This window comes from Xiphophorus couchianus, chromosome 4 (genome assembly GCF_001444195.1).
Source record: "Xiphophorus couchianus chromosome 4, X_couchianus-1.0, whole genome shotgun sequence".
NCBI lineage: Eukaryota > Metazoa > Chordata > Actinopteri > Cyprinodontiformes > Poeciliidae > Xiphophorus > Xiphophorus couchianus.
The window spans coordinates 24,219,737-24,271,271 of record NC_040231.1 but is presented as its reverse complement, the minus strand read 5'-3'; the positions used below and the strand labels follow the sequence as shown (position 1 = coordinate 24,271,271).

Genomic DNA, 51,535 nt, shown 5'->3' with positions numbered 1-51,535 from the left:
TAATCCAGCTTTTATTTTCCTGTATTTGACCTGCCAAGCATTAGTGTGTCGCTTAATCGGCAACAGCAAAGCAAATAAGAATGTAAGAGAACTGGAGACAATGACAAAGATCTGACAAGGAACCAGAAAAAACTCTCAATATGTTATAGCTAGCAAAGTTATGCCACACATGTGTTAAGTGGCTGGGAATAAAACAAAGCTTACCCTAAACCAGCGTTTCTCAATTCCGGTCCTCAGGCGCCCCTGCCCTGCATGTTTTAGGTGTTTCCCTGCTGCCACACACCTGGATTGAATCTATGAGTGATTAACAGGCTTCTGCAGTACTTGATGGCTGCAGGACAGGTAATGCAATCATTTGGATCAGCTGTTCTGAAATAGGGGTACAGCTAAAACATGCAGAGCAGGGGGGCCTGAGGACTGGAATTGAGAAGCACTGCCCTAAACCAATAGAGCGGTAAACCAGAACCATCAAAAACCAAATAAAACCTTAAACAAAGGGGAAAAAAACATCGCAAACCACCAAATTATGACAAACTCGTGCAATTTTATGACAGCAGTTTAGAAAAGCAGCTTAAACAGGTAGTGTGAGCTGATAAATGAGATGTTGGGCTGTTGACAACGCCCCTAGGAGGTCAAATGTGTGTCACTGCAGGACCTGTGACCTTTTAAATGTTCTGGAGGCACACAGGAATGCTGGCTCATTTACTGCAGCTGCCTACAGGTGGTGAAATGTTTAAATGGTAAACCCGAAAAAAGGTAATTATGAAGCTTAATTAGGCAGTGCGGTGTAATGCATGCCAAGTGGCATTTCACCCACAATTAAGCCTCATTAAGGAGCAGCCATTTACTTCTATGGCAGTGCGGAGGTCATGGACTAAGGGGGAAAGCATAGACCTCTACTGGTGAAGCTGCAATCCAGGATTAATACATGAAGCACTGCTCTCCACCTTGCAAATAAAGAGCCGACTGCTCCCTGATTTTTTGCTGTCACGGACTGCCTTTGATGTCCCATCAGCTTTCCCCTGAGACTGATAAGAGAAAATGTTTCTCTTGCCGTCTCAGTCCCAGGGGTTTCCCAGAGAAACCTCGTGCTTAAACGTTCCCAAAACCCGGGGTCAAAAAGGCATTTATAAAGAAACTGAATGGACAAACAAATACTGCCATTGGTGTGCCGCGTCACTCGTTTGCGTAAATAGAAGCTCAAGTTCACATGCCCAACAGAATCCCAGAGGATTCTCACACTTGTTAGCTTGTTCCTTCCTCATTTAAGGTCTTCTGGGAAGTAAATGAAAGGTACGACTCTTTTGGAAGGCATAAACTACACAAAGGAAATGCAGCTGCTGAACGCAACCTGAGACGACTACACTCCTCAAAGCTTATCAGCAGAGAGCGCCGACCAAGGCCAAAGACTGAAACCAGAAGTAGGGCCAAAATAAAATCCAAAAATGTTTTCCTGTTGCTATTTCTGCATTTAAAATCGCTTCCTCTCCACTTTCAGAGAATATCACTGTATGTAGAATGCACACAGTACTTGTACACCCCTTCAATGACGTACACACACACATTTGTGCAGATGGTCATAAATCTACACCTGAATGGGCAGAAATCTCGCAAGTGCACGAGAAACCTAACAGGTGAAAAACATTTCACTAAGAGAAAGAAAAGAGCTTGGATTTTCTGATTCATGGAGATCTGTTTAAATGGTTTGGACTGGGATTGAGTTGTTATTCTGCAGCTCTGCTATGACACCTAGTGGCTTCATGGGTTGCATCAAAAACCATCTGCAAAGCTATTCCCACTTTACTGTAAACTTGCCAGTGACACATTTATTTGTTCCTGCCATTTGTGCTGTAAACAAATAACATTTCTTCCAATAGATCTTACAATGTTGGAGTCATACAGAGAGGTCTTTGACCGTTCCTCTTGTGCAATCTTTATCATCCAGAGACCCCGGTCCTCTTATGTTAGCTCTTTTAAAATGTAAGAGAAACTGCTGTGCTCTCCATGTTGCCTTTTATGATCATGGTTCTATTTCTTACTGCTGGTTTTTCATCCTGCTGAAAGGTTCAACATCAATACACCTCCAAACTTACTTTTTTTATTTTGCTTTTTTAATATCCTTACCATACCTCTGAGTGGTGGCCTTATTTTTACTGTAGTTTTAAATATTTTAACCACTGCTGAAAATATAGTATAAATATGGACAAATAGCTGTTTTATATCAGGGTTGGTTTTTTTAACTATGCAGATGAGCAAACATCTGTCTTACAATATAGTTAGCGATTTCTTCTTATTTTTGTCAATTTGACAAGAGTAGGTAAAGGAAGAGGGTCTCCAGAAGCAGAAAATCTGGGTTTAGCAAAGCTTTCAAGAAACACTTCAGCTATATTTACCATATAGATGTCAGCAGTGGTAATAATTGTTGTCCCAGCTTTTTGTTAAATGTTTCTTAGAATGGGCTCCACTCCAGATAAATGTCACCCAAATCCCAGATTGACTTTTAAGTATTTAAGTGTGAGATTAGTCCACAATACAAGATGAAATTTATTTAACTTTTTTTTTTTTTTTTTTTTACACAATGAGTAGTAGAAAAATAATTTTACTTATAACTTTGTGTCCCAAAAAACCTAACAGGATTCAACTTAAGGACAACCCCTTAAAGTTTATTCAGTTATAAAGTCGCCATTTCATATCAGTCATTTATTCTCATCCATAGAAAATCCTGACGCTTTAGAGCCCAGGAAGCCGTGTTTTCTTGGCTGCACAGTTCCTAATATGCATCAATGTGAACAGCATTCACAAAGAGCCCGCCTGGCTGGAGCAGAGACCAAAAAGAGACAATTTTTAAACTTTTTGCTCTAGAAGAAAAGTGCCATTATTGTTTGGTTGTTGGAAAATCCCTGGTTAATTTTATTATGGTGGTCGAATGTGTCAGCAAAGGTTACTGACTGGTTTTGATGAAAGCTACTTATCCTTTCAGCTGCAAGAACAAACATGACTGACTGATGCATTTTATTAGTGTTGTTATTACTAACACAGTTGCTTAAGCATACAACCATATTGAATAAATTGAAATTTATTCAATGTGGTTGAATATTGAAATTTTCATTTATTTCTTGACTTTTTTCCACTCAACTTATTAAATGAAACGTATACAGATGAAATACACACAGTGTAATAACTTGTTCTTAATCAAAGAAAACAAAACGAACCTAATCACTGACTGGCACTGGGTTGACGCGTCGTCCTCCTCCTGGATCCAATGAATGAACACTTCAGGTTATTTTGATTGTAAAACATTTATCGATGGTTCGCACTAAAACATCCAACAAGATGCGAGTTTTAATGTTGAACACTTATAATCAACTTAGTACAACCAAAAGGTTTCCAACCCAGTGATCAACAACAAACCACAACGATGACGACGGACAAAAAACTGCGTGTTTCCGCCGCAATCAGCACACCTGTTGAAAGGTTACCTGTGACTCCATTTAACCGTGTGATGCCCCCCGCTGTGACTTTTAGGTATTACACCAAAACAAAAAATAAACACATACTGTACACCTAAAAAATATGATTCTAATTACAGACTGATGGTTACAAGCAATTATCTAAGTTAATCATGATGATTTTACATTTACAGACAATAAAACATGATATTTAAGATTTGAATATTACATGAGACCAATAGAAAAACATTTTCAATACAGAAATGTATCCTTTAAAAGTATGCCTACATGCATACTTACCATCCCAGACTAGGATAATAATCTGGGTGTAATGTAAGACATTTTAAAGAGCAATATTGCATGTTTGGTTTATATACTTTATATATTATTGTGCAAGTCTTTTTTTAACTCCTCTAAGAGGCCGCAATTTTAGCCGCCAGGGGTCAGTGATGCACCACATATACTCTGAGACTGAACCAAGAAATGACAGGGAAATGGGAAGAAGATTAAAAATAAGTGGTAAATATATTTGAACAGGAGTTTAAAAAAAAGCAACCCCCCCTCGGATTATGAACATTCCCGCATCTAAGTAACATTGTTTTTGGATGATTGCTAGATATTTTTAGTGTCCATTAGGGATCCAGTAGACTGAGTATTTGCTGCTGCACTTTAATCTCAGGAAAAGCTCCGCGATTTCTGATTTTGGCAGGACTTGTGTTTTTCAAGGCCGCTGAGGTAAGCAGAAAGCAGGAAGCACAGTCACCGAACAGAACCAGGCCAACATCCCATCATGCACTGCTCAGAGACAGATCAGCATCGCGATCTGCAAAACGATCAGTAATGTCAGATAACTCTGACTAGGTGCAAAATGACTAATATTTTCACAGGAAACAGAGAAAACTGAATTATATATTTATACTTGTTAAAATGCGTCTCTGTGTATTGAGATGAATTATCATCGCAAGTTCTGTTGGACAAACTTGTGGCCATAATTGATGTGATGTAAAAGGCAAACACGGAGACCCGACCATTAATGTGCGCAGGTCTTTAAGTAGGGCAGCAGCTAAATCTGTTTCCTCCTAAAGCCTGAGCCTGAGAAGCAGATTGGCTGCATGAAAACTCTGCACCCAAAGGGAGTGAAGCGACGGGATGCACTTTAATCTCACATAAAGCTCTCATAAATCAAAGGGATATTAATGGTGGACCACATCATCCAAATCACATGCCTTAATTCTGCAGATAATAATTGAATCAAAACAAAAGGATTACACAACATGCTCCCTCTGCTCCTCACACTCAAACCTCCACACACCCAGAACATGAAAAAGGCACAACGAATAAAAGGTGTTATTTATTTATTTATTTATTTATTTTAATTCTTCTTAAAACTAGCATTTACTTGGTGCTGTCTATTTTCACACACAGTATCCTTGAAATTTGACTTTGACTCCAACTACCATCCATCTATCCTTTGTCTTTTGCTTCATTGGGGTCACTTGTGCAGATGACTTAACCTGAGAAGTTCACACTACCCTCACCCCAATCAATTAGGCCAAATCCTCTGAGAGAATCCATTCCCACACCAGCCAGAGAACACAGTCCAGGGTCTTCATCTGGTTCCCAGAGGAGGCATCCTAACCAGATGCCTAAACCACCTCGACTGGCTCCTGAGGAGAAAGGGTAAGGCTGTAAACACCAGCCTTCAGAAGGCAGGGTGTCCTTATCTTATCTTTTGTTCATGGAGCAAAACAGTATTTCATTGTTTTTTGTTTTGTTTGTTTATTTAAGTGCCTTTAAATCACTGAGACAGATGCAAATGACCGAACATTTTTAATGAACACCTTTCATCCAATTACCACCGGAGAGAGGCACCTTTGCAGGGGTAAATGTGGATAAGTGGATAAGTGGATACACAGTGGATAAGTGGAGGGATTTTTAGTAGCGTGTCCTGATGTTTTCATATGACTTTGTGGTTATTGTGTGAACACCACCCTGCAATGGTCTGGCGACCTGTTCAGGGTGACCCCTCCTCTCGCCCCAAACGTTAGCTGGAGATAGGCACCAGCACCCCTCCCTACCCCACTAGGGACACGGGTGAAAGAAAATGGATGGATGGATGGACGTGAGAACACCAACTCTTGGGAGCACCCTGTTGGCTCGGTTTGCTTATGCCTCTGGCTGACTGCACACTTTCATTGAGTTTAAAAAATAATACCAAAAAAACCCCCTAAAAAACAGTTGGGTCCCTGCTCTGTACTCTTGTTCTATTTTGGCCCTCCTTGGTAAAAGTGATACTACTAACTACTTTTTTCCCCCATATGTTTATGACAAAATGTCCAAGATCAAAATATTAAATACAACTTCTTTTAAACACTCCTGTGAATATATCAGATTATATTATTGATGTAATCTTTTTCCACAACATATAAAAGAAGAAGAAGCGGGTGGGGGAAATAATAATTCAAGTTACAATTGTTGAGAGGGGCAGCTTAAGGTTATGGAAACCGACCAGATAATATGATGTGCGACAGCCCCTTCAAATGACATCAGATGAGAGAAAGTTATTAAAGTAAAGCAGCCATAAAACTGATATAATTTATGTTTCTCTTTGCTTATGTGGCTAATTGCTGCTCTAATAGCGTTTGTTATTGACAGTTCAGTGGAAGATCTACAAACATGACGCAGATTGTGGGTGACGCACGAAATGGGCGTCTTTTTGTTGTTTGCTTTTTTTCCTGGTCAAACGCTGCAAAAAATGTTTCACGTAAGTAATTGGATCTAGTTGGGGGCTGTTGTAAAACGGAACGACAATTTAATTGCAGTTACCTGCAGCACAGCAACCTGGTATAGATGCATTATAATTGTGGTATTCCTCATTTCAGCGGGTTTTAAAAGCAAGAAACGCGTTTGATGGTGCAAATTAGTAAACTGAAATTCTGGACATGACTTGCGTTTTTTTTTTCTTTTTTCTGAATCTTTAGTGTTTCTAATGCATCGCGTTTTAGCTCTAACTCTGAAAATAGGTTAACAAATACTATTCATAATGCAGCCAGAAGAGAGAGGGAGTGAAACTTGCGCACTTCTTGCAGTGTTCATCCCCTCCTTCTCCTTTGTCTCCCCCCCCCCGTCTCCGCCCCCTCCTCTCTGATGAGGGGGCAGGTCTTGTTGTAGTGGGCTGTATTACTGCCTTGGCAGGTGATGCTGCAGCTCACACGGGGCTGGAACAGCCTCCTTGCTTATCTGCTTTTAATTAGACAGGTGACCTGCTTTCAGCACCACCGTGCGTCAACAGCTCCCGACAGCGCACATCTTTTTTTATTCCCAGCCTTTACCCGCACGGTGCGTCTAGCATCCAGAGCTGCTTCGTCCCCATCAAGCGCAGCCTTTCCTCGGCAGTTTCAGCACCGGGTTCTGGAGCTGTCCAAGCATTCAGCACTTCTTTTTTTTTTTTTTTTTTTTTGTTCCTCAGGAAAAGAGATCCCCCACCAGACTCACTCACTCACGCTGATAGGAACTGGTTTCCTGCGCGCTCCGGAGTAGATCATTCCAAGGATGGCGTCAAAACGCGTTGGCCTTTTCGTGCTTCTCCAGCTTCTTGTTCTGAATGTAGTGAGCCAGACATCTGCCTTCCCCACACCTACAGCCTCAGCGGATGGTGAGTTCGCGGGAACTGGGGCACCATTTGATAGCCAGAAATGTGCGCAGTCGCTTTTAAGATTTGCTTAAAACTTCCCAAAAGTACCCCGAAACGCTAAATGGAGCGTATAAAGAAGCATAAATAAAAAACAAAAATGCTGTAAATTGTGTTTGGTGTGCTGGTTTATTTCCCTTTCCTGTTTCGTACGTATAGTCTAAATACAAATTAAATATACTTGTCGTGTAACCCTAAGAGTTGAGCTCCGTGCAACTCGGTAGCGGCTCGTGGTGTTTTTAATGCGCCCTGTCGCTTTAGGCCGCTTGCGGTCTATTTTCGCCACAGTTTAATCTTTTGTTTGATAATCCGATTAAGCTCTGCCTCTGGTGGAGAGTTAGGAGGGCAGAAACCCAGCAGATCACGTCAACCTGAAAGGTCATTTTTCAATGAAGCGACTTTAAATTATATCTCCAGTGAATTAAAGTTCGTAATTAAATCATCTGTACGGTTAATATATTCTGCTTTCGGCCACCAGTTTGAACGCTTACAGCTGTGATTTCGTTGCAGATAAAACTGTGTACAACAGACAGCTGACAGAAGAGAGACCTTTACAGGAACAGGTTGGTGACGTCCCTTTTGTCAGCTCATTTTCTTCTTTTAATATCCGACCAAATGTGTTTTATGGTCACTTTTCAAACAACCTGGGGATTTTCTTTTCTGTATCCCTACAAACATTAATTATCAAGCCTCATATCCTGAGTGACAATCAATTGTTTGTCCTTGCCCAGATTGCAGAGGCAGACAGCGTGAAGGCTGTGGTGCAGTCAGCAGGTAAGAGGACACCTCGTTGCCAATCAATTGATGACTCTGTTTCCGCCTGCTGTGCAGATTCAGGTTGCAGCAGCCTTTCCAGTAATGGAGCCGTCATCTGCGCCCTTATTCACTGTTGTTTGCTTCTCCTTCCTGACAGAGAGCAAACAACCCGCGACCTCCAAGGACGCGGAGTCAGAGCAAGGCGACGACTTCACCATGCTCAAGTCTCTGGCCGACGGCCAGAAATCGAAAGAGGCCCCGGAAGGGCCGGTGAAGAAGGGGGATCATCAGTACGTCCCCGACGAATCCGATTCGACGAAGAGCAGACGTCTGGCTGACGACTACGACTCCACCAAGAACGGGATGGACTACGGCAAGTACCGGGGTATCCGCAGGCTCGACATGCACTTCACACCGATTCTTCTGTTCCGTTCATCCATCAAAACGCAGAAAGGAGCGCTTCCCCATTAAAACGATGCTGCACTTTGTCTCCACAAGTCACTGACACAAGTCTCCAGTCTGCGTCTTTTGTCTTGTTTTTGTTTTGTTTTTTTCTTCTCCGTCATCAAGGACAGACCCATAACGCTGGCTGCTGCCTCTATCCGTGTGCTGGCAGGCCACCAGGCAGACATTTTAAGAAAGAGTAGGAGACACGTGGGGTATAATGGAGTTGAGCCGCAACGGAAAGAAAGGAGTCAGAGACAGGACACGTGAATCCAGCAGAAACAAATGATCCTCTTCCTCCTCCTCCTCCTCCTCCTCCTCCTCGACTCCGATGTGGTGAAAGCTGATGCTCTGTCTTCCACGACTCTGCAGAATGCGTTCATTGCTCATGTAGAAAAAATACAACATCTTTATAACGCCTGTCTGTTTTTAAGCATGCTTCCACATAAGAGTATTTAATATAAATTGTGACAACACAGGTAACTCGTAGTGAGTATAAATGATGAGGAAAATGTTTTAGTTTGTTTCTTTAATGAATTAGGATAGAACCCCAGACATTTAGTCCTTAAAATGTCTAAAATCACATACCGGTGCATCACATCCTACGTTTACTATGGGAACATTTTTAATGAGAATTCTCTTACTTCTTCTTTTATTTCATACATTTTGTTTTGAGCTGCCTTTACAATCAGAATTGGTTTTCCACCTCTCTAAGTTGAGATGAAAAATGTTTCTCCTTAGAGTCTAAATGCATTTTTGTATAGCTTCTGTTATATGTGTAGCTATTTTTTTGCTTAAGGAGTCAACCAATTTTAATTTCTGTTGCTTAAGTGCAAATAAATTACTTTCTGATTAGGCATCAACATGCAAATATTCCCTAATAAAATAAGTTATATTTATGGCGTTCAAATGTTTTCCACATCACTTTACATTTACACTCACGTTAGGTCTGCCCGTCATGTTATCTAAGAGCACCCTCAACACCTATCATCATTTCAAGGGGGCCCACATTTACTGCAGTCTGACCTTTGACGCCCTCTTAGAGGTCAGGTGACAAACCTTGGAGCAGCATCACTTCCTCTGCTCCTGCCTTCGATCCAGCAGAGGCACAAACCTTTTTTCTTCTCCCCCGCTTACATGTGGCAAGCTCAGCAGTCAAGATCTTTTCAAAGTGAGCCAAAAATAGATGGAAGGAAACGTCTCACTTATGATTTAACCTGCACACACGGACAAAAATAATCTGGCTCTGCTCCTCGTTTACACTCGGTTTTGGACGGCGGGGAGCAGCCGGCGCCGTTATGCAAGTGTCAGACTGTCGCAGTTGCACATTTGTCGCTCGGGATTGCCGTGACACGCCGAATATGAGAAACACTTTTTTTTTTTTATGTGTAAAGAAAATAATTCTGCTCTGCGGGGCTGAAAGGAATGACATGGACGGTCTCTCTTCACAGATGACCCAGAAAGCTTCCGGCAGGTTGACGGCACCCCGCTGACTGCTGAGGATATCGTCCAGAAGATTGCCAACAAAATATACGAGGAGGACGACAGAGGGGTGTTCGACAGGATCGTCTCCAAGCTGCTCAAACTGGGGCTGGTAAGCGCCGAGCTCAACCCCGCCCTCTGAAACTCGTATTGAGTTGAGCCCAGCGGGTCGCTTGACATTTTCCCCCGCGGGGGCTCGCTCCACCTCCCTCTGCACAGCCTCTACTGTCACTATAGCAGATGAAGATATGTGTAAATTGCATTTATTGTTCCACGAGTTCAGCTGTGAATTAGTTTTTTGTCACTCGATGGACAGCTTGTCTTTGCCCTCTCTGTTGAAATGAGGTCACCGATCAATAATTTGGACTCTATCATCACAAACTTTCTGTTATTGTCTGTTTTGTTTTTTTCTTCTTCTCTGTAGATCACTGAAAACCAGGCGGATACTCTGGAATACCAGGTGGCCGAGGCGCTCCAGGATCTCATCACCAAAAATGCGAAGAATAATGAAGTCGAGGACATGGACCAGGAGTCTAGGGGAGAGCAGGACGACCTGGGTCCAGACACGGTATGGCACGAGACAAAAAAGTCATAGTGATGGTAACAGCTGCTAGAATTTAAAACCTGCCGGGCTTTTTTTCTCTCAGGACGCATGGGAGACACCCAGGCGGCGTTACGATGAAGAAGACGATGACGAAGTAGCCAACAATGACGGTGAGATTGCGGACGAGGTGGACAGGGATGTGGAAGAAGACGTGGACAACAGCTGGGACAAAGAGAAAGAGGAGGGCAACGAGGTGAACCCTGAAGACGGGCTCCAGGACCTGCAGTACTTCCCAAACTTCTACCGCCTGCTCAAAAGCCTTGATTCAGGTGAAAACTCAAATCCTCCTCACAGAAGATTATTTCATTTTAGTCATTAGAGGGTGAGTCAGGGACATTTGTTTCAACACAGAAAAGGAAGTGTGGATGATAAGACCACTCAACCACACACACACACACACACACACACCCAGGCACTCCAGTGAGATCATTATCGACACTCCAGTTATGAAGAATTCAGCGGTCCAACGTTTTAGAACCATTTTCATCCATCCATACGTCCGTCCTCATTTCTTCCTGCTCTCTGCTTTATTTCTCCAGAACAAGACGCTCAGGAAAGAGAAACCCTGATCACCATCATGAAGACGCTGATCGATTTTGTGAAGATGATGGTGAAGTATGGCACCATCACTCCAGAGGAGGGAGTTTCATATCTCGGTAAGATGTTAAAACAATAATTTGGAGGTTTAAATTTTAAGGTACTTTATCAGGTTGTTGAATCATTATTCCACGTAAATGCTTTTAGACTTTGATTGAACAGGTTTTATTGCGCATGTGGTCGATGTGGAGCTCAATTCTCTTGGGGCGTTACAGTTTATTTTAGTTAAAACCATCAATCCATCCTGTTTTTCATAAATATGATGCTTTGTGTTTTTGTGGGCGTTAAACCCAGGGCGGCATACCATGAGGGGCAACATGAGTGCTCCAAAAACAACAAGGCAATTTACCTGTTAGTTATGTCCCAAATTTGTTTTCTGTTGTCCATTTGCACATCATGAAGCTTTACCTTTACCTAATTTGAACCTTGCTGCTAGATTTTATTTTGTTATCTCTAGTTGACAATCTAAAGAATTTAAACCTAATCTTTATTGTTCCACACTGAACACATTTCATTCTAAACACAATTTCAGATTCATAAAACCTTTTTTCTGTTTGTGAAAACTCATAAAACATGTTCATTATAAATTTATTTGGATTCCGACCACCTTTAGATCGAGACAATCACTCGTGGCCGCTCCTTCCAGTCATGTTATCTCATAGCTCCAGCTACAGTTTTAATACTTTACTGGAACGGCGTATAAGCGAGGATTATCCTATTACTGTTTGGTTGCTGTTCTGTTTTCCTTGTAAGAGGACATGTTCAGCCTTTCAGCGACTTTATGTTGACAATAATATCTAAGTGATTTATTGCCAGACATCTTTTGTTAGGGGATAACAAACTACGGCTGAATTTCTCCATCTTATAAAAACATCTTATAGTCTATTCCAAATTTAAATAAAAAACTGAGGAAAAAATACAATATTTTCAACTCTTTTACAGTGTTTTGCACTTCTTGATTGGCAGGTTATTTTAAAATCGACTCAAACATTTGGGGTTGTGTGAAAAATCTCTCTACATACAAAAGGTATATGTGTGGAATGCTATGAAATGATGTGGCAACTTTGTTGCTCAAGCTTTTTTGACATGGGGCCTTCAGCAATACGAAGGATTTCAGATTTAAACTTTAATCCATCCAGTGTGCATCCATTTTATCCATGTTTTGTTGTTGTTGTTGTTGTTTTTTGTTTTTTTTTCTGTGTGCTGTTGGTCTAAAGCAGTCGAGCGTAAAGCCAGTGAAGGCAGATAATAAATGCCCAGGGGCTTCCAGTATGACCAGACTGGTTACGTTATGGGCATCAGTAGCCAGTGGAAAGGTCAGCCACCTTTCACAGACAGCACAGGCGTCATCTCTATGTCCGCCTTGGGAAATCCCAAACTCACCCGGTCCTCTCTCTGTGACATAATCCTTCCCTCAGTTCAAATCAGCCTCCAGTTGAAAAGAGAAATTGAAACTTAAAATTAGCTAAAAGAAAGAAAGAAAAAGAGAGAGAGAGAGAAGTTTTGATTAAATGATTAGCTCTTTTAATCCCTTAAATTATATTAATTTCATCTCACAATATTTAGGAGAGAAAAATAGAGGTTCAATATATATATCAAATTTCTTATTGATTTTTTTATTTAATTAATTGATTTTAATTGAATTTATTTACATTTTTTCATTTTGTTTTTTAATTCTATCCATAAATACAATGTGATATCTAATAGTTCATATTGGTTTTTTTCTCTTTTTTTATTTAAAACGTAAATAACTTGGCCGCCATGTTTCCTTTCCACTTCTGCTGTTGACATGAATGAGATGAAAACAAATTTAGCTCCAAGTTTGTCGCCCACTAAGGCTGACCCGCTGCGTTTAGCCTTTAGACGGATTATTCAATTCTCCTTCAGATGACCGTTCCCAACAGATGGCCTTTACTGTCTCAAACTGCTGCTGCGCTAGCCGCTACAGAACATAATCCACCATTAGAATAGATGCAAGTCTCCGTGGCAACCGGGCCCCAGCATCCTCCTAGTCCAGGTTATTATAAAGCAAGACACAGAAAATGATTTCCTCCGTCTCCTAGCGACATGCACACGCCCTTCCTCCTCTCTCTCTCTCTCCTTCCCACCCCTGAACTGGCTGTGATGTTCCAGTGAGTCACAGCAGGTTCACCACTGAGTACTCAGAGCTGCCAATCATCTCTAATCTGGCAGCGGTTGATGCTGCTTGCTTCAAGATGCAGCCAGAGAGTGAGCGAGATGCAGAGGCAGGAAGCATGGGAAGGGAAAAAAAAGAGTGGGTTTTTCTTGTTTGTGTGTGCCTCCAGGTGTGAGGAGGTGGACGGTATACATAGAAAGAGCAGAGGAAAGTGGGCTGATTAGATAGTAAGAAGAAGAAAACACAAGAGAGGAAATTGGAAAACATTTCAACGTCAACCCTTGTCATGCCCTCTGTTTGATCTGTAAAATAAAAAGACGCACGCAAAATTCCTCACAGTTGTGGACCCGATCAGAAAAACAAAACTACACCTCTGGTCTCATCTGCATTTTGTCCTCCAAGCATTTTACCACAAAAACATTTTCTTTATTCAGTATGCAGAATATTAATTAAAGCAGCTCAGGTGGTAACATTTGGCAAACAGTTTATAACTAGCAGATATTTCTGCTCACGTCAAGAGGAAACCAATCAACACTGCAAAGGTTCTCGGAGCTATTTAAAGCAGAAAGAGCTTTAATCTGTCTGTTAACTGTTTATGTAAAGCTTTTAAATGATGAATTAGAAGACTAATGGGAAATCAACACAGAGGATGACTTTAGCTGCATTTATCCCCAGAACATCTGCTTCCTTTATCTTTACGCGTAATGTTTCCCGCCTTCGTTAATCCAGAGAGGACCTGTTGTCCTGTCCAGCCATATGATCTGTGTTTGTCTCCTCGTTTCATAATCGCTCTGCAAATACATAATATCCCAACTCCCATTACACGTACAACACAACCTGAGGATTACTAGATGAATTCATGCAGAAATGTAAACATTTCTAAAACAAACAGCAGCATTTGGTGATGTTAAACAGGTCCAGCACACATACAGATAATTAAACCACACATAAATTATTCCTATAAAGGCCTTTTCTTTTTTTTTTTTCAGTTTTTTTTACTCTGGTTGAGATTGCTAATTAAGCCACTGGAAATGAGAATGGGGGAGGAAAAAAAACCCCCACAATGTTATGTTTATGACTGTCGTCATGCTCCTGAACCTCATATTCGTTAATGAGAGCGAGGCTTTTTCTCATGATAATAACCCTCTGAGTCACACAGGAACAGCGTGAGACACCGAAACGGTCAAAAGGCGTCCATTCATCGTCCGCAGAGAGAACTGACCGACCGCACTCGACCGATGAGATCTGAAAGTAAATGTTTGTTCTCTTCTGTCCACCTGCAGAGAACCTGGACGCTATGATCGCCATGCAGACAAAGAACAAGCTCGGAAAGTCCCTCGTGGTCCCGGACATTTCGGGTCTTACGGGTAACGTTTTCCTCTTGAATGTGTCAAACATTCTTCAAAGTGATATCTTTTAGGTTTTCAAAAAAGTTTTCAGTTTTTGTTGCTGAAAACTAACAGAATTCAAAAAAGGCGCATAAAAAGACCTTTATAACTTTATCCTAAAAACTTATAGTTTAGTAAATTGGCCCAAGCTGGATAAATATGTATATAAAATTGCAGTTGTTAAGAAAAAAACGATCAATTGTTCTTTTCTTTGGTCAGAAAGGAATTATATAGAAATAATCTACATAGTTAGATCATTTCTTTGGCTAAACACTTTCAAAATGGCTCAAAAGGCTCATAAGTAACCTGCAATAAAATAAAGTTGTTTTACATCTTACCTGTTTTTTATACTTTGCCTTCCACATCTAGTCACACCTTCGATCAAAATGTTAACAACCTTAGAATAGATTATTTTATTGCATAATAGCAATCTGAAAGTTTTTGAATAATCCAATCTCTAAGTATATTTGCTCAAGGACTTGAGCACAGGCCCTTGAAATAATAAGAAAATAGCTAAGCAATTAAACCTACATTTATGCAACAATTAAAAACTTTAAATGAACTGGAATAAATCAGACTGAACAATAAGGCCAGGTAATTTTTCCAACACAGACAATGACGAGGATAGCAAGAGAAGTTTAAAAAATGCACTAAGTTCATTTTTTTTCCGTTAGATAATTATTCCACTGCAATAAGATTACTTTAACTCAACGTTATGTTGGTATCAAAAATGTAAGAGAAGAGTGAATCCAAGAACATAAAGGAAACACTGTAGGGAGGGGAGGGGTTATTTGAAAGGCTATTTAAGGACGGAAGCAGCTAGCTCCTTGCAAATCAGATAAAATTAAGATAAAATGTCAGATAAAATGTCAATTCACTGAACAATCACCAAGTGTTTCCGCCAAGAATTTTAACCATTTTTGTGTTTTTATTCTGCTTTAGGGAAAAACTTTGATGAAGATGACAACACCAAATCTGAGACTGCCAAGATGCAGAAGGAGTACGAGAACCTGAAGGACTCGACCAAAGAGGAGCAGACGTCAACCGAGACCAGTCAGTCCACAGAGAAACCCTGACGACCACCAGACACACGTGTAGCATTTTGTTCTATGTAGCCAGCTAAAACTCTTTGACAGTTTCAACCTTTTTTTTCATTTCACGAATGACAATGTCCGGCCACATAATTCGCGTGACTCATTCTTTGTGTTTTTGTTATTGTTCTTTTTTTTTTTGTTGTTGCTCAAATTACAATTTTATTGTTTTTTTGTTTTGTACCTTCTCATCTCTCAAATAAATATACAATTTTCCAACAACAACAACAAAAAAAAACCCCACAACAAATCCTCACCACTTCACTTCAATTAAGTAAATTATCATACTCAGTCTACCACAAAATTGGTTTCATTGCAGTGAAAACCAGTTCAGACGTTTTGTTTTTCACAGCGGAGCTCCTGGGAAATAAACAGTTCAGGCCAATCATAATTAAGCCCCTGCTCGTCTCTGAACTAGGCCAGTCCAATAACAGTCACCGGAAAAGCTTGTCACAGCCTCGTTTAGTGTGTGTCCTGGCAGACTGCACACACTTCACACACTGCACGTCAATATAATCCACATTTCCACCCAGACAGAAACAGATAAAGAACAAAATAAAACGCAGACTAGGGTTGTCAGGTTCATCAATTACTGAATAGAAAACTGACTGGCTGGTTTTAAAGTCTGCAGTGACTTGGCCTATTTAAGTTTTATCCAAAAAAAGAGAGAAAACGTCTGTATTAATGATTTGATCTGTGCCTAAATTAAGAATATAACTCTATATATTATATTCATCTGATGAGGCTTGCTTTTTGATACCGTCCTTGCAGCCGTTGTGTTTTCTGTGCAACTGGGGAGAAAAAGCAAAGAAAGCATGAGGGTTACATTTTTAATATTATGAATAATTTATAAATCTACTATACTGTTTTACTAGCTGGTAAAATTAAGGTCCTTGCCAGTTTCACAGCCTTGGCAAACAAGAAAATGTCTTTCAGGGATAACAGCGCTTCAGTGAGGGAAATATCTCACCTTTGTTCTCCGTTTCTTTGAAACCCCAGATCAGCCAGGCAAATCGGAGAGCTATCTGGAGGCCATCAGGAAGAACATCGAGTGGCTGAAGAAGCACAACAAAGAAGAAGGCAAAAATGGTGAGGGATTTTTTCCATTACAGGAAAGTTGATGATGCAATCTTAGTCCTGATTCCTTCATCTTGCTGAATATCATTGGAGGTTACATGAGTTTGCTGATGTAACACGCAGAAAAAGGTCCTTATTTCCAAATCATCGCTTCTTCAATTTTCATAAACTGCCTCATCTGGGGCGTAGGAAAATCGGCGACCCTTATTATCCCCTATTTGCATTTTAAAGAAGCGTGGCATTTTAAAATAAATGCTTCTCTCCAGATCTCATCAATATGGATCATCCCTAATCATGCTATCCTAATTGCTCCAGAAACAGCTGCTTCCTCGCAGACAAAACACTTGAATCTGCTTCACTAAAACACCAATGATACAGTAGCTGAAAGGAAAGGCGTTATTCTCTGATGCTGCTTACTGTCAGCCTTGGCCTGCAGAGCAGTAAAAACTCTTGGAGCGTCTACGGTGAGGCCGGATACAGTCGGACGTCGCCATGTTGCAAAATCAATGCCCTGCGCTGCTTAATTAGGCAGAGGGGAGTGAATCGCTAATGAGTTCTCACCATTCAGATCTATGCGCGGCAGATGATCTCAGCGTGATATCTCAGACAAGAAAACAAAAGTTCAGGGTCCGTGAGATTTATCCGTACAGTATGTTTCCTTTGTGCCGATCTGATCCGAGCTCAACAACAAGGATAAGAAGGTGAAGACAGAGGTATTACGGATTAGAACCAAGTTTGACCCAGATTCTGGCTTCCCTACTAAACACAGGAGAAATAAAAATGACAACAACAAGAAAAAGCAGAGGGACTCTGAAAGTGTGGTGCTGAGGAGGAGAGGGGGCCTGGGAGGCCAGATCAGCAGGGATGTTTTGTTGGGAGCTCATCTTTAACCTTGCCCTAGATAGGACACTTCATTAGCATTCAGGAGTGTGCAACGGTTGTCCGGGACAACTGGGGGCTCCCCGCCTTCTTGCCAGCGGACCGAGACACACAGATAATGGTGTAAGAAGAGGCACACACTGACAAAATGTATCCAATCACCCAGTTTTCCCATGATCAGGCTCCATTTAGGACTAAAATAAAGCAGCATGAGGGTGTCCATTTGTAGCTCATTCTGCAGCACACTGAACTCCTCTTTGAAGCCCTCGTCCTTGTTCTTTTTTTAGGAGCGAACAAAGCCGTCGCGGCTGAAAACAGTGTCATAGAAACAGATTTGGATCCGAGCCATTTGTTGTGTTTACTCTACCAGAAGCCTCCATTAGGACGATCTCAGCACTCACACATTTGTGTGTGTTAATGAGTTCATATAAGTTCATCCGCACGCGGGTGCGTACGCCTACACTCTGTAAAGATTAGCCAGAGGGAGCAGATGGACACACACGGAAACATCCTGGCTTTTGTCACTTGGCTTTTACGGCCCTGGTGACGACGACTGACGCCGCGTCTAGTCGCGTCTTTTGATGTTTTTCCACAAGCCTCGGCCCACAAGTGACTCTAACCCTAAAGCGCTGCAACGATCACCCCACTGCAAATGCTGGGAGGTCGCAGAGTGACCTTTTAGCCATTTTCTATTCGTCCGCTACTAGTTTAGTTGGAGTCTATGGACCTACATTGGGGCCATAAAGTTTGTTCAAAAGAAAAACTATTTCAAACTGAAAAAAAAAAGTATTTGAAATGAAAAAATTAACTCAAAATAAGATTCGAAACTGAAAAAATATATATTTTGAAGTTGAAAAGAAAAGGATGGGAAACTGATTATTTTTTTCCTCACTGTGATTATTTCATCTGAAACAAACTGAAAACAAATCACACGTTAGTAGGGTTTAATGCATTTTTTAAAAAATATGTTGCGGCACGTGATTAAGATGTGCAAAAATACTTCAAATGTACTTTTTTATTGCAGTGAAATAATCTCACTGAGAAATATAATCTCCACATCTAGCTAGAAAAAATTTTTGGCACCCGTATTGTTAAAGTTTTTCCACATTACCAATAATGTATAATAAGGTTCCAGTCTTTTATAATGTTTTGTACTTTTGGAGCAGAAAAGGGAACTTTGAACATTTCTTTGACATGATCCCTCCACATCATCCAGAATCTAATAGGTTTTCTATATAATTCAGGTCTGCAGACTGAAGAAGGTTGATTTTTCATCTGGAGAATTATTTCTGCGTTGATTTGGCCGCATGCTTTGGTGGATATCTTGTTGAAACAACTAATGAAACCCAATTTGTAAGGTTTCACTTTAATATTTTCAGGTATTTCAGAGTTTGTGCCCTCCAGCAAGAATTCCCAGGGCATATTGAAGTCCACAACATCACAGATTTTCTGCCATACTTAACAGTGGGCATAAGGTGCTTTTATTTGCATTCACCTTCGTTTCACACCAAACCCACCTGCAGTGTCATTTATCAGAAAGTTCAACCTTTGGCCACATTTTGCGTGCAGGAACCTTTTCCGTGCTCTGTTTCCACAATATTTACAAGAGTTAAATTATGTTACCTGAGCAACGACTGTTCAAATACGCCATTAAACTGCAACTACAAAGCCTACGTCATAGTTGTAGCTGCAATACTGGAAACCCGACTGCATTTGCTGTAGACACTTTGAGACACCAGATCAATTTAGAGTTGATGTTGGATGCTGTGTGTGTGTGTGCAGTTCATAATGCTTCATGTTATGGATTTTCTCCCAGCACTGAATAGATGTAAGGAAATTAAATGTAATTTTTTCCCTCAATAATCATATTTTAGCATGAATGCGAATAAAATGATCTATAACAGTATTTACATTTCAGAAGCATAGCTTGGCGATCATCTTGCAGCATGACTTTCTCATTAGATGGCTGCAAATCTGGCATCAGACAAACATCCTTTGACCCTAATCCTCCTTGGACCTTGTTTGGGTGTGGCATCTCAAGGGGTCCCCTAACCACAGCATCCTTAATGAACCTGCTGTGAACGTCCGATTATAAGCCGCCCTCATGTGCTACTTCTCGTCCCTCCAGATTATGACCTGTCCAAGCTGAAGGATTTCATGGACCAGCAAGTCGACTCGTACATCGAGAAAGGAATCATCGCCAAAGACGAAGGAGACACCATAAAAAGGATCTACAGCAGCCTGTGACAAGATAATCCGTCCAAAGTCCGTCACTAAGATCTCCTACAAGAACACAGATTATCTCAAATTATTTTAAATTGTATGATAAATTACCTGCAGTATAATCAAAACCCAATTTCCCAGATGTTCCAAAAATGAACCAAAATTTAAATTTAGTCTCAACTAAATTGAAATGTTCACCCGAAAAATCCTTTCATAAGGAACCTGAATACGTTGTCACATCACACAGTGAAGTCTGCGAATGTAATTGCTAGAACCGCATTGCAACAATAAATCCACAGATATCAAATTATACTAATGTGTAAACCTGTCTTAGTCAGCCATACTTATCTTATTTTCCAGCGCATATGTGAGATTTTATGTATTCTTGCTTTTTGTTTTACCATAATTACGTTTGTGACGTTATGATGTCTGTGCGCCTTGTTGCTACCTTTTCTTTTTCCTGTTCTGCTGTAATCCACCTGGGGCCCGCTAGGGGGCGGTGTCGCAGTCAGTAATTCTCTCTGTACGTCTCTACTATGTGTTTTACGTCTCCATCAACGTAGAGGCAGATGATAGAAGTATTTTTAAATGTAAATATTTGTGGATTTTTTTTCCTAAAGTTGTAAAAGCAAATAAAACATTGCCTTTTCTTTATATGTGGTCTGCATTGTGCTTGACTACAAAACACCTGATGAAAGAAAAATATATAAAATGTTTGTTTTTCTATTGAGTCTTCAATAGAATCCTTTAAAGTTTATAGAATAGCTCATTATTATAAACATTGCATTTTTGTATCATAAGTTATGACATAAAAACTTTATGTCTTACAAAAGCTAAACAGCCTTTAGAACTATTACTGTCTATGTTACCGTTTTGCTTTTATTAATATTTTCTTGAACCACGTTTCAAAATTTTCATTAGTTTATTTTCAGTAAATTTTTTTCTTATTACTTTTGTCAGTTTCAAGTTAATTCAGTGACCATGGTTGGTTTTTTGGCCATAAACAGAGCGGTAGCAACATTGTTTGACTGCATGTGTAGGTCCATCTCTGGGTGGCTTGAAAAAAACATAAGAACGATTTGGAATGGCCTAGTCAAAGTCAAAACTTACATCCAAGTGAGATGTTGTGGCGCAACCTTAAAAAGCACATTAATGCTTGAAAGTCGAGTATTGTACTCACAGGAAATCATGGGAAAAGGCTACGGCTTACCAGCTTAAACGTAAATTACAAATTTTGCTGAAAGACAGATTTTCCCTGAAAATATTATACTATTATAATATTATTGTTTTGAGACCATTTTTACTAACATAATGATAATGGCATAATAATGCAAGTTCGCTCTCTCAAACACTAATAAACTTTAATTTTGTGCAGAAAACGCTACACTGGAAGACATTTTAAATTATCCAACCAAAAACAATAAGAAAAAAGGAAGTAAAAAACCATCCACAATCAAAACCTTCAATAAAATTAATTAATACGTCTCTGTAAACAAAATTGCTCTTCAAAAAATATCAGAACGCAGTTTTAATTTTGTCACGCAATTAATTAACTGGTTATTGCGACAGGCTTCAACGCAAACAACAAATATAATCTTTAATCTGTGGCTAAACAAATCGTGCGTTTCCCAACCTGTCTTGTTTAAATCCAAGTTTTTTTGGAGGCCTAAACCAAACATAAAATCCATCCGCTCCTCCAGATAAAAACACACTTCACATGTCGTGGTATGGCTTAAATACATATTTATTTATTTCCGCAAATACAACCAAAGAAGTTTAAAAGCACAATAAAACAGCTGTTACAGACATGTTGTCCACACACATAAATAATGCATTCACACTTCAAAAATAGAACTCGCTTTTTCCGACACAAACAAAGACTTTGATGAGGCAAATGTGTTCAAAGGCTTGAGTCCGTCCATCACCTCACTTTAGCAGGATTTTGCTCACGCAGGGAGAAAACACTGATGAGAAAAGCTTTGGCTTTCCAATGATTGGTTTCTTCTGAGAACAATTTTTTTTTTTTTTAAAAAACATCGGGGGCTTTTATGGTGCCTAATCTCAGCGCGTCATGTCTCCCTGTGAGGACGAATGCGGCTGGTGTGCTCTGTACAACAGCTTCGCGTGAATACGCTCAGGAAGCAGATGAAACGGTAAAAAAGAAAAGAGGAAGAAGAAAGAAAAAGAAATAATAAAACAAATAATTACCATCTAATAAATAAGAAGGCAAACATGACACTTGTTCAGCAAGATGAACTGAAACGGATGAGGTTGTGTTTATGGTCGCATGAACGGACTGCTTCCCTTAAAGCTCATGGTATGACGTTTTGGGGGCCGTGTCGTCCTCCTCGTTGTTCCTAAAAACATACAGACAGACAACATGTTTACAGATATGATCGGAGGCTTAAGCACAACACGACAACGTGAACTCGTGTCTTTCTTTCTTTAGTTTTAAGTCAGTGCACGTATTTGAATAATAGGCAAACTACCATTTATGAAAAAGCCATTTCAAAATGTGCATGTGTGCCATTTTATAGATGTAAATTTCCAAAGTGTCCCAATGAGAAGGACATTAAACTTTGCCTGGATTGAGTAAGGTGGAAGAAACTTTCAGTAAGGTTCATACAGAAGACCTTATGAAAGTATTCACACCCCCTGAATATAATGACACAAACTTTAAACTATTTCTTTGTATGGATTTGTCTTCTGCCCTCTCCTTATTCTTAGACGTTCAAACAATCTGCTGCCACCAGCTGCTTCAAGAGTCTGTCTGTGTCCGTACCCATTCCACCGTAAAACGGAGAGTACGACCCCAACTGCAAACTTACCAACACACGGTGGTGGACGCAAATCTCCACCAAATCATTTTACAGTATGACCTAGTCATTCACAATTACGGATTTTATTGAACAACAGCAAGATGAAAACGACAACTGAAAGAAAGCCTCAAAGCTGAAGCATGTAACTTTTATGAACAATGGTTTTTTTTATTTACATATTCGTTCAAACTGTCACTATGCTGCAACAGTACAACATGAGACAGATAATCAAAGGAGAGGGTGTGAGCAGCACATACAGAAGGGTGACTGACAGTGCAAAGACCCTCCTCCTGGTTCTGATTGGCTGTTTCTGACTGAGACCCGTGCAGAAGGATGCAGAGGAGCTCATTTTTTCCACAGATTATCTGTCTCACACTATACAGTCACAACATGGAGACAGTTTTAACAAATACAAAAAAAAGTCTTTAGAAAATTTGCTAAACTTTAAGAAAACCCTTTAGCAGTTTGCCATCAGCCATGTTTGCTCACAGAAAACATGGAGAAGATTTTGCTCTTGATTCCCAGAGTCGACAGAAAGATATTCCTTCAAATTCTGACACACGAACTACATTGTGTTGGTGTAACACATAAAACATATTAAAGTTTGTGTTTGTAATGTGACGAAGTCTGAAAAGTTCAAAGAGCATGAATACTTTTACAAGGGAGCTGATTCTTCATCACAATCTTTCCTCAGAAATCCGATGGCCACGGCCCAACGAGTTGCGTGTCCGTTAAGATGATCCCTGCTAGAAACTGCAGTTCAGACTCTTATCTGAGCTTAGTGTGCGATTGCCAGAAGTTCCACTCGGCACGTAAGAAAAGTAAAACGTCATCAGAAAAAGGGAGGCTAACACATAAGGCACTGTGTGCTGCAGCAGCCAGACACCGTGTTATGCAACTGTCAGGTACTTAGCAGGAGATTTAGCCTCGGCGTGTTCTCCTCGCCCCGCGTGTTGAGACAGAGGGCCGCTCAGCCGCAGAGCTGCACTGCATGCTTTCGTCCATGTCAGCTTCATAGTGGACTGAGTCACGCTGCATACTTTATTTCCACTTCAGCCTCACTCAAAGTGGTTCAGTCGGTCTGTTATCGTCAGAACGTAGCGCTTCCTCTAAAACACCAGCGCTGTTTCGGGCCCCAGCGTTCAGGTTGTTCCACCAGGTTTTGTTGTCTAACGAGTAAATGAGCTTTTAGCCTCTGTGTGTTCAGGCAAACAGAGGCGTGCGTCATTGTTTCCACACCATCCTAGGGCAAACACAGGCGCACATTGCATCCCTGTTTAACTTTCCTCTTTTAATAAAATAAACCATAAACCTCAGATTAACTCGGGGAGGAATAGTAGTGATTGCTGCTTCTTCCTTCGTGACAGACTATTCTGCAAAATCAACTTTCTTTTAGACCTGATGGGAAGCTTTGGAAATATGAAAGCTGTAGTTTGGTAACCACTTACTTCATTATTTTTACTTTATGTTTCTGTGCTGCATTAACAGGAATTCCTGGTTCTCAGACACTGTGCCAAGCAGAAAAACTGTGTATTCTAATATTTATATAACAAAAACACTTTTAATCTAATCATCTAATATTTACTTTTAAGAACATTTTACATGAGGATTTCTTTCATTCACATATAGTGGATCTCAATATCCGCAGTTTTTTTTTTTTTGGAACATGACTCCAAATTATTTGCACAAAATCTACATAGTAGCTCATTTCTTTGTGTAGTATATCTAAAATATTTGAAACAAAAATTCAGGACAGGAAGCTGAAAAAGTCTAGGGGCTCATATGCATTGCTGCCATTTGCAAAGTAGCCAATCCAGAAGCGCCATTCATGTGTCTTGGTGCTGATTGGCTGAGATAAGGAAAACTTCTGTGGCAATGCCAAGACATTTTCCACTGTGCGTATTAATGTATAGTAAGTTACATTTGGTGTTTGAACTATTAAAAAAGGCAGCCATAAGCGTTTGTAGAAGGCGTGTGAAGTATTTGTGGATTTTAGCTTTTTGTGGGCCGCTGATAAAAGGTCTGTTCTGTAGAAACAGCACATTTTCTACTGAGCCAACAAGTTTCCCAAATAACAGTTCCATTTAGGCTCAACGGACCAGAACAAGGCTCCCACAGGGATCGTGCCAAAATAGGAGGGTTTCCAACAACACTGCAGTACTTGAACATTTGTCAGCCTTTATCACACCAAGAAGAACTGGTTTGTCTCAATTAGTGTTTCACGAAGCAATACTCAGTCAACGGTAACGCCTTAAACAAACGCTCTGATGTGAATTTGTCAGATTTGGACGGTTAGAGAGGGCATGATTCGTGAAACGCTGTAAAACAGAACCTGAAGCTCTTGCAGCGAGGCCTGAAACTGCGACGACTCACATCAAAGAAGCTGCTGCATCATGAGGGGAGGAGGGCGACTCACCTTACTTCCTCTTCCTTCAGTCTCTGTGCAGCCTGCTTTGACTGTTTGATTTGCAAGTCCAGTCTGTGCAAGAAGTCTTTGGCTGACAGCTCCTCGGGCTGAGGCTGAGGCTGGGGGGCGTTGGAGTTCTCGGGAGGCGGCGATGAGGGGGGCGAGGGTCCCTCGATGTCCTGCGTCACAACGTGGGGTACGTGCGCGTCCTGGTTTGCCGTCTCCCCGTCCCCGTCAGGAGACTCCAGAGACAGTCCGTTAAAAATGGAGCGCTTCTCTGACACCACGGGGATGTTGAGGCTGTTCCTCAAGAAGATGCAGTCGTTGCTGAACAGCTTGTTGGCTCGTTTGATTTGCTCCATCTGCAAAATGAGAGTGAAATAAAAAATAATAATAAAAATAAAAAAACACAATGTTTGGGTTCAGGTTTTTAATAGTGATGCTTAAAACAGCATCTTAACCAACTGAATCAGGCAACATTTTCTTGATGATTGGGCAAGGAACTACAATATGAGTTGTCCCCTGAATGCATCAAAACCAAACACCCATAACTTTTTTCTGAGTTAGAGACATTTGCTTTGTTGTATGCACAACTGGAATGAATTGTTGAATAAAACTAAATTTGCACAAATAAGAATAGGAGTTCCAATCTCTGGATCTTAAAATTAAATTGTCACTTAAAATGCAGATTTAAAGGGAAAGAGGAAAAATGACCTGCCGTGTTTGTTCTGAATGTGAACATCTCTCTCTGTAGGTCAGCTATAAGAACTGGCACAAACACAGAAACTAAGTGTAAAATCGAGAACTAAGATCGTGTTCGCACCAAGTGAGGGGAAATTACAACCGTGGTAGAGCTTCCTGTGGGAAATAGTGCTCAAAAATGCACCTAACCACAGTCGCCAACATGAGTGCAGAGGGGCTTCACGTAGGACTTTTCTGAGCTCATACTGTTGTGCACTGATGACTTTAAATTGATGCATTTGGTGAATAGACACACTAGAAGAGCTCAGGCGCAATTATTTCAAAGTGATGCTGTGGCTGGTTGCTGCTTATGTGTCAGGCGGTCATAATTACCGTCATGTTTAGTTACAGTGATGAACATGAACGCAGCAGGGCAGCAGCCTTACCGTCACACCGTATTTGAGAGCAATCCCCTGCAGAGTATCGCTGTCTGTAACCCGATGCTCTATGTATTTCTCCCCCAGGGACGCAGTGACGCTGGCTGTGCTTCCGTACGAACGGATCTTGGTCCGGGCCAGGCTCTGGGACAGTTCGCTTTCGGACTCGGAACCCGACCTGGACCGCGGGAAGATGGGCTGGGCAAGTCGACCTCCTCCTCCATCCCGCATCGGCAGGACGGGAGAGAACTCCGCCATCTTCTCTCCTGAATAAATAAAGAGGGCAGATACCTCTGTTTGTCTTAAAGCCCCGGGTGTCTCTCTGCAGCCGAACTACAGCGAAGGTTTAGGCGGCAGGAAGAGCTCCATCCCGGGTCACTGTGGGCACGTCCACCCTGGGGAAAAGACGCATGTTTAGGGGGAGACAGCCTCACCGCTCCCCTCTCTAGCGTAGATCCGCTACGTTGATCGTTGTACGTCCAGAGGGAACGTCGAACTTCCGGTTAGGCTTTCAAAATAGTTCTCAGATCGTTATCAGAAAAATTACATTTACCCATAGTATTTCTAACAATGACATGACTTCTATATATATATATATATATATATATATATATACACGCTGCGTCTTATATATACACAGTACAGACCAAAAGTTTGGACACACCTTCTAATTCAATGGGTTTTCTTTATTTTCATGACTATTTATAAGGCAATAAATCCCACTTATTAACCTGACAGGGCAGGTTGACCTATGAAGTGAAAACCATTTCAGGTGACGACCTCTTGAAGCTCATCAAGAAAATGCAGAGTGTGTGCAAAGCAGTAATCACAGCAAAAGGTTGCTACTTTGAAGAAACTAGAATATAAGGGGTATTTTCAGTTGTTTTACACTTTTTTGTTTAGTGCATATTTCCACATGTGTTATTCATAGTTTTGATGCCTTCAGTGTGAAGCTACAATGTCAATAGTCATGAAAATAAAGGAAACTCATTGGATTAAAAGGTGTGTCCAAACTTTTGGGCTGTACTGTATATATAAGTCAACTTATCTTTAAGAGAAGGAAACATATTTTTTATGTTTTTAACTTTAAAAAAAATATTTTAAAACATTACAACATATTCAGTCACCATGTGATATAGCTAAAGCCAGTTTACTTTCAGACTATAAAAACACAAATTATGTTTCATGAAAAGAAACTGAATAGTTTCACGCTGTGTGGAAAGGTTTCGCAGGTCTTTGTGATCACTCCCCTCCTGTCTGGGAAATGTGAGTCCTGTAATTTGGCCAGACACTGTGAAACGAAATGAGTTAACAGGCATGTGATAGAAACTATGTATTTTCTCCTCCCATAACAAAGGCCATAAATGATAAACAGGATTTTTCCAAGATGGAAAAACATCATAAAGTCTCCTAAATAAGGAAGTGACTGTTTATGTACTGGTTTAAAATGTCCAGTATTCACTGTAATCATGCTGACATAGACTAAACAAACCAAAAAATGTATGGATATTCACTGATGTATGTTGACAAGTTACTCAGAAATATGTTTGTTTCCACTATTGTAACTTTATCCAATAACAGACAAAATAGCAACAAAAGACAAAAACTGAACCTGGTGTGAGAAACTAGCGACTTTGATTGATTTTATAGGAAACATGTGTCCAGTATCTTGAACTTTCCTAGGGACATTACAATAATGACAAGAAAATATTAAGTATTACACTTAATTAATTCTGTTGTAAGATGGGGATTTTGATGTAAATTTGTGATCATATTCCAAATTGGTGGAGTACATGAGTCTGATGTTTACATGGCGGTAAGGAAGCACTGCTTTGGCCTTATGTCTGATCAGAAAATGGCTCCTTTTTATTTGTTTGTTGTTTATTTGTTTTGTTGGATGATATCCAAATTGTGTGACCGACTTTATTAAATCGCGGTTGCCTCTGGTATCCAAGCAGAAACCAGTTAGTATGACTTTCAGTCTTCAGGATTATGAATCTGTAAACATTGTGTGTGAATGAGCGTTTGCGGTTGTGTGAAAAGGGGTCAGTTTGTCATACAGTTCATGAGACAGTTATCCCAGATACTGACCTAGTGTATGCAACATTTTGAATTCAATGAAAGTTATCTACAAACATTTTTTAAATCTTTTCTCCACGTTTTCTGGCATTTAACAAATAGAAATAAGTTTGGTAATTCCAACTAAGCTAAAGCAAGAGAAGTTTGCTCTGATTTGACTTCAGATAATGAGAGAAAAATGTATTTGTGTCTTTTCTTTCATTGTATATAAATATCTGGTTTCAGCTGTATGTTATAACCTCTTTGAATTGAAGCATATTAGAACGTGAATTTGATCAAAATTGGCTGCATTGTTTGATGTTGTAGTTTTATCTGCATTGATATTCACAGTTAATGGAAAGATTCACCATCTACTTCCAACCTCAATGTGAAATAAAACATGATTGGTTTTTTTTTTAAATGGTTGTTAATCAGCAAGTTTTGTTTTTGTCAGGCAACGTCTTCTGACCTAGATTTTAGGACTACATGTCATCTGGATACTTTGACGGTTTGATAGGTAATGCAATTTGGCAAACTACAAATAGGACAAAACTCCATTATGTGATTCCAATCTGGGATCCTGTGAAAAACAGAGGCCTTCTAATCATGTATTCATTACTGGACGGACAGTGAGTGGAAATTTTCATCGCCACCTGCCACTGCCGTCTGTGCAGTCTTTATTGTTACTGGTTATTCAGACGGCCAAGTGGAGGAAAGCTCTCTGACGTTGCTCGGTTTGTCACGGAACTTTGTTCATTTATTAAAACACGCAAAGGGCTTTCCCATATTAATCACTGATGGGTGGAAAATGGGCTCTAAATGTGGCATCAGTAAGAGATAGCATGTTTTGCAAGAGAAACACAAAGGCTGCAGGTGACTCTTTGAGATGAGCAGGATGTGCAGAGGTGAAACTTGATCCAGCGTGGAACAAATGTGGTGGAGCAATAAGTGGATTCATGATCTTTGAATGCTTTCTTGATTCAATCAGCATCTCTCCAGGACATACATGGAGCCGTGCTCATCTCACTGCATGACATTTTCAAATGGAAATCAGGTCATTAAACGTGTGCAAGGGAACACAGGCGGACCAGGAAGAGGGAGCGTGGCGCATTAATTAGTCATGAAGCCTTCAATATGACATGACACTTTTTAAAAATCAATTCTGCATTCACGTAATATTTGTTTCCCCTTCTTTAGTCGTGGCTAGTTTCAAAAGCAAGCAACAGAAGGCCACTTACACAACTCCATCCCGTCTTTATGCTGTAAAAATAGCAAGGGAAACAGCTGTCTCCTTCAGACGGAGGAGAAGGAACAGTTTGTCTCTCATGTTGTAACCATGATAACAATCAGCCTCCTGATCCAAATCCACCTACAGCTTTATAGGAGAGAGGATATGGCGGACCGTGCCAATTCACTCCTACCCGTGGTTTATAGCTGGGAAGGCTCCAGGCCCAATGGAGTGTAGCCTTTCTAGAGTTTGTTTCCTCTCATAATTTGTCAACCAAATTAATAGTTTAAAAATCTGAGAGCATTTCTGTACAACAACAGAGCCTGTTTAAAATGGTTGATTCATAACATATTTAGTTACTATTCATGGGTGAACATAGACGTCTTTGCAAAGCCATAATATACACAGATGTGATTCTGGACGTCTTCAAGGTTTTATCCAACTAGTGCAATGGAAAGTTTGTCTTATTCTGACCCCTACTGGGAATATTTAGTGTTGCAGCTCAATCGTTTGAGCAAACTTTATTTATGTGGTACTTTTCATACAAACTGCAACACACAATGGTTAGTAGATTAAAAATACAATACAATGATGCTTAATGGTGATGGACATGATATGGGATGGATACCCAACACTAACTTGAAACGCAATGAAAACATTCTTATTAAATAAGAGGAGAAAAGAAACGCTATCTTTACTTAAGAAATTAAAAAATGAGACAGATGTATGTCTCATTTTTAGAACACTAACATAAAATAAGCCAACTAAATAAGAACAGTAAAGAATAGCCACTCTACTACAACTATAGAATAAAATAAACATAACTAAATGATAAATAATTCAGAGCTAAAATTGCTGATAAAATGCTATTGCTTGTGTGCCTCAAAACCAAATAAAAAAAAAAAAACTGTAAGTTGATACCTTGAATATAAGATACGATAAAAGACTTAGATCTAAGCTACACTAAAAGCTGAATAAATATAGTAACGTCAAAATCAACTCAGATAAAAGCTACATTACACAGATATGTTTGGCATTATATTTATGGGTTCATGAACCACGATGGACTGACCCAGGAAAGAGCTTTAAAAACAAGTAAAATTAATTTAAAATTCAATTTAAAAAATGTAACAAATCTTTAAAGTAAAGATTTTTAAATTTGTCTGAAATTTGTGATGGTTTTTGTTGAAAATCCTGGATTTTGGAGCCTTAATTATTTCCTCCAGCAGATGGCGCACGTTAGTTTACTAATCTTAAAGTGGAGCATATCGGTTTTACATTAGTGCTTCTCTTTTTCTAACATTATCTTCGCTCTAGAAAAACGAGCCGTCCGCTTTGGTGGGGAGGAATGTTCTGACATAATCTCGATTTAGCTGCACACAAATTTATAATGTGGTTATTTATCCAAGATCATTTCAGCAGCCAAGTTAATTATGAATGACTGATGAGTTATGCAGAGTTCATGGTGTAGCAGTTAATACAGCTGCTGCTCCTATAGAGTGTAAAATCCGGTAATGAACCTCTAAGATTAGTCAGCAGATGTAGCCAGAGGCTCCTGCTTCCTTTGTGTTGGCTGAAGGACAACAGAAACTCACACTGGAAAACATTATACATCAAATGAACCAAGAGACAAACAAAAATACAGCTTGTAGACTGTTATAGAGGACAAATTTAATAATAAAAGTCTGCTCTGATGTGCACTTAATCTTCTGGCTACTTGGCTCTTTAGTTTGGGTCTATTTTTAATCCAGCAACTTTCCAATTCTTTTGTCTCAGAATAAGAAAGCTCATGTCGACTAAGTGCATGGTTGCATATTGTATCTGCATGTCTTGTTTTTGCTTTTGAAGCAACCTCCTGATGTCACTCCACAACTTCCCAGCTGAATTAAAGTTTAGTGTTTGCAAAATTTAAATGCTGATGTCACCTTAAGAGGTTCAGCGTTCTTCAGTCTTTATAAGTTTCAGTGGCTGCCAACGCAGATTCTGAGAATTTCTGCCTCTGTAATCATTGGTGAAGGTCTTATTTATTGTTTTTGTCTGTCTGTCTTTTTTTTGTATGAAAATGAGACGCAGTTTTGTTTTCCAGATATTTGTTTTTGCTCTACAACTCTTAGTTTTGTGATAGCATGTTGTGCTTGAGCAGTTCCTAAACTGCACATTTTGCTACATATAATAAGAGACAAACTCTTCTCAGGCTGTTTTTTTTAAAGTTGAGATTAAATATAGCTTCCTGAGAGTCCTGTTTGAACATGACAACCTCTAATAAAGGCTGCGAGGTTTATGTTCAGCCTCTTCTTCCACATGTGTAGGCAGTTTAAAGGAGCAGTTGTACTGTGCTTACATAAGCACAAATGTGTGTGTTGTACTCTCAGTTCTAGGTTTGTATTTTTCCTTTGCAAAATGATTCCTTTGTGACTAAACAGACACGACATCAGGCTCTTGTTCTTTCTGCTCTCAGTGTTGAAACCCTTGAGTCATTCACCTCCTACCCTCGCCGGGTCAAAGTTTCGTGTCAGAGGTGCAGCATTTTCTCTGACAGCGAAGCTCTGGCACAGGAAACCTACAGAGGGATGGAGTCATGTTCATTACATCATCTTTCAGGCATGCGCAAACAAGCAGAAAACTGGATCTGATTAAAAAGCTGCATATGTGCACCACACGCAGATCCACGGCGAGCCCGAAAGGCCCGTCAGTGATTGTAAACTCCTAACGCTGGGAATCTGGAAACAGGAGACTTGGGATCCGTAATCACAAGGCTACAGAGTGACTTTTGTAAACATTCTGATTCTGAAGACGGCTCTCCAGTTTCTCTGAGAATTTCATGTTTTTGCTCTGATGTCTGCTCCCTTTGATCTTATAATGAAGTCAGCAACAATGCAACTTTTACACATTCATCATGTTTGACCTGCTAAGTAAACAACACATGAATCAGGCTCAGCTGTTTTACATTCATGCAAATATCACATCAAGATTTCCAGACGTACAACTTAGAGATTTTGGTTTCTGTTTTCTTTTTTTTAAACATAATTAAATATTTTCAAGCACGGTTTCTGATGTAGGTTTATTATCTTTCAATAGGAGCATAATTTTGAGTCATTTTGTTTCTGTGTTATTAATTTCTAATGTAAGATTTTTTCACTGGCTGCATTGTTATAATCACTTTTGGTCTTTTCTTCACAAATTTCTCAATGTTGGGGTTATCCATGTGGCTTTTCTTTTTTCTTTTCACTTAACCTTCCATTATTCTTTGATATAGCACATTGTGAACCGACCCCACTTGCTTTTATGGCTAATCTTCCCTGTGGACGAAACATACCAAGAGTCTTTACAATACCATGCAGCTTAAAGTTACTATTTTAGAACAAGTTATAAATTAATACAAACAAATCCCAAATACACTATATGTATATATAAACATTTATTGTTGAGGATATTTTATATTCAGCAGTGCTTTTTAACCTGTCCTTTTTTATTAATAATAATAATAATAATAATAATGATAATACACATTCTTTGTGTTAACATCAGAGTGTGGAGTTCAGGTACAAAAAAAAATTTAATCTCAGCAGTGATTTGTGGGTTATGACACACGTGTGTGTATCTGTGTGCATACTTTCAATCTGGGATGGGATTTTACAGTTAATATTACATATTACAAGCCACCAGATACCAACAAGCCCAAGAAAATAAAGAAGAAAAGTTATCCACTGTAGGTGACTGTTCACCAGAAAGCAAAGGAATATAAAAGCAATCTGTCTGGAGGAAATATTAGCAGATGTGGACATAGAAAAAGTGCACAAATATATATATAAAAAAAAGAAAAACTGAGTAAAATATTTTTCCTAAGGAATGTGAAGCTTTTTGGTCAACAGAAACTTGATGTTCACAAGTGAGGACGTCATGCCAGCATATTGTTCCTATAGACACTTTATACAAGGTTCAAGTAACTCCTGAATATATCCTGGTTAGCAGGTTAGAGGAACGTTCTGTTCGATGCACCTGGATTCTCAACTCTGCTCTACCGCTGAACCTGTGACAGTTTGTGTTGGGGGAGGACGAAGGCTTCAAATTACAACTTCAATCTGCAAGATGGAGCTGGAAGAAAACATTTTACATGCCTCAGTGAGCTAGCAAATTGTTATGAAAACATCAAAAAAAACTAAATAAGGGGTTAACAGCATTGCTTCATGTAAAAATGTCCAAGTTAATTTTTTTTATAAGTAGATTTTGTTTCCTTGGATCTAGACTGTGGCGTTAAAAGCAAGTGGTCTACTGTGGCATCATCTGCACTACGTGTGTTAGTCTTTGGCATGATTGAGCATCAAAATCTTCTCTAATTTGTATTTTTCTACGTTTTTTTTTTTTTTTTTCAAAATAAGCTCACTTTTGCATTATACTAAACACTTTGACCTAGTTATACTTTTTTGATCGAAATAATTAACATTAAAATTGCAACTGTATCAAAGCAAGAACTTCAGCTAGGTTAAAACGGTAAATAAGTAATTACAGTTTTTGTTTTACAAAAGGAGATAAACCAAGGTTATCCACGTGATTTTAACACACGTCACTGACTATATTCAGACCAACCATTGCAGCACACCAGGTCCAGTCCTGCCAGCTTTACAAGAGGTTTTTAGTAACACCAGCAAAAACCAGCGCCTGTGCAGCTCCATGCTGCCGCGCTCCATTAGAACCAAGAGTCGTCAAAAGGAAGCACAAACTCCAGACAAATTCTGCTGCTTTAACGCATCGTTTCAAAAGAAGCTCTGATCTCAGCCGCAACACAAGTCTCCAAATGTTTTTTTTTTTTTGTTTGTTTCCTTTTTTTTTTTTTTTTTAAGATTTTCCTCAAAGCTGTTGTTTGTTACGTAGTACTGTGCATGACTACTTCACATGTATTATAGCATCATATAAAAGAGAAGGAAAAAACAAAAACGACAAACGTAAAAATTCTGGACAGGTAAATATAAAGGCTCAAAATAAGAGCAGCTGAAATGACATGTTTTAAAAACTAATGAGATTTACAACATCAAGAACAAACATAAGAAACATGAACAGGGAGAGGGCGATTCCAGTTATTTCCCTTCTTCTCTGATGTATTGTTCAGGCTGAGCAAGCCTTGCCCCATAGTTTGGCACAGGACTAAAACTTTCACACAGTGAGATGAGACCAGGGCAGCGGCTGAAATTATTTCACGCGATGAGATGAACAGGATTGGCTCGGAGGAAGGTAGCGCTCCGCCTCTACTGGTCCCTCTCCACTCGCCTCCTGCGGACTGAAAACAGCATAAAAAGCATATTTAAAAAAATCATTAACATATAAAAGATAAGCAAAAAGCAAGCATGCGCTATTGTCTCTAAGCTTCACAGGTCTGTTAGTCCGACTTAAAGAGAGGAAGTGAGCCATCGACATCTTTGTGGTTAAAGTTTAAACCATTTCAACAGCGTGTGTCAGCATGTTCAGAAAACAAGAAGTGAGGTGTCGTCACTCTCAGGGTTTTCAAACTGTTAATGCAGTGAATGCAACACTCAGACACTGTGAAAAAAGTCTGTTATGATCAACCCCTTGACACACCCCATGCATCAGACCTGTGCAATGGCAGCTCTGACAGGGGGAGGAGCTAAATGAAAGAGGAGAGTTGGTCACTGCAAGCTGAACAGATGTTCAGAGGTCTAAATTTAACTTGTCAGGACATTTCCATAGCAACAGATACCAGCTGATAACTCAACTGAGTATTTTGGGTTTTTTTTTAAATAGGAGGTTCATTTCACCCATCTTTGCGTGTATGTGAATCATACCGAGGTCGTTGTTCTTGGTGATGGCCGCAGCAGCCCGGGACCGAGGCCCCTGCTGGGTGAAGTGGTAGCCGAACTTCACTATGCTCTTGTTCTGTTCCAACATTTTAGCTATCTCCATTTCCGCGGTGGTGCCCAGCTGCTGCCGCTGAGGAACACACAGTCACAAGGAGGTTAACGGGGAATGACAGAAGGAAGAAGCTCTGACCGCACAGAAACAGTTCAACTTCCTCTTTTCAGCCGGAAGCTCGCGGCACCGTACTAGTAAAACACACATGGACAAATGACAGCTAATTATTTGATCATCAACATGAATTTTTGCCTGTTTATCAAACCACAGTGATCTAAAACAGGGTGTCCAAACTGCAGACTGAGGGCCATTTGTGGCCCTCTTGAAGATTTTGTGTGGCCGTTCACCTTAACGTTGGAATACACCAACCTGAACAGGGGCTAAAAAATGATATTCTAGCCCACAATCAAACAGTATGTCTGCCTTGTGACAACTCAGAGTTAAAGATCCTTTGTGTTTTTTGATCTACAATGATTTAAACATTCTTCTTTTACAAAAGTCTCTTTAGTTAATTTAAATAGAACCTCGCACTTTTAGTTTATTATTGAGCCGATACAATTAAAAAAGCACAAGAAATGTGTATGTAAACTTTAAGGGTTTTCATCTTGATAAAATTGGCCTTGGACATCACTGACCTAACATAGTAAAGAAAGGCCAAAGAAGAAGGGTTTTATGTTGTTGCTTTACTTCTCGACTAAAATGAAATTAAACCTGTAACTTTGTCATATAGCTACCATGCAGAAAAAGATGGAAAACTAAGAATATTTTCCTTAACATCACCAGCTAAAATCCAGCTACTATTACCTACAAATCTATTTTTGGCTTAGAACATATGGTGGAAAATATCATTTAAAATCTCATAGTTGTACTTCTGCGTAGGGAGAGCTGCATGTGACTAGCAGAGCAAGTTTAATTGTTCGCTTTACTTTACTCACCTGGTTGTCTATCTTGATCTCGGTGAGTGTGTCATTATCTCGCAACGCCTCCACCAAAGACTGCACTCCTGTTCCAGTGATGAAATTGGACTCCAAGTTCAAACTTCGCAGCGTCTTGTTTTCCCGCAGCATGTCACTGAATGCCTAGAAGACGGAAAGGGAAAGCAAAAGAAAAAAAGAAAGGTGTAAATACGCAGTTACGACGTGTCAACAGAACCATTAAAAGCCCACGAACCGCTCCATCTCACCACAGCAACTGGGTCGTTACTCCGTGTTGCTGCCAGGCTGAACTTTGTGACGTGTGTGTTCTTCTCCATTGCTTTGGCAAAGTCTTTCAGAGTGGGAATGGGAATGTTCTGGGGAAAGAAAAACGCTGGTGTTGGTGGAGGCTGTACCCTACGCGGGTCAATTTTGCGTTTGGACTTGTGCGTACCTTAATGTTGTTAAGGTTGACCTCTTTTAAGGAGCCGTCGTTGTTTTTTACCCTCTGCAGTGTTTCTTCTACGTTGGTGGGGTTGGGAGGCTCGTCAAACACCGGGTTCATTTTCTCTCCTTTCACCACATCTGGAAGAGACAGAGAGCCTGAGGTCACAATATTGACCTCTTTGGGGGTAATTATAAAGAGTGAAAAAAACAAAACTTCACTGTACTCACTGTTGTAGCCCTCTTTACTTCCAGTTCCATCATATGTCTGATTACTGGTGACCAGTGTGTGCACACCCAGAATAGCTGTAACCCAAAGGAGGAAAATCTGTTCAATAACTGGTGAGAAATAACCGTGTAAGCATAAATTCTGCAGTTCGGTGTGAAGGTAAGATGATCTAATCTGGATAGCATTGCATATGGGAGGTGTTGTGCTGCTCAGTCAGCCCTTTTTTCTTTCATCCATCAGCACACGGAGTGAAAGACGGTGCCAAGGGAAAGGCTGAGGGGGGAAAACAACTTGTATTTTTCCATCCAAGGAAACACTCGGATCGGACAGATGTTGGCTGGATGCGGCTACAACTGGATTTTCTTTTCAATGAGTCATACTGATGTGTGTTCAAAAGCTGCTGTTCCCCTGCAAGAGTATTTATATCCCTTTCCCCACATAATACATCATCTGTAATAATTCAAAAGTGGAAGGAAAGTTGTGCAATTTTTGTTTTATACTCTGGAAAGTGTGGACGGATCTGTTGCAGGACACCAGCTCTCGAAAACGCTTTCTGACGGCTTTCTATCAACAGCGGTTTTCCCCATTCAACTCTTCCATGCAGGTCTGAGTTAATGAATGCAGAATCAAGTTGTACAGGAAACAGATTCTCCCACCTGAAAGTGCCACCATGAAATGTTTATTAAACGTTTTCATTCTTACCTGCTAAATCACACAATTCGGTGTCTGTGGCGCTGCAGAGAGCTTCTTCTAATTCTGGATCAAGGGTTGTGGCTTCTTCCTGAAACATGTCTTTTGGTTTCTGCTTGGGAACAAATACTTTACCTGTGGAGGAAAGACACAAATGCCAGTCAGATGGGAAACTTGCATGAGATTTGTTATTCATTAGGAGCCAGTGGCTCGGGAGAGGTAGGTTATGCGTCTTCTGATTAAGGTCGCTGGGTTAATTTAATCTTCCCTCGCTACATGTCAAAGTATTACATCCAAACACCATTTGTCCTGCTATGTGAATCAGTGATTTGTTGTGCAAAATTAACTTGGTGAGGGGGGAAAAAAGTAGTTAAGTTATTGTAACATGAAGAAACTAAATATCCTTCCCAAAGTTCAAAACAAGAAACTGAATCTGTTATTTATTTCCTTCTGTCATCGTCTGAAAGTCGTAAGACTGAAAAATCCCTTCTTGTTCTGAGTACGAAGGCCTACAAGCAAATTACCATCTAAGACACAACAAATCGTTTTCTACACTTTGCAAATTAGATTTTTCTTCAATATTGACAGAAACCAGGATCTTAGAATGTGTTTTATTGCTTTGAAGACTTTAAAAGCCCATTTAAATCTGCAAAACTCAATTTGTTTAATCATGTTAAATTGTTTTTAATCAGAAATAAATGTACCTACATATGCTGAATCTTGCTAGCACGTGCAAGCTTCAACCTAATAGCTCATTGGAACAAAACATGAGTGAAATTACTGCACTTGATTTTCTTTTTGGAAATTTTTAGCATTAATTTAACCAGCTCTAAGTGATGCGTTCCTGGAAGGAATATTAATTGTGATGTAGAAAACGTCTCAAACTGAGCTATGAGCAGCCATGACTTTCTGACAGGATTTCCTTGGCAACCTATCTGAGGAAAGGAGCCAACAGTGTGAAGGAAGTCATGCAACAAAAACTTGAGTCTAATATAAAGTGCGCTGCTGAGGCAACAAGCACTTACAGCTGGCAGAGCAGCCATGCAGTGGGAGCTCTCTGCTGCCTCCATATGCCCGTCCCCTTCCACACTAAAACCCACCAACGACCGGCCCTCCCTTGTTCTCTTCCTTCCAACTCACTCAAGTCACTCAAATTGTTCAAAGTGCTCCCCAGTGGGGGCTCTGGCACTTCCTGCAACCCAGTAAACACTAAATACAGTCATTAAGCAGCATTCAGAGCCAACCCCTCAGTGGAGATATTTAACCCAGAGGACGGGACAAATGACAGAGACCAAAGGACTGTCAAGTAAAGAATTTGTCTTCTGTGCGATCTTATGCAAACATTGAGTGAATGGGAAAGTCACACTGGACCTTAGAGTAAAAAAATAAAATAAAAAACAACAGAGCCCAGGAAAACATAGAACAACAGTAATTGTTCTGACACCACATGACAGGACATGTGGTGTCAGAACAATTTGGCAACTAAAAAAAACAGATACCACCACAACAACGTAGCTCTTTTTGTTCAGCTGTTTCAGAACAACCATGAAGAATCTGTCTGACATTTTAAACAAATCACACACCAGCTACAATGTGAAGTTTTTACTTATCTTTTAGGTAACTATGTGGCTGTGACTGCATGACAGAGCATTCATAGCGTCACAAACACAAATATTGTTCTTGGAAAACATTCCCAAAAAAGCGGACAAAGTGGATTTAATCATATTTTCAAGCTTACTGATTTTCATTGATGCTCTTGAGGGACAAACTATGCAGAAAATAGTAAAAATACAAAACAACTTTTTTTTAATTTACCATCAATAAATACGACAATACAATAAATGCCGACCCCTATCCTGTAGAAGTGTGTATTACTGCTGATGAGAAAGAGTCTCACTCTGAAGACATTGTTGTTGTAGGGCAGTCCCATGAACAGGAGCCTCAGTGTGTCCGTCATGTCCTCCATTTTCAGAACGTCGTTCTTTGTGCATTCATCTCCAGAGCTGACCCCGGTGTCCTCTGTCACCGGCTCAACTTTTGTAACTCAGATCCCCAAAAGGTGATGGCAAAGAAAATGTAATCATAAACTTCTTCATAAAGTACAGAGTGCTGTAACCCTTCTTGCCTAAGTCTTAAAGTAAATGTGAAATGGGAGGTTGGCTCAATTAAAGTCTATTTTATTCTCATTTTGTCCCTACACAGGATAGTAGTCTATGTTACCAGCATAGAGAGTAAAACTGAATTTTATTCTGGCCAACATGCTGTTTTTTTACTCCTTTTAGCAGACCAGAGCAAAATACATGGTGTAATAACAACTCATTTCCAAAATGTTTATTGGATCTTCTGTGCTTTCAAAGATGTCCAACTTAAAAAAAATAAATAAATAAGCGAACTTAAGAGATGTTTAAGTCACCACAGATTCTCTGCTTCGGTGACCACAACATGAGTTAATAAGGCCGACACACCCTGAAGCAACTCTAGAGCAACTGAAAGTTAGAACAATAAGCACTGAAAATAAGTCATTAAAGAGCTGCAGTGGTTTCTATGGTATTTGAGCAAAGCTGTCTTCTGTAGACATTATTAACATCATTGAATGTGAGCCTCACACACTCAGAACCACATTAAATATCAGTAGGGGGCGAGTATAACAAGGGAGGACAGAATCCACAGAACCACCGGCCAACAGTGATCCAAGTTTTCCATGTTGTCATAGGAAGTTATTGAACACATGGGCAGACAGAGAAAAGGAAGCAGAGAGAGAGGGAGAAAGTTTAATTTCCAACTCTCTACTATGTGGCTGTGGGTAAATCAAGGAAAGATGTCAATTCCATGTTTCCTCTGCTTTTTTATGAGATTTCAGATTTTCAGCTGCTTCTTCTGCTGTGTTTGTGACAAACATTGCATCCAAACAGTGGTTATGATTACCAGAACTGTGTAAGAATAGAGCAGACATGTCAATAAAAGTCTAGCTTGTGTTTTTACAGCAGTCCATCCGGTTCTACAGGGATTTATTTTGTAAGAGAAGCTTCCTTCCTGAGTGCATTCACTCTGATAAAATAGATTTCTGCTTGTTTGGGGAATGCTTTTTTAATAATTGTTGGGAAGAATTATAAACCTGCTTCAGTGTTGATAAAATAGGAAATGTTGCAAACCTGAGAGCTTATGACATTAATGGAGACAAAATTTCATTTTCTTAAAGTTGAAGATGAACTTATTAGATAAGAACAGTTGAATAAATATTGTGAAAACAACAAATGTTTTAAGTCTTATCCCAATTCAAATAAGGCTTAAGCGTAGATTTGCATAGCTGCTTCTCAGAAAGAATAGCGATCATCCAGACTGGTCAGAAAAAGCTGAGATTTTCAGATCACTGGAAACTCAAGCCTTTGTAAAATCCATCTTTGTTAGTCTGTAAATGCTACAACAATCAGCATTTTACACACTGATGACTTTCCCGTTCGTGCTCTTCACACTCTATTGTAAGAAGCCTGGGAAAGCGACGGGAAGAGCCGCAGTGTGAAAATGATATTTGTATCAGTGTGAGATTACACATTATGTTAAGTGTCAGCTATAATTTTAGAAAAGCTTCTTAGTATTACAGGTTTCTCACACAAACATGATACCAGGATGATAACTCAGATAGATGTGCCAACAAGGAGGGGGTTGTAATAACAGCTACACACGCTGCAGGATTTGGGGTAAATATTCAACAACTCAATATGATCTTTAACATGTCAGCTATTAAAGAAATAAAACTATTCTTCACATTATGAGAAGTAGGAATGATTCAACTGCGCAAATATAGTCTAGGTACTCTTTTGGGTTTGCATTTCTGCACACATTGATAGTGATGATGATTGTGATTCAATATATTGAAAAGTTGAAGCTAAATGAACAGCCGGCGTTACACTCCAAAGAGTTTAACTGTAGGCTAGTGAAATATTTATCAAGACGAGAAAAACCAGATTTTTCACTTTTCACTTTCATTTCTGACACGACAGCATGGAAATTTTTCAGCTGTCAATTTCTAACATCACACAAAGCATGCTGAATAGTATTAAACAAAATGAAAATGATTGGAGAACAAAACAGAACTGCTCAAATGTTTTTAGCAATTTTTGGCAAATGTTTAATAACCTTTTCTGCCAAATTTGGATCAAACCATAAAAAGTCAGAATCATCAGAGTGGGGTTTAAGACACACACCTAATGAGTGCTGGTAATAAAAACACATGGTCATGATGAAGTAGTAAACTGGTTTCTACCTCCCATTACGTAGCACAAACCTTCCTCTGCCACAGAGAAGCATTAGCAACAAACAGTAGAACAGGAATTACTGCTGTGTGTGTTCTCCTGAAACACCCTGAATCATTTTCTCCAAAGAAATACAGTTATTAGCATGTGATAGCAACTAACCAGTTCTTACTCCGGTGGTTTTATTAAAAATAAGCCACAAAAACCTGCAAATCAACATGGCTGCTGGGTTTCTGTTGGGTAAAGACTTGAGATTCAGTTCCAGTGAAAATACCACAATAACGCAGAATTAATGTCATATCTGCATAGGTCAAAATACGCAACTTAACTTAGTATTATTTTTGTTCTATAGCTAAACAAATCAAACAAGTATTTTAGAATTTAACCAAAATATGTAAGTATAGGCAGGTTGAAGGAAGAATAGTAGAGAAGATTTGCTTCATTACAATTTTAGTTTTTAGTACGATCTCGTGTCACTTTTTAGTGAATAGAAAGCTTGCAAATTCAATCACTCTATACAACATGGCAAACTAAAGCTGAGGGTGTGCAGGGCAGATTTTGGAAGATGTTAATGACTGGGTAACATGTCCTGATGTTAGGATAACAATGCCACTGAGGTTTTGTACGCAGAAACCCTGTAAACAAAACATGGAGGATCAACATTTCCAGAAACCCCAGGAGAAATAAGCTTTTAAAACTAACATTACCCAGTAAAAAAGAAAAACAAAAGTGCCTTAAGCCAAACAGCTCTATCATAAATACACTATATCAATGACCCGGCTAGAACGTTTGCAGTTACGGTTTAACCAGTTTACCTTAATAAATGGGCCAAAGCCAGGGTTTGGATTCTGCAGCAGATTGGCGTTTGGTACACAACCAGTGAGGAAATTGTATCTTTAAACTTTTGAAGAACTCGTACACAGAGTCTGAAAACCTGCAGAAATGAATTAAGGTCAGAAATCCCCTCAAGCGAGTGGATCTGTGTCGGCGTTTTTTGTCCAGAAGGAGAACAAATCACTCTCTTTCTCTGAGAATCCTTTGTCTCTGCTGTCTCCGTTTCATTCTCCACCAGATTAACAGCAACATCTAGCCAAACAAAACAACCTTAGAAACAACATCCTAGTCCTAGGAGGAACCCTGACACTCACCTTTTCTCTCCCCAGTGAAGGGAACGATGTCGTCTCTGTCCTTGTAATCCATGGCCTCCTTCTCCAGGTATTTGAGCAGCCGATCTCTGTTGAACGGCCCAGTGGCCAACTTATCGGTCTGATCTTTCTGCCGCAAACCGGCTGGAAGAAGCGCATTCTGCAGAGGAAGGACAAGGAGCATATTGAAGCCATGTGCGATTCACCATCGCACGTGGCCAACATTTTTTTAACATTTTATTGTGTCTGGTGAAACACTTTATTAATGCAGCTAAGTGAGTATCGTGCAAAAGACAATATATCGGGCCAATTTCTTTCATTTTTGAAGATCGGCTAATACACACGTCATGTTGTATAAATCACTTTACTGTTGCCAACTTAGAGACGTTGTTGCTACAGTTGGCGACTTTTCAGTCAAAAAAAAAAATCTGAATTGTCGGATCAGGCTTTTTAAAGTGATCGGACAGAAAGATAAAATCAGTTCACACCCAGAAAACAAACAAGGGGACTGACTGATTCATTGCAACATTAAAATGTTACAAAAAACTTTAAAGAACTTCCCACTACAATAGTATAAGAAATAAAGAAATAAAATAGATCCATTTGCTAAATAACTGTTTTTGATGGAAACGAGTAGAAAATCCTACCAAATGCAGAGCAATGACCAAATGCTAAAACATGGATTAAAAAGCAGCAAATGAAAAACCAGCTCCCTAAAAACTACAAGAAAACAGATGTATAAACCAGTTTATCAGGATCCAGATGGTTTTGCTAAAGCAATGCAGAAGGAAAACCTGAATCACTAAAGAAGGATGCCTTCTAGAAACGTTCGTCAAGCCAGTTTGTCTCCAACGAAATCCAACGCTTCCTTGCAAGGCCGATGAGTTTAGTCTTTCTCTTGACATGCAGCACAGAAGGAGCCTTTCTCTACTGTTGCTAAGTGCTTCCTGTTGGTCTTGTGAGGTTATTTGTCCCACATCACATAACAGAACTTTAAATAAAGCCTCCACCCATTGTGGAGGCAATTTATGATTTTCTACAGTTTATAAGATAACTCATGCAACATGACTGAGGGAGGTTGCTGCAGATTTAGCTCATTTTCCGATTATAGCGGCTTCAGAGTGAGAGGTGTACAAAGAAAAGAATTCAATTGTGTGAGAAAGACTGGAGTTCAAAGCATTCCTGGAGAATCTACAGGAAAACGCCATTAATTTGAAGAGGGATTTCCTTCTAATTAAAACGACTTAACCATGTCACAGTCAAACCAGTTCAATTAGAAGGTTTTTATCTGACATTTTAGTCAAATCTCCACCACAGAAACCTCCCCCGTCCCCACAGAGGAGCCATGAAGCTCCTCCAGCCCTCGCCGGGGCCTGACCTCAGGATCCACCTCCTCCAGGACCGTCTCCAGCTGCTTCAACTCCTCCTCCGACAGCTTGTTCAGGATCTCATCTTCGTCAATATCCTTGTACTTGTCGAGGTCCTTCTTGAACGACAGCGCCATGGTGGCTATAGCTTGCTAGGCGACAGCGAACGGCAAACAAACCGCGACAGCCACTCTGGTCCTGCTCAGTGTTTCTGCTCCAGATCAGGGAGGAGGGGGGGCTGTCTGTGGGACAAAAACGAACAAATTATTTATGTTTTCACGTCAGGTAGCGTAGAAGACAAAAAAAAATGCTAGGAGCTGATAAACGTGCGTGCGCAGTCCCAGCCGAGATAAACAACGTGAACCCGTGCTTATGGAACAATAGTGGGACACAGCTGTGCTGGAAAGCAGCCTTGTCCTTCCAGCGATGCAACACGCAGCTGGAACAAAAGACGAACTTTCTCAGGCTCTGACAAATCATCCGATTACACCCATAAGGGTCAGAAAGAGGAAAAAAAAACTCTGGTAGTGATATGGAAAACATGATCAACTTCAGAAAACAAACAGAAGCTTTTAGTGGTTTTGCAAATCCAGATAGATACATTTGTTTTGGGACTAAATGATTAAACATAACAGTTGAAGTTAAATAAGTTCTAGGTAAGAGGAGGAGCTGGAGTCTGGATAGGCTCACAGTCAAAGAAACTGAGGAGGATTCAGCCTGCAGCTCGCTCTCCCACGCCACACTTTAAATCTTATAATGACCTCATCATTTCCAGATCATCAGCAGGACTTCCCCAAAGGTCCTCCTGCCTATCACGCAGGGACGTTTGTGTTTATACACAGGCTCACACATGCAGCGCTCTGAAAAGCTTTGTGTTTAACACCTGTTATATTTCAAGGTGATCTTTATGTTTTTATGGCAGATGAATTTAGCTGGGAATCCTGAATGCTGCCAGACTACAGGGGAGTTTGATTTATCTCAAATCGACAAACTAAAAAAAAAGAAAAGAAAAACAAATAAAAAAAATTCAACTCTGTGCTTCGCCGCTGCAAAGATTCTTTCTTGTTTTTCTGTCCGGAGAGCTGCATAGTGAGTTTTATTAGTCTTCCAGACTGGTCAGTTCCTCGATCACTTCTACTCCTGCATCTAATTATTCATGAAATTATGAAAATTATCACAGGGAATTTATAAAACTGACTTACAGCAGATAAAGTGAACCGAAATGTTACTAATAACTATAATCAAAAGCAAATAAATCTGATAATCTGCTGCTTTAATCTCTCCCAAATGTTCTGCTAGGACCGCCAGCGAAAAACAGATTCAGTTCAATCAACTTCCATCTGAATGTGGGTTTTTATTCTTTTGCCTCGTGGTTTGGACAGGAAACCAATCCAAACAAACTTTTAAAAAAATTATTAAATCTAATTCACACATGGTTGACACAAAGAAACAATCAGAACATAACACAATAATATAATACAATACTATGCAACTACATAATAACAATCAAGCCTGTCACAGTTAATCAATTAATCACATAATGAATTAAAAGGAGCTAGATCATTTCCATACTGATGATTAATATGTTTTAAAGGGCAATTTGCTTACAGAGACATCATAATCCATTTTATTTCTGGTTTTGGTTGTGCGTGTTTTTTCTGCTTTATTTATTGTTTAAAGTCTTTCTGTTGCACTGCTAAGTGTTCTCTACAAAACTAAATTTATTGGACTTTGAAAGCGTGAGCCTGCATTATTATGCTATTATTAATAGCATAATATAACTTGAAAATAGTCTCATAAAAACAATATTATCATTTATCACAATAATTGCTGAGACAATTTATTATCCAGCAAAATCTGTTATTGTGACAGGCCTGATAATACAGAGGAATTATATTATAAATCTAAATATGAACTGCTGATCAAATCTACGATAAAATCTCGCAAGTGTTTATTGAATATTTTTTTCATGTTTTAACAAAAGCAATTTATCGTGCTGTATATTTTTTGCTTATTTTTTTGTGAAATACTGTGACTCTGCTATTATACCTTCAGAAACCTGCGCCTCCCTAGTGTGGAATCACACATAATCAAACTATCTGCTTCAATCCTTTGTCTAAAAACGTCCCATAAATCCAAATAACATGCAAATAAATCTAAATCACCCAGTAAATACATCAGCAGTCATTGGTGCTGTTCTCAGACATCAGTGGTATGATTTGTTTTCTCGTGAAATCACAAACCCTCCAGCTTGTTTCGGTAAAGAAACGAGCTGGCACACCGTGACACAAGAACCCGGAAAAAGACCACCAATATTTAAGGCTCTTACACCGAGACTAAGTCTGAATAACGCTACCCAACTTTCCCTTATGTTCACGATGCATCATTCATGGCGCTCCACAGGCATTGTGCTGTAAGTGAGGCTCGGTGGTTTCAAGTGTGCAGACAGAGGAGTAATGGAGCATGCATACAGGGATAATGATGGCAGAGGATGGGCTCAAGCTGAGGTGGAGACACTGAGAGGATACATTAGTCCAACCTGATTGATTCCTTTCTCCCTCTCCTCTCCGCTAATCCTCCCGGACAACAACAGATGGCAGGACGCCAGCAATACAGCAAACTCATGAGCCCGACGCTCACCTTGACCTTTCCTTTGCCGACTTGTGGACTCAGCCAACCAGAAACCTGACAACTTCATGTCATTTGTACAGGCTACACGCTTTCCACCTTCAGACTGCATTAATCACAGTAATCTCGAGGTCAAAGCATGTGACCTTATTGTTAGTGAAAACAACAAATTGGTATCTGTAAATTCTCTCAACAAATATCCAAATTATCTCCACTGTGCATTCCTCAGTGACAAGCTGGAGGAAGAATAATTGGTAAGCTCAACGGTGAGACAGGAAGTGGTGAGTAGAATTAAATTATAATGGAACAACGCCCCAACCATACAGAAATGGACTATAGTTAGAATAACCCAGCTATAATGCCCATGGGACTCAGCACTGGACTTCCTCCTCCAGTTTTACTCTCCCCTCTCTCTCTCCATCCTGTTGTTACTCTCCTTGCTGGTTTCTATGTTCGGTCTCCAGAGGTGAACAGCAGTGGGAGAGAAATGATAGAAAACAGATGGACTAAGATAGCAACAAGAAGGCATATAAAACAAATATCCACTTTTATGCAAGAGACTAACACAAACATACATGTCTCTTCAGAGTTTGAATAAACTTAACAATTCCCAGACAGGAAGTGGAGAGTTTTTCCAACAAACACACACAATTTGTACATTTCCCAGCAGTCCAAATCCACCGTGTGATATTATGTACACAAGGCTTCATCTTTTACTTCTTCACAGGAAACTGATGCAAATGCCAGAGTTCAAACAGTGCAGCTTGAAAAATGTGCATCTCTGCTCAAAAGCTCATGCTCTAGTTCACTTTTCTGGCCGAATGCCAGCCTACACTCCCCATTGAAAAGGTATGCGGAAAAAAAAACAAAGGCCATTTGTTCATGTGCGGCTGATAACGTGGTGCAAGAAGAAGAAATCTAAAATTGGCAAGGAACAAAACCCCTTTCCTACCTGATATTAGAATACCCTTCTCACAGCATAAAGACCACCAGGCTGTAAAGAAAAGCTTCACTTCTGTAAGATCTGGGCCACACCCTTCATTCACCACTCTGCAGTTTACACTGCCTTTTGTGAGCAACACACAGGCTCATTTTATCTCTTGAACGGGAGAGTGAGTTAAAAAAAAAATTGCTGACAAAAATGTACAATAGCATCTGCAACAACCAGTGAAACTGATAAAAACCACCTTTCTCCACCCTGGTGTGAGTCAGAAGAATGCACCTTAGGAACCCTGAAACGCCCGTCCTAGTCCTGCGGACAAACACAGAGTGGACACAACATGCCCGCACTCGCACTGTCTGACTATGTAACAGAATTGGTCCACAAATAATAATGAAATAAAATCAGCCACACTTTACTTTAAGATTTTAAAATCCCGTTCCCTCATAAATCCCAAGATGACCAAAGGTTGCTTATCTCCGACAATAAACACCACACCAGAAAACGCCACTAATCGCATACGTACACCAGGAATGTCACTTTGATGACACCTCAGCTGTCAGCATCTTCTGGTTAAAGTATCTATCGAAAGGCGTTAGCTAACTCCTCCTGACATGTTTATGACTTGCAACTGGTAATAAATGTCTTGATAGAAATTACCAACACAAGGCGAAACCTTCCACTCCTTAGTTATGTAAAAGTTAAAACCCAAACGAAGCCGTTCATGGGACACTTTCGTTGGTAACTAGGCTACATTTGTTGGGAGCAGAACACCGTGAATGAGATGTAGAAGCTAACACGCTAGCGCTCGCAGATGACTCAAGTCGCTAGCCGCCGAGCTAAACCCAACGGCGGTAAAACTCTACAGCTGGCTTCAAAACTAGATTCACATAGTTATTCCAGTCGGCGCAGAGAAACCGCTTTCCTCACCTGAGTTAAAAGACACGTCGCTGGGTAAAACTATAAAGAGCACCAGACTCTAAAGCGACTGTAGTGGCGGATATTCCTGTGTGTCTGAGGTTTGTCACTCGGTCCAACCAAGGGCGGTAACACAGGAAGAGGGAACAGGAGGGGGGCCCTGATTGGCGTTGAAAGGAACCAATAGAAAGAGAGAATGTCTTTCCAATAGAAATGTAGAATAGAATGTCCAATAGAAAGACAGAATGATAAAGAAATTGTTAAGTTAAATATTAAAATGAGTAGGAATGAGATAAAAAGTGTTGTTAAGGAGTACATGAAGGAAAAATGGCAAGAACAGTGGGATAGAGGAGAAAAAGGGAGATTTTATTATAAAATTGAAAAAAGAGTTGGTGGGTATAGAAAAGGTAATAGGAATAGAAGGGAAGAAAATATTATTTCTAGAATCAGATTTGGGCACACAAGGTTAAATAGTACTCTTATGGTAATTAATAAACACAGTACAGGTTGTTGTAAATATCGTGGAGAGATGGAAACAATACAGCATGTATTTTTAGAATGCAATAAGTATGTAAGGGAGAGAGAGATGTTGGTTAATGAGATGAATAATTGTAAATTAGATTTAGAAGAAATATTTCAGAAATCGTCAGGAGATATAATATTTGAGAGTGTTTTTAGATTTCTAAGAAGGACGGGTATTATGGGGAGGTTATAAGCGTGTGATCCATACTCCAACCTGGAAGGTGGCGGTAATGCACCTGTAAGTTGTTTGCCAACCGCCATAAAACAAGAAGAAGAAGAAGTTAAGCACGCAGCATCGTTTATGAGAAAATCTGAGGCTCTGCAACGAATAACTTATAAAAGGAGTTGTTGGATCCTACGAAACTCTCGACGCACCCTATGTATGTTGCATAAAATTAATCCTCCATTTGTTTAAATTATCCCGAAATCTACAATAAAGAGCCAAGATGTTGTCAATGGAGTTTGGCTCAGGTGAGGAAGGAGTCTGTGCCATTATTATATGTTTATTTTTAAGAAACGTGGAGTTCTTCAATGCATCTGTTGGAGCGCTGCCCTGCATAAAAACAGTGGGCTAGTCAAACCTGGATGAGCCTCAGCTAGTCTGAGTGGGTTTCCGGGTAAATCAGAAGCAGATACATAGATGTCTGAACATTTGAGGTAACCGTGTCTTCTGTCATAAATGACTCTCTCAGTAAAACAAGGAGAAATGGTGAATACTCCCTCAGTCAGACAGCAGAGCCCTCACTACATCAGGGTTCAGCAGCACATCCTTCTATCTTCACCACCTCACGCAGGCAACTCTGCGTGTCAGACAATACTGAGGGAGCTCTTCATGTAAAATCCATGTTTTCATTTATTGTCTGGTCATAAACTCTCTTTCCCTTCAATCTGCAGTGCTTGAAGAGGTAATATTCTGCTATAAAAGAATAGGTCTGTTGTCACATTGTCCTGCTTTTTTTTTGTTGTTGTTTGTTTCCCTCCGGTCTTGTGAACAGAAGTGCTGGAAGAAATCCAATGGAGGAAACGGTTGTCCTCCTCCCTCCTGCTGTTTATGATCAGCTCTTCTCTTGTTTCATCTAAGTCACAAACAGATGCAACCAGTCAACTATTTGCTGCAGCAAAGGTACAGCCACTTTGTCACCTGGGGCTGCAGATTGCAGAGACTGAAGTGAAAGTTCAGGGGACTGAGGGACAATGTGTTGACTTTTTTTTCCCACGGTAAAGGCTAGACTTTGATAAAATTCTCTAGTCTCTACGCTGTTGTCTTTTCTTTTTCTCCTTCAGTCAGATCCTTTCATTCCCAGCCTCACGCCCCTTCATTTCATTGGATCTTATCTAAATGGTTTTTTGGTGTTCTTGAGAGAAGCAAACAAACACCTCTTTAATGCGCTCATGTAAATGAACGGAGAAAAAAACGAAACAAAACTCAGTTGAACTTCCAGAACCATATTGTTCAAAATAATCTAATTTATTGCAACAACAAAGTATATATCTGCCCCCTAGTGGCTTTTAAAAAAAACAAAACTTATTATATAGAGAATGTATTATAGAGAATACATAAAGAAGAATAACAGAACTGGCAGAGTTAAGGTTGAAGACATCATAGCAGTTTTCTCAGCTCGACTTGTTTTCATTTTCTAGGTTAGAGCTTCGCCATCAGGTTTTCTGTTTCAGCTGCATAATCACCTCCTTTCTCTATCCTCTATTCTTCAGTGAAACAACATGAATATGAAACCAGTGAAATTCAGTTCAGGTTTTCTGAAAAGCAAACTGGCTGAATGACTTTCACCCTAAATCTTCCTCGAAAGCATTTAGTGTTTGATAAATGTGACAAGGTTTAAAAGTGATCTCTTCTGAGTAGCTGAAGATTTACTGTGGAACTGAATCACTAAACAACGCGAGTTCAGCCAAAGTTCCCACTCAGGTGAAGGCTTGATGCGACTTTTCTGCAGAAATGAAACCTGATATCTGAAAATAAATGCACAACAGCAGCAGGCCATGAAAACGACGTGGGATCAAAAGATTACAACAGAAATGACATGAACTGAAAATCACAGTTACAACATCCAGTCAGTCTGAAGCCACGACCAACATCTCTGCTGCACGGTCCCTCAGAGTCAGTGTTGAGAAAAATACTTTATTTAATAATTGATTATTAATTGATGTAAACGG

General features: G+C 39.9%; 3 protein-coding genes across 6 annotated transcripts; 1 reads left to right on the top strand and 2 right to left on the bottom strand.

Moving 5' to 3' along the window:
• The first annotated feature begins 6,639 nt into the window (after positions 1 to 6,639).
• scg3 (secretogranin III) lies at positions 6,640 to 20,128 on the top strand. 3 transcript variants are annotated; one of them, XM_028015125.1, is made up of 13 exons: positions 6,640 to 6,788; positions 6,919 to 7,104; positions 7,651 to 7,703; positions 7,872 to 7,914; positions 8,054 to 8,281; positions 9,792 to 9,934; positions 10,247 to 10,390; positions 10,470 to 10,695; positions 10,966 to 11,082; positions 14,444 to 14,527; positions 15,491 to 15,601; positions 16,639 to 16,728; positions 19,724 to 20,128. In XM_028015125.1, exons 2-13 carry the CDS (start codon positions 7,002 to 7,004, stop codon positions 19,840 to 19,842), a joined length of 1,461 nt encoding a protein of 486 aa, XP_027870926.1. In that variant the 5' UTR covers positions 6,640 to 6,788; positions 6,919 to 7,001; the 3' UTR covers positions 19,843 to 20,128. The 3 variants fall into 3 exon arrangements, with proteins under 3 accessions (XP_027870926.1, XP_027870925.1, XP_027870927.1); XM_028015124.1 differs by having other exon boundaries at positions 6,665 to 7,104; XM_028015126.1 differs by having other exon boundaries at positions 6,668 to 7,104; positions 8,054 to 8,269.
• Positions 20,129 to 21,544: 1,416 nt separating this feature from the next.
• On the bottom strand, positions 21,545 to 26,649 carry lysmd2 (LysM, putative peptidoglycan-binding, domain containing 2). The gene is made up of 3 exons (XM_028015792.1): positions 26,172 to 26,649; positions 25,054 to 25,406; positions 21,545 to 22,175 (listed from the first exon to the last, which is right to left on the bottom strand). The coding sequence occupies exons 1-3, from the start codon at positions 26,418 to 26,420 to the stop codon at positions 22,124 to 22,126; spliced, it is 654 nt and encodes a 217-aa protein (XP_027871593.1). The 5' UTR covers positions 26,421 to 26,649; the 3' UTR covers positions 21,545 to 22,123.
• A 6,204-nt stretch (positions 26,650 to 32,853) lies between these two features.
• Positions 32,854 to 48,997, bottom strand: tmod2 (tropomodulin 2). 2 transcript variants are annotated; one of them, XM_028014740.1, is made up of 10 exons: positions 48,854 to 48,997; positions 44,367 to 44,597; positions 42,992 to 43,148; positions 37,603 to 37,725; positions 36,903 to 36,977; positions 36,682 to 36,812; positions 36,497 to 36,604; positions 36,249 to 36,392; positions 35,247 to 35,391; positions 32,854 to 34,723 (listed from the first exon to the last, which is right to left on the bottom strand). In XM_028014740.1, exons 2-10 carry the CDS (start codon positions 44,490 to 44,492, stop codon positions 34,692 to 34,694), a joined length of 1,041 nt encoding a protein of 346 aa, XP_027870541.1. In that variant the 5' UTR covers positions 44,493 to 44,597; positions 48,854 to 48,997; the 3' UTR covers positions 32,854 to 34,691. The 2 variants fall into 2 exon arrangements, with proteins under 2 accessions (XP_027870541.1, XP_027870542.1); XM_028014741.1 differs by lacking the exons at positions 32,854 to 34,723; positions 35,247 to 35,391 and adding an exon at positions 35,443 to 35,504.
• Between the last annotated feature and the right edge of the window lie 2,538 nt (positions 48,998 to 51,535).

Excerpts from the sequence above, each read along its gene's own strand:
- scg3 (XM_028015125.1), top strand. The coding sequence starts at position 7,002 with ATGGCGTCAAAACGCGTTGGCCTTTTCGTGCTTCTCCAGCTTCTTGTT. Across the intron at positions 8,282-9,791 it reads GGACTACGGCAAGTACCGGG|ATGACCCAGAAAGCTTCCGG; the intron begins GTATCCGCAGGC and ends CTCTCTTCACAG. Across the intron at positions 11,083-14,443 it reads GGAGGGAGTTTCATATCTCG|AGAACCTGGACGCTATGATC; the intron begins GTAAGATGTTAA and ends GTCCACCTGCAG.
- lysmd2 (XM_028015792.1), bottom strand. The coding sequence starts at position 26,420 with ATGGCGGAGTTCTCTCCCGTCCTGCCGATGCGGGATGGAGGAGGAGGT. Across the intron at positions 25,407-26,171 it reads CTCTCAAATACGGTGTGACG|ATGGAGCAAATCAAACGAGC; the intron begins GTAAGGCTGCTG and ends CTCATTTTGCAG. Across the intron at positions 22,176-25,053 it reads CTGAAGGAAGAGGAAGTAAG|GAACAACGAGGAGGACGACA; the intron begins GTGAGTCGCCCT and ends GTATGTTTTTAG.
- tmod2 (XM_028014740.1), bottom strand. The coding sequence starts at position 44,492 with ATGGCGCTGTCGTTCAAGAAGGACCTCGACAAGTACAAGGATATTGAC. Across the intron at positions 43,149-44,366 it reads TGGAGGAGGTGGATCCTGAG|AATGCGCTTCTTCCAGCCGG; the intron begins GTCAGGCCCCGG and ends CTTCCTCTGCAG. Across the intron at positions 36,605-36,681 it reads TCAACCTTAACAACATTAAG|AACATTCCCATTCCCACTCT; the intron begins GTACGCACAAGT and ends TTCTTTCCCCAG.